Source organism: Lactuca sativa, chromosome 1 (genome assembly GCF_002870075.4).
Source record: "Lactuca sativa cultivar Salinas chromosome 1, Lsat_Salinas_v11, whole genome shotgun sequence".
Classification (NCBI taxonomy): Eukaryota; Viridiplantae; Streptophyta; class Magnoliopsida; order Asterales; family Asteraceae; genus Lactuca; species Lactuca sativa.
Window position 1 is genome coordinate 127,458,444 of NC_056623.2, and position 65,620 is coordinate 127,524,063.

Below are 65,620 nucleotides of genomic sequence, written 5' to 3' on the forward strand. Positions count from 1 at the left end.
TTCAAAAAGTGGAGGAAAATGATATGTAGGTAAATGAATTGGTGGAAGTTCAAAATGAGGAGGAGGTCCTTAAGGCAAAGACCAAGACTGTAGTAAAGAAGTACAATAGAGGCATTGTATGAGATTGAGGGTAGAGATAACTAAATTAAATAAAAACCAAAAGATCTTGATAACAACCAAAAACACCGAATTTAGAGCCCTAATTGAAGGAACTAGGAATAGTTTAGGAGTAGTGTAGATTTGCTGTTCCAAAAAAAATGAAGGAATTAGGTATCCGTAATTTGTTGGCTCCCATTCTAAGATTAAGTAGTTAGAGAAAACAATACAAAGTTCATGCCCCATCGTATCTGCCCGAACTATGTTTTGACGTTGTCTTTCTCAAGCAAGCATCCATTGCAAGGTTATAACTCTGTTACATCCTAAACCAATCAAAGGTATGATATATAGCATACTTGGATCTGTATGCCCTTTATTCATGTGATGAGAGAAAGGTTTGGGTGTCAAAATGTATACCTCACATGCACGACCAAGTATGTCAAGCTTCCTCGGGGATAAAGCTCTAAACCAACACTTTTCCTTTTGTGCTGAAAACAGATAAACAGTTATTTTAATTATTATTCACAAGCATCTGATATATGTATGTGGTCCAACATATCAAGACTTAAAGAGTTACATATACCCATTGAGACGGATTACTACTTGGGTAGATTCATTTAGGAGTTAGTAGTAGAAATTTTGTTTTTCATATTTTATAAAAACTAACTCTAATAGTACATGTCAATAAAATCAATGATAAATGGGTGGATTGATTTGGGTTATATGAAACATTTATTTCTTTACTAAAATTAAATGTGTATTATCCATCTTGCTTTGGATCATAGGTCAGATCATTAAATAAATGACATCTACCTTGAAAGTCGGGGTCGTCCTGAACGAATTTACGATGATATGGCCACAATCTAATGCCAGAATCATAAAATCGCCTGTTGCATAGGATGTATTGTCCTGTTGTTGTTTGAAAAGGAGAGAGATCTCCACCAATTATGTGATTCCATGACTTGTAATAACCTAACACTTCTTCTTCTTCATCCTTCTTCTCTCCATTTTCATACACAAAACTCACCCCACACTCCTTTATAACCTCATCCTTCATTAGAAGTTCATGTCGTTGCGGTGTAACAGTGATAGTAATGTGGTCACCAACCTCCATCTCATTCTTCCCAAACATCCAGTGACTTAATATTACCCAACAATTCAGAGTTTCACTAAATCTGTCCACATAACGTTCATATATCCACGTACGTTTTTTTGTTATATTACTAATTGTCATCATTGGCGTCCAAGGCAAAAGATCATCATCTGATAAATCCAACTCCTCATCAAGAAGGTTTAATGTGTGCAGAGAGCAGAAGTTGAGCCCTGTAAGGAGGTTGTTTGGAGATGATGATGATGATGATGATGATGATGATGATGGGATGGTAAATGATATTATTGGCCCCAAGCTTCTATGCCTAATCCAACCCGGCATCTCCTCAGCCTCATACAACATGCTAAATATTCCAAATTCATAAAACATCATCTGCCAAATACAAACCACCATAATAATTACATTATATGTCTTCACATAAACATATATAGAAGTTAAGTTAACTAGACAAAACCTGGATTTCAGATTCTGAAGAATTAGTTCCCACACGCCTTTCGTTGAGGAAGTCTAAATTAATCCAGCCCAAACTACGTAATACCTTTTCTTCAACAATCATCATTGTTTGGATTTTGATCACACCTTCAATTCCGTAATCCTTCAACCCAAGTGAAGATGTCCAGTCTAACGGGTCTATTGATAACTGGAGTGGGGACATTTCTGGATCAAATACAACTTTCTCTATAGGATACCCATAAGCAACGTCAAGAAACAACTGTTTTAGTGTACGTGGAGGATACTCGACTGACTTCAAATTTTTACACATCTCCATACTAAGTATCTCAAGTCTAGGAAGGGTTCTCACACAACTAGGCATGGAATTGATAGGATTGTCATCTAAATATAATTCCTTTAACATGGATAGGCAACTAAAGTCCACGGGAAAGGAGTCATGAGATATATTATTATTTGCAAGTGACAACCTTACTAAAGACTTCGGTAAAGACATTGCAGAGGACTTCAAATCACGTGGTATAGAACCCACAAAGGCTGTGTTGATGCCAATGTTTGTAACCGTGCACATTTCCACTGAATCCACATCCATATTCTTGATTCGAGATTCAACAAGATTACAACCATCTAGCAACATTGTTTTAACCTTCTCTAAAATGTCTATATTTCTTGGAAGTTTTTCAAGCTTCGTGCAGTAACTCAGATCGATGAAGATAAGCTCAACACATTGCCCAATTGATTCACAAACATCAACCAAACCAATGCAGTTCCTAAGTATTAACCTCTCAAGTGCAGGGAGTTGGTCAAAGTCACCAACACTATGAAGTTGTTTGCAAAAACTTAAAATAAGAATCTTCAGTGAACCAAACAACCTTTTCTCTTTTAAGCACGATCCATCCACCTACAGAAATGGAAATAAGTTAGTATAGTATTGAATTTCATCAACTCACATACATGAATAATAAATGAAGACAACTTTACCCTTTGCCTCTTCTCAAGTCGTTGTGGATTACTATAACAACCGACAAATGATTCAATATTGCTATATGACATATCAAGAGCAACAAGATTCTCTATAGGTAAGTTTAAAGGTATAGACTTTGAATGAAACCCATGCATACATAACCATCTTATTTCTTCTGGAAAGTTCTCATAAGACCCATGCATTTGCACATAATTGAGTTGTAGTATCATAAGATTATCCATGTTACTCAAGGCATCCGTCTTCAGCTCAAATGATCCTCTCAACTTCTCTTTCTCAAGCATGTGCATGTCAAGGGAAAGGCCTAGAAGATTTCCCTTACCCTAAGAAGAAACAGAATGCAAACAAACAAATTAGGCAATGCAAATGTTTTCTTGGACATGCACACTACTAAAAGCATACATGGCCTCATACCTTTTTTTGTTTCAACACCTTGAATGACTCCTTATGACACCATAATCGACTTCGCTTCCATGGCTTATCAGGTGATTCTTGATGTACTTCGAATCTTCCCATCTCTTGAACCAACTGATGCATCTTCAATTCATTATTCGATCCAATACTAAGAAGACATCTATCAATGAGATTCGTGATTCCGGATCTTGTGTTTATATCACATGCCTCTAATATTGTTTCGCTAACATCTCTATACATTCCAACAAAAAAACAAGCAATATGCTTAAACAATTCCTTATCATTTTTGGATGGCAAAGAGCTGAAGCTCATTTTTATGACATTATTTACAGGGGAGCTAATTTCTTTCTTTAGCCCTTCCATGTACCCTTCCCAGTACGTCACATCTCGATTATGCAGAGACTTACCCAAAACTTCAAGAGCCAATGGATGTCCTTGACAATAATCCACAAGCTTATCTGAAACCTCTTCATAACCTTCCTTGGGATGGTCACACATGAATGCATGGGAACACAAAAGTTGTTGTGATTCAATCTTATCTAAGCCTTCAAGGAAGTGTTTTACATGCTTGGGTTTAATGTTTGTTTTGAATAGTGCACAACTCTCTGTCAACCATCTGTCCTTTGTCGTTATTATAACTTTGCTTCCTGAATGAAAACCTTTGCTTCCAAGTAATGCGTCCAACTGATCAATACTATTGATATCATCAAGAACAAGAAACACCCTTTTACGAGCTACTACATTCTCTATCATTGATGTGTATTTTGAAACATCATAAACTTGAACTGGACTTGTTTTTGAAATGTCACCGCAAAGTTGTTTTTGTATATCAAGCAGCCCATTATACTTTCCATCACATCTCCTACCAATATCTTCAATAAAGCTGCTTGTTTGGAACTCATGACAATATAACCCAAAGACATGTTTGGCTAAAGATGTCTTCCCGATCCCGCCTATACCCGAAATAGTGAGTATGTCTGACGTAAGTGAGGATACATCTGTCAACCATGAAGTGATGAAGTTAATGGAAGACTTCATCCCAATAAGTAGTGGCTGAAAACTCTGTAATAAGGGTACACGTAATCTACGGTAGATGTCCTTCACAATTTCTTCAATAAACTCTGTCTCAAACCTGAAACTTAATGTAGTAAGAATTACAAAATACAATCCACAAAACTAACAAACCTGATTTGGAGATTTCTTTTATATAAAGATCCAAGTCAATATTATATAACAAGTGTTAGTGTTAGATATATGTAGAATAGGATTTATTTGCTTTTAGGTTACTTTATTTGTATTTTCATGTTTTAGGTACACTAGTTGATTTATAAATGAGGGTTTAACTTGTTTATCAATGACAACATAATATTCCAGAAATCTATTCCTTCACAGCAACTATTAGTTTAAAACTTCTAATTAAGTTCTTCGCATCAAAACATATTGTCTTCATTCTAACCATATACATATCTAATGTGTAAGCCCATAAATATTTATGTATAATAAGACCAAAACTACCAATGTAATACAAGTTTTCATAATGGGCCTTGTAACTTCACTGTGTTTTTACAAGAACATCAAACTTAACTATCAATGATGTGAGTTTTAAAAAAATGCCTGTCAAACTTAACTATCAATGTGGTAAGTTTGAAAAAAAAAGGCCAGTAGATTATCCTTTACTACTTACAACAGAAGTTATTTATCATAAAAGACGCTATGATTTGAAGGTAGTATGGTATAACTAATAGTAGATGTATAGAAACCTACTCAAAATTTGTTTTTTAATAAAAGGGTTGACTATTTATTTATGCAACAACACTTCGCCTTCTTCCCAATTTATGCAACAATGTTAAATTTATATAAAATATAAGACATTTCGTCCTTTTCCCGATTTTATGCAACAATGTTATATTTATACAAAATATGCATCTTAGTTATCCTACTGTATCAAACGTATGTCTGTTTGATGATATTAAAAAAATACCGAAATGCATAGGGTGAAGATGATATTGACATTTTTCATATGGGTGAATATGTGGTTACCTTCCATTGATGTCATTTCCTTTTAAATTAGCAACTTGGATAAGTGCTTTATTCCATCTCTCTATCTTTTGACCCCATTGACTTCTTTTATTTTCATCCGTCTCTTCATCCATTTTCTGTTTATGTTTAGTCATTGCCTCTCCAAAGCTACTTTGTTGCTTCCTGACATGGGTGGGCTCCACATGATAAAATATGGGGATGACAATGTGGTTGGATGTGATACGCTGCTCAAGGATCAACACCAGTTCATCCAGACACCATGTTGAAGAAGCGTAGTTCTTAGACAACACAATAATAGAAGCCCGAGATGCCTTAATTGCACTCTCTAATTCAGGTTTAAGATCTTCCCCTGTTTCAATCTCTTCATCATCCAAGAAGGTATTGATATTGGCATCTATAAGAGCCTCATACAGATAATTAGTAAAACTAAGACGGGTGTCAACACCTCTAAAACTTAAAAATACATCATATCTATAACCATCGGTTGATGAACTAGGACCACAAGTTGATGGACTATGGCCATGAGTTGATGAAGATGCTTCTGGAAGTTCAGATAGAACAACCATTATGAGTTGTGTGTTGATGACTCTTCACCCTTCCCACCTTTTTGAGTATTTGTTTAAAGGTTCTTCTTAAATGCAGGTGTACCTAAGTAAGCTCTGAAACTCTACAGGTTATCAATAATGTAAGTTGGTTTCACTAGTTTCCCTCACTTGTGCTTCAATGTCAAGATGTAGTAAATAATGCCTCTACATAAAATCCAAATTATTAGTATTTAAAATATGCAACTTAAACCTCATCAAACAAATTAAACCTCAATAATAATATTAATAATAACTTAAAATTACTAAAAAATAGAACTTTTAAGTAATTAAAATGCAATACATATGCATCTCCGAACTTTTCCATGTGAACTAATATGCCTAGAAAAGGTTTAAATTTCAATATATGAACTCTAATTGTGCTAATTTGGGAATATTTACCCCCAGATTTTGAGTTTAGAGCTGATATTGGAGCTATATATTGCATAATATGTGTATGTGTGTTTTAACCCTCGATTTAATTTTCAAGCTCAAAGGTGATTCATAGCTTAATTGGTGATAACCTTGGTTGGTTTGTGTGCAAAGTACGTATGTGAATGAAGCAAAGAGAGACTGCTCTTATTTCAAACAGAAAAAGGTATATACAGGGTAACAATTACATTGCCATGGGAATTATTTAGAAAACAGTTACTCCACTAATTGAACTGGTTAACCTATTTTTCCAGCTAATTAAGTTCAGGTGCAAAAAAATATCGAAGCAATCTATTCATTTAACCTTTAAAGTCCATATTTTGATTTTAAAAGCCCACAAATCAACACCAAATACCATTCTGGGTACAACTACATGATCCACGATTGCCTCCCATGAAAGGAATTGCATAAGATGTAGGCATTTTCAGGCGTTTGCTAGATATCAACAATGAGTAATTTGAAGATCCAAACAGGAAAAAAGAAGCTTCTTGACATACAGATCCTCAAAATTCCTTGAAAATATAAAGGAACTGAGGAAGCAATTTTGGAGGGCTGAAAAATTTCCCAATTGCACGAATTTCTGTTCATGATTCTGGAGTAGTGAACTTTACTTTAAAAGGAGTGTCTGCTATCCTAATTGATATATAATATTAAATAAAAGTAATGAATTAGAAAAAAAAAATCCAATCACATGTTGGCGAAATAAACAATTGATTATGACGTTGACTTATGATTAATAAGAAAAATTGTCAAACAATATCTGAAACTAAGTTGTAAGAATGTGGGTTCATAGTTAACCTGCGAGATCTGAAGCAGGGATGATAGAGGCTGAGAAAGACGACTGAAAACGGTAAGTCGGCAGGTAAACGGCGAGTCAAGGAGGAAGGGAGACGGCGATAGAGGAGAGTGAACGAGGATGATGGCTTTTTCTTTTGCCTTACGATCGACGAGAGGTTCTTGCTTTTCTTTTTATTCTTTTCTAGTATTATGAATATTTTATAAGGACAGGGTAAATTCCAAGAAAGTGCAGATATTTATTATGCAAATTCCACGAAAGTGCAAATGTTACAACCAGTGATATTAAGATTCTGGCGTGTAGTGGGTGTTTTGTGGTCGGTATTTCGACATGGCTTCTATATCTTCCGTGTTATTTATTTATTTTTTTATTTCGAAGGAATGTTTGTGCGGGTTGTGTTTGCTGTTTTAAATGGAAGAGGATATCTTTGGGCTGGGTTTTGCTTGAGAAAAATATATATTGGGCTGAAATTAATAACACGTATCATTATAATATATGTTTGACATTTCTTTTACAATTCACTGGAATATAATCATATATACATATAAAGAGTTTTATACCTAAATATATTATTATTATTATTATTATATCTTATATGGAATTTTGAGTAAGAGTAAGCATGTATATATTTTTTAAATAGAACGAACCTATGGATTGAAAACTTTTATGTTATCCGGATGTCAACCATAACAATTGTTTCCATCAAAGCGTCAACCGTTGCAACAACAATTTCAATTCCAAACCCTTTAATTTTTCTAATGTAATTTTAATTTCATGTTAATGTTTTTTAGGTTTTCTAAAATGTAAAATTCAATCTTTATGTTTGATGAAATTTATATTTTATTTTAATCAATACTAATGGTTTTTGTTAAATGCTTAAATTATTTTTTATTTAAAAAAAAAAAGTTCATAGGCAAAAAAAAAAAAAAAGACAAAATTGCAAAAATGGTCTCTGTGGTATTCATTTTTTTGGAGTTTTAGTCTAAACCACGACTTTTTTTTATTGGTGGTCATTTTGAGCTAGTTTCATTGTAGATTTGGTCTCTCAGTAAACTGAAATGACTATAATACCCTTGGGGTATTTATTTTCTATTTTCTTTCATTAATTAAATCAAATAATTATTTATATTATTTAATTAAAAAATAAGAGGGTCTCTCTCTCTCTCTCTCTCTCTCTCTCTCTCTCCAAATTAATCACAACCCGCTTTGTTCTCTTGGATCACACTTTACATACCCAAAAATCATCCCATCATGGATGATTACACTTGAGAAATGATGGAGCTAAAGACCCTCATCGCAAGAACCCTGGAAAAGAAAGGGGTTCTTGCCAAGATTCGAGTAAAACCGACAAACAGCCGTCTCCAGCAGGCCATCCTCGCCGATTTCAACACATACATACACTGATTCAGTGATTTAGGGCAAAAACAAATTATATATGAATAGAAGGGGAGAAGATAAACCTATGGATGGACACGGGGATGATGGGTATGCAAAATCAGAAGCAAAACATGCAATTTATCAGATTAGAAATCAATCCACAAAAGAATCTTGGAATTGTCGGCCCCCTTTATCTCTTTCATCTCACCCTCTCCCTCACAATTCACCATCGTAACCCACATCCTCCGGTAAACCAATCTCACCACTTACCTCCTCCATTAAATCAACGCCACCACCCAATTCGACTTGTCACAAAGGAATAACAAAAGCGAGGTAACCTCTACAAACATTCAATTATGGGGTTTATTGAAGAGATTTAGGGCTTGATTAATATTTTTAGTTGGTTTCTAAATACAGGTTAACAACGTCTGGTTTCTTCACTAGAATCAATGGGTTAATGTTTCATTGATCTGGGCTTTATTGATTGTGTCATTAATGAACAATTTTGGCTTCTTGAATAGTTTTTGGGTTTGTTTCACCAGAGGAATCATCGATTTGGGTTTCCTGAAGAGCTTGTGTGTTTCATTAGAGGCAAACCAAATCCTTGAACGTAAGGAGTATCAACAATTTAGTCAGATAAGTGAATATCTAATAATTTCATCGGAGAAATTGCTTTGGTTTCCAATATGCAAAAAGACACATTTTATCAATAGATGAATTATTTATTTTCTTTTTCATTTAAATTAAATAGAAAAAACGTTAAAAAAATATCATAAGGGCATTACAGTCATTTCAGTTTACCGATGGACCAAAACTGCAACGAAACTACCTCAAAAGAACCACAAATCCATAAAAGTCTTGGTTTGGATTAAAACCCCAAAAAAATGCATACCACAGGGACTATTTTTGCAATTTTGTCCAAAAAAAAATCACCACACCTCATTCATAGACAATATTGGCAAGAAAGATAAATGCTTATGTGGGACAAAAACATCATCATACTCATTAGCCTAATTATAGGTAACTAGGGTGATGTTACATTCTTTTTGCGGAATCATAATCTCTAAATTTTCTATTAGGCACATACATTTTTTGTAATTTTTTTAACATATGAATTGTTTCAATAAAAAAAATATGCACAGTGACCTTTTCTGTTAATTATAGAGACAATTTTTTAATTTATTTTCTACACTGAGACCAAACCTATCAATATATGAAAGTCTTAAACACATGGATCTTTTCTATAAATTACATGGACAATTTTTGTAACATATTTTCTACACACACAAAACATGCCAATGGGTGATAAAAATGATTCTTATGGATCCGAAGTTATGGAGTTTATACTTTTCAAGAACTCTCTACGGTCCTAGTCAATATTGGTCGGCCAATTGGCCACCGAAGAGCAAGGAAGTTTCGTGGATTTATGTCAAAAATTTGGTAATAGCTTTATTTTGCAAAGAAGAATTTAATAACAAGAGCATGTTATATTTTCATGCAGACAACGAGAAGGAGATTCTAATAATGCTTACTTTAAAAGGTTCAACGAAATCAACAAGAAGATGCCTACCAGTGATGATCCCATGATTATAGAAGCCTCGCCTATGGGTTATTAGTGTTGGATAAGGTTTCTAAGTCCATAACTTATTTGGTATATACTTGACCCGACCCGGCATGGTCCATTTGGGTTGCACTTCACCCAAACTATTTATGGATAATTTTATGAGAGTTATACACATATGTTTATTAATATATTATAAGTTATAATATATAAATATGAAGTTATGTTATTTAATTAGTCTTAGTCTTAAATTAATTATGAATTAATTTAGAGATTAAAAGGAAGACTAATTAGATTGTGGGCTATTGGTTTTATATGGTGTGGGCTAACACTCATTTGTTAATGGGCTAGGCTTGTATGGAAGTCCATGGATGATCCATGGAGCTTTTAACCCATGGATTCTTGGAAAAGGAAAGGTCATGGGTTATTAGGGTTTCACCCTAACCATGCACACTATATAAGCATGCTTATGGTGCATGAAATAGCCACTAGTGTGTGTGCTTGTGTGTGGCTGAAAATTACAAGTGTGTGTACACTCTCTAAAGTTTTCCAAGTGTTTGTGGTGATTTGTGATTTCCATTTGAGGCATTCACACTATTGGTGCTTGGCTCTCAAACTCCAAGGAATCAATCTCATCAAAAGGTATGTAATCTCATCTAACTCTTTTATGTTTAAAAGTTCCCCATGCCATGTTAGATAGGTTATGAACCTTGGAAAATTATTATTTTGCATGTATTAGACAAACATAGATCCAAGGTTTATTAGGGTTGCATGCACACTTAGGAAGTGTTAGATTGCTCAAAACCCAACAGTGGTATCAGAGCCTAGGCTTGCTTGTTTGATATTTGATGCAAAATAGTGAAAAAGGTTGAAATTGTTGCTGTTTGGCTGATGGACTCGCCGAGTCCATGAGGGGACTCGCCGAGTACAAGGCAAAATTCATCCTACTCGCCGAGTAGGTTCGTGCACTCGACGAGTAGAATGATCAGAATGCAGAATTTCGACTTTTGCTGCTGGAAATGGAGTAGAAACATTACCCTAAACTGTTTTGGTGTTTTAAACTTGTTTTAGTTGGTGTAATGGTGGTTCTAATCCATTTACAATAACATATATCAAAATTCCATGATTTTATGTGTTCATATAATTCTTGAATTTTTGATGATCATGTTCATGTTCTTATGAATTTAGAAGATGATAGGAATTATTTGCTGAATTGTTTAGAATTAATTCTTGATCATTTATGTGTTTTAATGGAGTCTATAATTTGTCCTCAAGTTATGGATATCCAAAGGTCACTTTTCTTTAACACACACTTAAAACACATAAGTTACATAAAAAAGAAGAGTCTTCATTTTTATGAACCTTTAATTCATAAGTTATGAAATGAAAAGTTTTGGATAGTTACAAAACTTGCCCTCAAGTTTTGGAATATGTAAAGTTTCACACACTTTAATAAACTTTAATTCCAACCCTTAGAGTTTTAATAGTTAAAATTCAACCCTTATACTATTTATAACATTAATGGTTAATTATTATATATATGTATAATAATAAGTCGTTCTACCGTTAGTAGGCCTCATTCACAAAGCCAGTCTATAAGGGGGGGGGGGGGGGGGGGTATAAGGTTGTTGCCTATAAAATGGCAGCTTAATGGGTGTCCACTCTCACCCACCACTTCCTTGATCGGTGGAGGGTCGTTAGCCGAACGGGTAGAACAATGACTTTAAATCCTCATTAAAAGTATAATGATTATTATAAAGTAACTAAACTCTTTTTAATTCCCAATCTTAGTTACTTTAGGAAAATGTGAACATGGTGCTAGTCCATGGAATTCACACTTTGTACCTTACCAAGTCGTTGGTGGAGCGTGTGTGGTTAACCGACACACTAACTTGGACTAGTAAGGATCACGAAGGGTGACTTAATGTTTGTCATAGATCAATGGAGCGTGTGTGGTTAACCGGCACATTGATTAGGTGATAATATTAAGGGTTCCAAGTGAATTAGCATGGTTATTCACACCTTGTTTTGTGATCCTCGGCATCCCAGTCACAAAACTTGAAGGGCACAATCGAGATTGAAACATGCCATTGAAAAGTTCAATGAATCTCAAAAGAATCTAGGAATTTCAAATCCAATTAAAACCTAATAATTCATTTTGTTTTTCATGGTGGAAATTGGTGAATCGTTATTCACCTACCTTTCAAATATATTAATACTTAGATTACGGCATCCCTCTTCTAAGTATAATATATTGTGATTGGATCCTAGCCTTAATATTACATTTGGGTGTCTTATTAAGGATTCTATATATCTAATCTAAACTTGCTTTCTTCTTTCAGATGTCTTCCAACACTAATGCTTCGGGCTCTAACCCAACTGGTTCTTTCTCTCTCATGAATCCTTGTGGGAGGTTCATCTTTGATGGTTCCAACTTCATGGATTGGATTAGGAACATCAGGATGGTTACTCGTTATGAGGACAAGGAATATGTCCTCGGTAAGGAGTTAAAAGAGCTTGATGAGTCTACTGCTACTCCTGAGGAGATCGCTGAATTCATGACACATGAGAGATATGCTACTAAGGTGGCATGCATCATGTTGGCCACGATGACAGCCGAGCTCCAAAAGTCCTATGAAGACTTCTACCCTTTTGAGATGCACCAAGACCTGATGGAAAGGTACAATTAGAGTGCTCGTAAGGAGCGGTATGAAATAATCTCCTCCATAATAACTACCCGCATGAAGGACGGTGAATCCGTCACGGCCCACATGCAAAAGATGCAAAGGTATGTGGACCGTTTGTTGAAGCTGAATGTGAACTTCCCCGAGGAGTTGGCAATTGACATCATTTTGCACTCCTTACCTTCTTGTTATGACCATTTTCGTATGACATATCATATGAAAAAGGAGGAAGTTACCCTCAGCAAGCTTCAATGACTCTTGAAGACCGCTGAAACCAGTCTTAAGGGCAAGGCGGTTGTTACCTCTACTCCTACTCCAACATCTACCCCTGTTTTGGCTATCGGGCAAGGCAAAGGGAAGAAGAGGAAGCACCCTTCGAAGGGTACCAAGGGAAAGTATCTTGAAGGCTCCTCATCGAAGACCAAGAGCGGTCCTGTCACTCCTTCTGCCATTCCCAAGGATGCTGATTGCTACTATTGCCTAGACAAGGGGCACTGGAAGCGAAACTGCCCTAAGTACTTGCAGGATCTAAAGGATGGGAAAGTGAAACCCACCCACACAGGTATTTACACTATATTGTCTAATTACTCATCATATTCTAACTCTTGGGTGCTTGATACAGGATGTGGTATTCACATATGTTCTGATTTGCAGGGCCTAAGAAGAAGTGAGGATGTGGAGCACGGGAAGATAAACTTGATCATGGGGAATAGGAAGGCTTCACCTGTTTCCAAGATTGGAGTTTATACTTTGTTGCTTAATAATGGGTTGAAATTAGATTTGAATAAATGTGTGTACTCGTCTGAAATGGCGAGGAATATTATTTCCTTTCATGCTTTGTACAAACAAGATTTTACCTTTTCGTTTGATAATGAATGTGGTGGTATTGATGCTTTCTTTAAAAATGTGTTTTATTTTAAAGCATTACCTTGTGATGGTGTGTATGAAACTGTGTCGATTGTAGACAACTTAGGAAATAATGTGTTGTATATTGATTCTTCTACTAGCCTAGATAAAGCATCATTGTGGCATTGTCGTCTTGGACATGTAAACAACAAACGCATAGGCCAACTCCAAAAGAGTGGAGTCTTGGAGTCATTCGACCTTAAATCGGATGATAGTTGTGAATCTTGTCTACTTGGGAAGATGAAAAAATCACCCTTCACTGGAACTTGTGAAAGGGGTGAGGGTTTGTTGGATCTAATACATACTGATGTATGTGGACCATTCAAAACCGCCACAAGGGACGCTAATCGGTATTATGTGACTTTTATCGATGATTTTAGTAGATATGGGTATGTCTATTTAATCAAACATAAGTCAGAAACCTTTGAAAGGTTTAAGGAATTCAAACAGGAAGTAGAAAATCAATTGGGCAGGAACATTAAGATGCTTCGATCCGATCGAGGTGGTGAGTATCTTAGTACCGAGTTCCTTGACTATCTTAAGGAGTGTGGGATTGTCTCACAATTGACTCCTCCCAGGACACCACAGCTAAATGGTGTAGCTGAGAGGCGTAATCGAACCTTGTTAGACATGGTTCGCTCTATGATGAGTCGAGTTTCGCTACCAATCTCTTTTTGGGGGTATGCCTTAGAGACTGCTACCCATATCCTTAATCTAGTCCCTACAAAGAAGGTTACCAAAACACCTCATGAGATGTGGACTGGGAAGGTTCCCAATTTAGACCACATCAAGATCTGGGGTTGCGAAGCTTTCGTGAGGCGTGAGACTCATGATAAGCTCGAACCCCGAAGTGAAAGGTGTATTTTCATCGGCTACCCACAGAAATCCTTCGGTTACCTCTTCTACAGACCCAGTGAGAATGTGGTCTTTGTGGCAAGAAGAGGGGTCTTTCGTGAGAGAGAATTTATAAGCCAAGGAGACAGTGGGAGGCAAATTGATCTTGAAGAAATTCAAGAGGCAATTGGTGAAGGAACCTCAGACACTAGCAATCAACCTGAGGAGGAAACTCCTGTTGAGCAAGCTGACAAGTCTGTACCTCCGAGGCGTTCCACACGGGTTAGGAACACACCTTAGTTTTATTATGGCTTTCATATTACTACGGAAGGTGATACGTTTATCAGCGATAGTACATTGGTAAATTTGGATGAACCTAGCAGTGTTAAGGAAGCCATGGCAGGCCCGGAGTCTGCTAAATGGAAGGAGGCTATGGACAGTGAGATACAGTCCATGTATGACAATCAAGTTTGGAACTTGGTTGACAATGTACCAGGCCGTAAAACAGTCGGGTGCAAATGGATCTTTAAGAAGAAGACCGACATGGAAGGAAAAGTGCATACTTATAAGGCTCGACTGGTTGCGAAGGGTTTTACTCAGACTCAAGGTATTGATTATGATGAAACCTTCTCGCCGGTAGCAAAGATTAAGTCTATTAGGGTTATGCTAGCCATTGCTGCATTTCATGATTATGAAATATGGCAAATGGATGTCAAAACCGCTTTTCTTAATGGAAAGTTGGCTGAGGATGTGTACATGAATCAGCCAGAGGGTTTTGTCAGTGCAGAGTACCCTAATAGAGTATGCAAGCTTGAGAATCCATTTATGGATTAAAACAAGCATCTCGTAGCTGGAATCTTTGTTTCGATGAGAAGGTCAAGGAGTTTGGCTTCTCGAGAAGTGAAGATGAGTCTTGCGTGTATGTCAGAGCTAGTGGGAGTGTAGTTAGCTTCTTGGCACTGTATGTAGATGACATACTACTTATAGGAAATGACATCCCAGCCTTGCAGGAGGTTAAGTCCTGGCTTGGGAAGTGCTTTGCTATGAAGGACCTAAGGGAAGCTGCCTATATCCTAGGGATAAGGATATTAAGAGAAAGGAGTAAAAGACTAATTGGACTTAGTCAGAGTATCTACTTGGATAAGGTGTTGAAAAGGTTCAACATGCAGAATTCCAAGAAAGGAGATTTACCGATCCAAAGCAATGCCAAACTGAGTAAGACTCAGAGTCCGAGTACTGAGGCAGAGATAGCTGAGATGAGCCAATTACCGTATGCTTCCGCTGTTGGCTCGATCATGTATGCTATGACTTGTACCCGCCCTGATGTGGCCTTTGCTTTGAGCATGGTCAGCAGGTATCAGGGGAACCCTGGCAAGGCTCATTGGACCGCGGTAAAGAACATTCTCAAGTACCTGCGGAGGACTAAGGATTGGATCCTTACCCTTGGTGGGAGTGATGACTTGAGAGTATTAGGGTATAGTGATGCTAGTTTTCAAACTGATAGGGATAACTTCCGCTCTCAGTCGGGTTGACTCTTTACCTTAAATGGAGGGGCAATCTCTTGGAAGAGTTCCAAGCAGGAGACGGTGGCTGATTTGACTTGTGAATCAGAGTATATATCAGCGAGTGAAGCAGCGAAGGAGGCAATATGGCTGAAGAACTTCATCGGAGACCTTGGAGTTGTACCAGCTATTAAGGAGCCTATAGAGATTTTCTGTGACAGCAATAGTGCGGTTGCCTTAGCCAAGGAACCAAGAGATCATGGCAGATCCCGACACATTGACAGAAAATATCACTTCATAAGACACAAGATTGAAGAAGGACTCTTCGTGGCAAAGTGGGTATCGTCAGATGAGAATCCTGCAGATCCCCTTATGAAGGGACTGACGAGGGTTAAGCATTTTCAGCATGCGAGGCACATCGGGCTGAGGGACGATATTAGTTTTACAGATTAGATAGTTTTTCCTGAAACTTGTAAAATGTAATCGACGTTTGATGATGAATAAAATTTGTGATTTATTTATGAGTAAAGTGTTACTGTCATTGTCAATTATTTACTATTGTTTTAGTTTTGCATGTTTCGACTTCCAGAATAATTAATTTATTCGAACCTCCACAGTCGGTCATACGTCGGAAGTAGGTATGAATCAAGATTCTCATGAATCGGGTTTGTAGATGGCTAAAGGTGTTTAGACATGGCAATGGTTGCTACAACGTTCATGAGTACTCATAAGTTATATGTATTGGAATAAACCCACGCTCCCTTGTATCACTTCATGGAATTTATCTTGAGTGATTGTGAGACGATAATATCATGTAAGTCTTCAAACCTAGAGATATGAGTTGTTACCTATGAGTTGGTTATGCATTGATTGCACGTAAACGCATCAGTAACTTGATGTTATAAAACGTGCCTTTGTGTAAAATTCAACAAGTAGTAGAACAAGCATATGAGTCAAAGTTTATCTGTTCCTTCTAAAAATAGAAGCGATATCTGGGCCCCTCGATGATTTTGTGTTGACCCATGTACCAGGCCCGGTCAGAACTAAACTGATGTGTTCAGTAAAGTTCTTTGTCAAACAAATTGGAAATCGAGAAACAACTGCCAGACAATAAGCAAGACATAGTTCCATGTGTTTGTCCGGCTGATATCATGAGAACAGAGGATTATATGATCACTTGTCTTAAAATGGCGCTTCATAGTTCAACAGAGTTTTTGAGAGCTACGATTGCTGGTTGGTTCCTAAAGTAACATACGCAAATACAGTTATTAGACTTATCCAAGTGGGAGTCTGTTGGATAAGGTGTCTAAGTCCATAACTTATTTGGTATATACTTGACCCGACCCGGCATGGTCCATTTGGGTTGCACTTCACCCGAACTATTTATGGATAATTTTATGAGAGTTATACACATATGTTTATTAATATATTATAAGTTATAATATTTTAATATGAAGTTATGTTATTTAATTAGAGATTAAAAGGAAGACTAATTAGATTGTGGGCTATTGGTTTTATATGGTGTGGGCTAACACTCATTTGTTAATGGGCTAGGCTTGTATGGAAGTCCATGGATGATCCATGGAGCTTTTAACCCATGGATCCTTGGAAAAGGAAAGGTCATGGGTTATTAGGGTTTCACCCTAACCATGCACACTATATAAGCATGCCACTAGTGTGTGTGCTTGTGTGTGGCTGAAAATTACAAGTGTGTGTACACTCTCTAAAGTTTTCCAAGTGTTTGTGGTGATTTGTGATTTCCATTTGAGGCATTCACACTATTGGTGCTTGGCTCTCAAACTCCAAGGAATCAATCTCATCAAAAGGTATGTAATCTCATCTAACTCTTTTATGTTTAAAAGTTCCCCATGCCATGTTAGATAGGTTATGAACCTTGGAAAATTATTATTTTGCATGTATTAGACAAACATAGATCCAAGGTTTATTAGGGTTGCATGCACACTTAGGAAGTGTTAGATTGCTCAAAACCCAACAATTAGAAGGAGACTTGTTCCGAAACTTAGTAGGGAAGAGAATGGATTAATGTCGATGAAATGATAAGAAAAGTTAATAGATTCTTGAGACAAGAAGCGGAAAAGTTTCGAGAAAGATAGAATGGAACGAAAAGCCACGGTCAGTGGTGTATGACACGAAAGTTATGACAATTCAGGGGAACATGATTTAAGGCCCATTAAAAAGAGAATGTGGGTTAGCATATAGTTTACTCATCATGATATGGTATGTTTCGACCATCAAGGTAGCGATTATATTAGGTGGGAGGGGGTGTTAGAAAGAATTATGATTAATAGGATATACGTCGGTAATGGAAGGTCAATTAACATCATTTACGAGCATTACCAACCCTCAGCACAACTCCCTCAAGCCTTAGAGGTTTTGTCCAATACACAAGTGTTTATTTGGAAAAAATAGTGACAAAATTATTTCTTCTTAATAGATGCCATAAACTAAATAAGATTTAATATATGATTTTTTTTAAATAACTAAACAGTTTAAGAAAAAAACTCAACATAATTTTTTTTTTAAATAGTGAACGTGTTATTTGGATTTTTGAACAATTTTTCTTTTCTTTTTCTTCAATTAAAGTCAAGACATTTTCTTTATCACCTCAATTTTAAATTCATGGGTAAAAAAGTCAATATACCTTTTAAGTGAATAGATGAAATTCATAAGTGGAAATATCAAGACCCACAATTTATATAGGGATAATGACTTAAAAGGGTAACATATATGTGGATTTGTACATGTTTAGTCACTGCATTTTTTTTCATGTTTTCCCATTAAAGTTGTTAAACTGTTCAAAAAACATCCTTATTACCTGCTATCGATGGTTTAGTCGGTTTCTGGCCAGACTCCGACGAGTATCCAACCAAAACACCAAAACACTTAGATTTAGGTGTTTTTCCTCTAGAAAGTCTTCAACTCCTTCAACCAAGGTTAAACGTCTTCAAGAACAATGATCAAAAAACTAGTTCATCATAAATTTCAGATTTCCGTGTGTGTTTGTGTTAGATCTGAACAAATTTCAAACATAAACCCATATGGGTGTTGGATTTTAAAACTCAAGAAATCAAACCTAGAAATCAATTCTTCATCTTCATCTTTTTTTGTTCAAACTCAAGAACTCAAACCCAGAAAATAATTCTTCATCTTCATCTTCTTCGATCAAAACTTCCAGATCTATCGAGATCTTCTAATGGGTTTGTTCATCGTGTTCTTGAGATCTTTATTAGGTTCATCAGGGTTGTTCATTCGTGTTCTTGAGAACTTCTTCAGATTTGAATGTGTGTGTGTTTATGTATTAGATCAAAACACGAACCTATATCTACATGTGTGCATGATTTCGTTTTTTGCTAGATCTGCCATGAACGAAATCGTTTTGCTCAAGAAAGAAATCATTTCTGGTGTTTTATTCTTCAAAAAACAAAAGTTTTGCTCAAGAAATCGTTTCAGATTTGCTTACGAACACCATGAACGAAGTTTGAAGACGATGAACAATAATTTGATGTATATTTATCTGTGTTCATCACTTATCTGATGTATGTGTTTCAGCCTCCATAAATCGAAGTATGTGTGTGTGTGTGTGTTCATCTTCTTTGTTTGTAGATCTTCATCGTGTTCATCTTCTTCCCAGATATGAGATTTTGATTTTTGGAACCGTTTTCAGATCAGTTAGTGTGTTCATGATTTTGGAACAACACTCGTACACTCCTCTCTTCTTTCCTTTCTGAAGTCGATTTTGGAACAACACATACTATCTTTCACTCCCTTCGAACAGCATCATCTGAAAATCATAAACCCAAGAACTCGATTTTAATGGTGGCTTGGAGGTTAAAGACGATGAATAGTGATCTGATGTGTATGTATGTGTGTTTATATATTTATTTTTGTATGTGTTCTTGAATCTAGAATATATTTGATGTGTTAATCTTTGTTTTATGAAAAGATTATGTTTCGCCGGAAAAATCATGAACATCGGAGCCTCGCCGGAGAAAATGACCGGAGACTCGCCGGAAACCGGTTAAACCTATGATTGCAGGTGATAAGGATGTTTTTTGAACAGTTCAACAAGTTTAATGGGAAAATATGGACAAAAAAAACTCGGTGACTAAATGTGTACATATCGAAAAATATATTACCCTTTTAAGTCATTATCCCATTTACATACACATTTATATTTTCTTTATCATATTTGGCCCAATTTCCCTGATTCACATTTTATTAGATTTCCACTTTTAAAATATTCAACCGTAAATATATGATGATTAAATATGTTTTCAGGTCAATTAAATAATGTTAATACATAATAAATATGTTCTAATTTTATATATTTATGTTTAATAAAGAATATGAATAAATATTATATTTATTACGTACAGAATTTAAACAAATATTAATATATTATACTATAGTTAGTTAAATAACTGTTATTATATCTTTTCGGAATGAAAAAAAATACGAAAAAGTACACATATTTAATAATGGTTTTATATTGTTGCGTATAATGATGTTGTATTGCAATAAATAATTGTTATTTTGATATAACTATGAGGAAACATATTATTATAAATGTTCAATTACCTTTTTAAATGCAGACTACGCAAGTTATAATTTTAAAATAATAGTAATTATTTAAAAATTTAGATTACACAAGTTTATAATAATATACGACTAGTTTACACCAAGCGATTACAAAAGAACCGGTAAGACTCATAATGCAAATCTCGTCACAATTTGTTGAAACATTCGTAATACTAATACTCACAAATTAGATTATAAGATACACGTAGTGGTAATACCAATTATAAAGCAGAGAGCATAAAGGCACACATAGAATACACTATCATTCCAAAACAATAACTCCTTTTAAATCGACTCAGCTCAAGTTACAATAAGAAATTCCAAGGTCGTCATTTAACATCAGGCGGGTTGTTCCCCACCATAATCAATTTCTTATACCACGAAAAGTTCCCCATCTTTCCTCCAAATTCTTGAAGTCCCAGTTGAAACACTAATTTCGGGACGAAATTCTTTCTAACGGGGGATGATGTGACAACCGACAGTTTTGGCCAAGTTAAAGTCAACTAAAAGTCAACTAAAGTCAACAAGTCAAACCAATCAACTCATCAAACCCTTGTATATTAGGGTTTCCATTATGTTTCTTATCGAACAACTCGCAAGCTTAATACAAAGTATCACTTAGAGTTTTCACGTGTTCGGAAACTCTAAACCCTAATCAGGGCAAGTGATGAAACTTCTCGATAAAACATTAATCCTTAATCCTCGGGAGCATATAACAATCATAACAAGACTTAACGAGATTTACGAACCTTGAATTACAGAGACAAACACTCAAAAAGGTCACAAAAGAAGTCTCTCTCAGTCTCTTTCACTCTAATTCTCCCAAATCTCTCTCTATATGAGAAATCTCTCCAAGAATGTGAAATCTCTCCCAAATCTCTCCAAGTATGTCAAATCTCTCCAAGTATGTCAAATCTCTCCCAAATCTCTCTTTGAATGAGAAATCTCTCCAAGAATGTGAAATCTCTCCCAAATCTCTCTCTGTATGAGAAATCTCTCCAAGAATATGAAATCTCTCCCAAATCTCTCCAAGTATGTAAAATCTCTCCCAAATCTCTCCAAGTATGTCAAATCTCTCCCAAATCTCTCTTTGAATGAGAAATCTCTCCAAGATTATGAAGTCTCTCCCAAATCCCTCTTTGTATGAGAAATCTCTCCAAAAATGTAAAATCTCTCCCAAATCTATCTCAAAAGTTCCTGTAACTTTTTGAAATCATTCGAGTTATCCCGACCCTTAACCGGGTCAAAAATCGCTTAAAACGGGGTTAGAACGGGAAAAATACCCCAAAAGACCTGAAACCCCCTTTATAGGGCCGAAGCCTCTTTGGGCCGAACCCTCTTGGACCGGAAGCAGCCTGAACCGAGGCCCTTGGGTAGCCGCAACCATTCAGCCGCAGCCCGCAGCCGCAGCCGTCAAGCCCGCAGCCACCTCGCCTTCGGTTTTCCTTTGGACAAAGCCGCTTGCGGTAGCAGCTCGGATCCGCAGTCTCTCTTCTCCTTGGACCGCAGTCATGCGACCAATGCCACTCCGGATTTAGGCTGCTGATGACCTAACCCTCGCCAGACTTTGGATTCTCCTCTTTTCTACCCGGTTTTCGACCCCGACTCAGTTTTAAGCCCGTCTTTAATTATTTTAACGGGGGATTTCCACCTAAAACTTTATTTTAACATATTAACACCCATATGTCTTAATTAATCACTTTTTTAATGCAAATCTTATCCAAGATTTAGTGGTTGGAGTAATTAAGGTGGAGTGTTGACCTTGCTTTACTTTATGACGCAATCAACCCCCCCCCCCCCCTCACCCACTCTATGGCCAGCCACTCCTCTCACCCTACCTTGGTCATGTCAAGGTACTTTCTCATCATATTTTTTCAGCCATTCCCACATTTTGGAGCCGGAACAACTCCCTCTCTCTCTCTCTCTCTCTCCTCATTCTCACTCACTTCCCTCATTTCCACCAAAGATCAAACCCACTTTTCTCAAATATTCTCTCACACAAATTCAAGATTTCCAAGGCATTTTCCAGCTTTTCTCCTTCATTTGGTAAGTATCATCACCCTCCTTATGGTTATTACATTTCCTTTTAGTCAAATCATTGATTCCATATACAAACTCCATCAATAGGGTGTTAGATTCTCGAATCTTCAAGCAATCCTTCAAGTGTTCTTGAGTTGAACACTTCTCTCCTTCAACCTCCATCCACTGAAATCACACAAGGTGAGTTCATACCCCTATCTTTTCATGTTTTTTCATAAGTTTTAAAGGGAAGAATACAAGTTAAAACACTAAGAACACAACTAAACTCACTTAACAGCCTTCATCAGAAAAGTTCAACTCCATTCACGGACTGTTTTGGTCAACTTAAACATTTTAGTTTTCAAAACTATACTAGGTGCAAATATGTCACACCCCCAAACCAGAACGGCGGAAACGTTCGGGGGCGGAGGACGTCATATTCAGTATCATAACAGTTCATAGAAAGGAAAGTACACACCACCATAATATAAATATATTTGAAAAGTTTACATGATTGTATATGTTACATGTTTGCAAAAGAAATCAAATACAATATGGTGATCCAAAATATGTTACTAACGCCAGCGCGTTAGTCTTCAAAAGTAGTTGCTACCTGGTCTAGCGGTTTCCTGAGAATACAAGTTATTTCAAAGAAAAAGTGTCAACAATTAAGTTGGTGAGTTCATAAGTAGTGTTTTGAGAAAATGTACGCCATTCGAAAGTTCGTGTATGTTTTCCATAAAACGCAGTATTTCAATTGTAAAGAGTTATGATTCGTTGTGTTGAAAATGAATGTATTAGATCCAGAAAATCCCATATTTTCCCTAATAGTTGAGATATGATTTGTTGTGTTTTCCAAGAAAAACCCTTATTTTCTTATAAAAGTATGAAATGCACATGAATGTTCGTGATATAAGTTGCAACTAATTGTACCGAGAAAATCCCTTATTTTCCTATTAGTTGTTTGGTTTGTATACAGGAAAAACCCTTATTTTCCTGTTAGTTGTTTGGTTTGTATACAGGAAAAACCCTTATTTTCCTGACATAACTGGCAGTCTCCAAGACCGAAAATCGCAAGCAACCGACGTGCTTGTAAGTTGTGTCATAGTTTTACATAGTAAAGCTATACAAAGATCGCACTTGTTAGATGAAGAATAGTTTTAATAGCTACTCGTTCATAAAAGCATAATACCATAATAATTGTATATCGATGAGTTTTATAACCATACTAAACATAATATGCCTGTAGCGACGTTCTTCAGGCGTCGTAGCGTTATGACAACTGTCACCCCAAAAGACGGACTGTAGCTAACAGTCAAGGCGCGGGATCATGACTTCCCGTATAGATCTATACACATTTGACACGTTCTCCGAACGGGAGACTCTGGTTATAGACAGGACTTGTAGCGATACCTTTTAGCAAAAGGTAGTATTTGAAGATGTACACGTCTCACGGATTCTCAACTAAGTCTGTATTAAAGTAGTAGTTTTGTATGCAAAGTTTATTCTTTTTCATAATGTTTGACAAAGCATAAGTCATAAGTTCTTTGAAAGTATAAAATGGTTTAGCAAAGATGGTTACCCTTGATATGATGTATTTGTATGAAAACGTATAAATAAAACATATTTCTATTTATAAAACATATTGTACCCCAAGAGGGTAAAGTTGTGTTGTGAGGTGTTTTGCATGATAATAACTTCATAAGATAGTTTAAACAACAGTATGAAAAGTATAGCAAAAGATCGATGTTTCACACGATTTTAGTTGTGTGTTTACTTGTATTCCCCCCCTAAAAGTGTTTCAAAAGCATTTAAAAAGCATTTAAAGTGTGGTTGTAGGGGTATGAACTCACTTGATTGAAGTGGTTGATTTGAAGTAGTCGAGAGGAGAATCGAGCAGAACTTCGACAGGAAGAGTTGGAAACGCGGGAAAATATCGGGATTCTCGGGAATCTCGGGAATCTCGAGAACACAAAACCTTCCTTCGGGACTTGAAGGTGAAAACCGGGGCTTTGGGAGGGTCTCGGGGGCTTAAACGCAGAGTTTCGGTGCGAGAAAGAAAAGAACTGAACAATGGAACTCAGAGCCCTTGAAATCTACTTATAGGGGCATTTTTGGGGTGTGCCACGTCGTGGCAAGTGATGGCCACGTCGTGGGGAGTCAAACCTATCCTCTTCCATTGATTGGACGCCCTCAGTCACTTGCCGGGTCGCGGCAAGCTTGTGCCACGTCGTGGGGCCTGACAGCCTCAGATTTTGGACCCCGAACTTGTAAAATCCATAACTTTCTCACACGAGCTCCGTTTTCGACGTTATTTATATGCACGCGTAGCTAAAAATACGATCTACAACTCTCGTTTAGACTTCATCGGCAAATTTTGACTTTATTTTTAATTATTTATTTTTAACGGGCCGGGACACGAAAAGCCCGTTAAAATTCCATAACTTCTTCATCCGATGTCCGTTTTCGTCAGACTTTTCGTCGTTACGCTACTAATGTTGAGACCTTCGATTCTCATTTAGGTTGTTTTGGTCAAAAGCATCTCGAGCTCTATTTTGAGTTTTTAGCTGTCTACTGCTATACCCGAACCTTGGAAAAATCATAACTTCCTCATAAGAAGTCAGATTTGGACATTCTTTTTATGTACGCTCACGGTTTGATGTTATCTATGACTTTTATTTAGATACTTAAGGCTAAAAACTATTGTATTGAAACTTCGCGTTTTTCGTTTAATCGGTGTTGCCGGTTTTGTCGTGAATTTTAGAATGGTTATAACTTCCTCGTTATAACTCGGATTTTTGTGTTCTTTATATGTATGAAAACCTTGTTACGATATTTACCACTTAGTATACTCAATTACGGTTTATAAAAGTTTAAATTTTGACCTGAATTTTGCTGTTGTTACAAAATAGTTCAGGTTCATACCTTTAAAATGACTATTTGCACATCACCATACGATTTTTCTATGATTTATGGTGATCTTTACAAAACTGTCTATCATTTCAGAAACAAATCCGGACCAGTCTGTGAATATAAACATTTTCACATAAGTTAAAGACTTCTAAAAATCATAATAAAAATTATGAATAAACTAGACACATTTTATGAACTCTCATAATTTACGGATTCAGTTTTTGACTTCATATGATTTTTCTAAAACAGTGCAGAAAGCTTAAAAACTAGTTAACAGCTTATAACTTTCATAACACTTTGTATTATGTTGAGCAAAGTGTATAACGATAAGTTATAAATATTGAATGTAATTTCTTGTTAGTTTATCATCATAAACTGAAATTTAGTCATTCATGATAAGATGTTTCATTCATTTCGAACACATATAATAAGCTATAATAAGCATAGTTTATGGATTCATAGCACTAATGTATTTTCATAAAAGAGTTCCTTTTCGGTACAAACGTTTTGGATAAACTATAATAAGCATAGTTTATGGATTCATAGCACTAATGTATCATTTACACTTCAAACTCATTTACCAAAGGTTTTCAGTTCAGTTCACGTAAATCTATTGATAAATAGACTTGTGAGACATTCGCTTCGTGTTACCTTCATGGTAACAAAATCAAAAAGTCCTGTAAATTATAACCAGAGTCTCTTGTAGGGAAAGCGTGATAGTTGTGTATAGATCTATATTGGGTTTGACAAACCCACACCTGAGCTGCATGCAACAGCTAGACCGGCAGGTTTGGGGTGACAAGTGTCATTTAACGTACGACGCCTGAGGAACGTTGTGTTACGAGGCCATCTGAATCAGTCTTAGCATGGTTATAATAGCTCACATGTGGTATTAACAAATCTTAAGATTTACGGGTTCTGTTTAAATTAGCGAGTTATGTCGGTTTAACTCACAGGAAATATCTTTAAGTATGGAAAATACTTGTTTTCAGTCCTGGGATTTAGGACTACCTAACTTTTATAAGGAAAATATAGGATTTTCTTTGGAATCATATCTCTGTTAAAACTATTTCATCTAGAATTGTTAGACTTCAGCTATAATTGCTAAGTGTATATGATAGAGTTATATAAGAATCTAGTCACAATCGACTTAGAATTGGTGGCCCCGCCTCATCTCCTGTTCCTTGTTTGTTGTGGACCTAAGGCAGACCCATTATATTCAACGGTTTATTCAACTTAAATCTTATATAATTTATATACACTAGGAGATTATAGAAGGAATCTATGGGTCCCTCTAGGGTTCATTATCATATAACATAGAAACATTCAATTCACTTAATAAAGAAAATATTGGATTTTCTGGAAACATACTTTGTCGCTTTTACAAAGAAAACGGTTTCTTTCTCAAACAAAACTTTTATGAACTCACCAACTTAATTGTTGACACTTTTTCAAAACTACTTGTATTCTCAGGAAATCAATGAAACAGGAAATCAACAGCATTTTGAGGATGGGACGTTAAAACGTCAAACAGCTCATTTTGTCATCATAATGTAATTGATTAGAAACATGTAAACATATACTTTGGTGTAACTTTTTCAATTATATTAATGATGGTTGTAATTACTTTGAGCACTATTATACTCGTTGTTGTGATACTATACATGAAGTCCTCCACCCCCGGATGTTTCCGCCATCCTTGGTTTGGGGGTGTGACAATGGTATAGAGTTTTTAAAAATAATAACATGAGAAAAATATTTACCACTCTAAGATGGTTTAAAACTTAGAGCACCCACATTGATGGCCCTTGCAAATTAATTGTAAATGCCACATATGTATGATATTTGGTGGAAAAGTTAATATACTAATTAAAAAACTAATATATGTAAAGTGGATTAAAAGTTAACATATTGATTAAAAATAATCCTCACCTCTATTACCCTCACGTCATTCATGTAGGTTGATTAAAAAATTAATAAACTACATTTGTAAGGCTTGAGAATGTTGAAAGACTAAATCCTATGTGGCATGAAATATTGCTTGGTGGCATTACAAAAAAATGTTGAAAAACCTCGATGTGGAAGGTTATTTACTAATATATGGTAGAAATAAAAATATTATTTATTTTATTAAAAAAGAGCCCAATAATTGGAGTTACCACAAATGCAATTACGAGTAAGCAACTTAGCATATCGGGATGATGATGTCATTTAGATATGAACTAGTTGTGAGACCCGTATGTTATACGGGTTTGGTAAAACAAAAAATTATATATATGAAGATTTAAACAAAGATTTATTTAAATTTGATATTTTTGATTTGAAATTTAAAATTTAAAATTTGAATTTAAAAGGAAACATATTAAATACAATATATAAGTACTAATATTATAGTTTGTTGACTATTTTTAACTAAGACAATTATTAATTGACGTGTAAATTTGATTGCTAATTAAGAAAGGATATAAAATGAGAAAATGACAAGTGGAAAAAAAAACATTTATTCAAAAATACTAAAAAATTACATGTGTCTAAGTTAATGTAAGAATGACAAGTGGCAAAAAAAAACTTTCATTTATTATAGTAGATTCTCCATTCTCTCCTCTCCTATGGTACAAACTTCATCGAAGTCTTGGAGAAATGAATACTTACAATATAAGAGTGAGATCTAGATGCTTTTATTTCACAACTGTGTACTTCCTAATCGAAGACCCTCCGACTAGCTAAAAACCCTTGAAGTTGCATATGGTTTTATATGTAGGTTGTTGGGTTTAACCCGGTTGCTCGGTGCCTGAAAATGAGTAGATCAAGGTATAAGTTGAATAACTCCATTATGGCTGGGCTGAAAGGTTGATTCTCATGTTTAGTATGAACAAGTTTCACTTTAAATGCAATATCTATCTTACTTTTTAGATATTGGCATCGTTTACAATTAATGAGTTTGCAATGACTTTACATTTTTATACACTTTCCGTTTGTCATTGTTCCGGTGAAACATCCAGTGTTTACAACATATGTAAGGCTACAACCGAGTTGAAGGAGGACGAGGGCAAAGTAGATCGGTGGTCCTTAAATGATGTCCCATCCCCAAAAATCATCATCATTATCATATCCTCGCAAATATATGTTGGATTAATGTCTAAGTCCATAACTATAATTGGTAAGACTTGACCCGACCCGGCATAGTCCATTTGGGTTGCATACCATCATGCACTTGGATAGACTATAATGAGAGAAATAAGACACTTATGGTTATTAATATATTATAAGTTCTAGTATATTAATAATAAGAATAATAATATTATTTAATTAGTATTGATCAAGAATTAATCTAGGATTAATTAAGTGATCAAAAGAAGACTAATTAAATATATGGGTTGATTGTATAAATCATCCATACTTGTATAGTGGGCTAATGCTCCATGGATAATCAAGTTGGGCTAAAACCCATAGGATGGTCCATGGATGCTCCATGGTGTATTTGTACCCATGGATCATGGAAATGAAAGGCCATGTCAATTAGGGTTTACATGGTGTAACCCTAACTATATAAGCATATTATTCTTGACCAAAATCGGCCACTAGTGTGTGAAGTGAAAGGGCTAGCCGATTTCATGAGTTGTAGAATTCTCTCAAGCTATTCTAAGTGTTTTGATGATTGTGATTCCATTTGAGGCTTCCACACTGTTGGGGCTAGGCACTCAAGCTTCATGAAGACTTTCTACATCAAAGAGGTATGTATTCTATCTTGTTACATTCATTGTTTTTGTATACTAGATTAGGATAATACCTTGGAAGTTCTTATTTACATGTATAATAAAGAAAACATAGATCCAAGGTATTTAGGGTTGCATGTACACTTAGGAGTGTTAGAATGCTCATAACCCAACAGTGGTATCAGAGCCAGGTTTGTTTTCATGTTATACCTGCAATAGAAGCTGAAAAAAACGAATTTGGTGCTGTCTGATCATCAGACTCGACGAGTCCTTCAGAGGACTCGGCGAGTCCATGCCTAAAATGTGATCAATTCGATCCAACTCGCCGAGTTGGTTCATGCACTCGACGAGTTGGACCCCCAGACAGCATATTTTCGAGTTTTTTGGCTAGAAATGGACTAGGAACATTACCCTAAGTTGTTTTTGAACTTATAAACTTGTTTTTTGATGTGGTAATGTTCATGCTAATCCATTTTCAAAGATAATTGTCAATAGATTCATGTTTTGTATTAGTTTAAGGTTTAGATTAATTACATGAAAAAGTTTGATTTGAATTATCTTGTTCTTATGAGCTGCTTAGATTAATAGAAAAGTTAATTGAAATAGTTGTTTTCAATCCATTTTAATCTAAGAGTTGAGTATAAAATGTGTTTGTGTAACTTGTCCTCAAGTTACATGAAGAGTCACATTAAAGACTCATAAAATTCATAAAAGTTGGCAATGGTTACAAAATGAAGAGTCTTGTGTCATTGAATAATTTTTTATGACTCCATAACTTGTCCTCAAGTTATGGAAGTTCAAGAGTCACTTCATTAAAGGAAAATATGTAACCATAATTAAATCCATAAGTTATAAAATAAAGAAAAAGTTAGTTCTTTTATTAGTTTAAAGTCTTCCATAACTTGTCCTCAAGTTATGGAACTTGAAGAGTTTTTGGATTAAAACTACTTTAAACACATAAGTTATGGAATTAATTAGTTTTGAATAGTTTCAAAACTTGCCCTCAAGTTTTGGAATTTGAAAAGTTTTCACTTATGAATACGTTAATTCCATGTTAGCCCTTAGAATTTAAAAGTTAAAATTCAACCCTTATACTTTATAATATTATAAGTTAATAATATATATATATATATATATATATATATATATATATATATATATATATATATATATATATGTATAAGAGTAAAGTCAGTCTTACCGCTAGTACGCCTCATTCACGAAGCCGGTCTATAAGGTGGGTATAAGGTTGTTGCCTATAAAATGGCAACTTAATGGGTGTCCACTCTCACCCACCGCTTGCTTGACCGGTGGAGGGTCGTTAGCCGAACGGGTTTGACAAGACTATAATTCTCCTTCATTAAAAGTATTAATGATAATACTAAGTAACTAAACTCTTAATAATACCCAATCTTAGTTACTTAGGAAAAATGTGAATAAGGTGCTAACCCATGAAATTACACTTTACACTTTGTCTAAGTCGTTAGTGGAGCGTGTGTGGTTAACCGGCACACTAACTTGGACTTAACAAGGTAGGTAAAGGGTGACTTAATATTTATCATAGTATCGATGGAGCGTGTGTGGTTAACCGGCACATCGATTGAGGGGTAATTTATTAAGGGTACCAAGTGATTTGCATGGTTACTTCACACCTTGTTTTGTGATCCTCGGCATCCCAGTCACAAAACCTGAAGGGCACACTCGAGATTGAAACATGCCTTTGAACAGTTCAATGAATCTCAAAGATCTAGGAGTTTCAAAAAACCAATTAAAACCTAATAATACATTTCGTTTATCTTGGTGGAAATTGGTGAATCGTCATTCACCTACCTTCAAATATTTTATAGCTTGGATTACGGCATACCTCTTCTAAGTTATAAAATAGTTTGTTGGGTCCTAGCCTTAATATTTCATATTGGGTGTCATATTAAGGACTTTAAATCAACTATCTTGAATATCTCCCAAAAGATGTCTGTAATAGACACCTATGATCTTCCCAAATCTCTTGGAACAAGGTTTCCTAAATGAAGATGATGTCCCTTGGAAATCATACTTTTTTCTCCTCCTCCAACTATTCTCCCTAACCCACAAGTTCTTGAAAAGTTTAAGGTCACTCAAGCCCTATTGGCAAGGCAAGGTCTAGGTGTGATCACATCTTGGAGATGTAGTCACATATTGACAAGCCGGGAGAGTTGGGTGTCAAAGTCTTGAGAAAGTTGGTGGTTCAATCACTTTCTAAGTCACATAGTGAGTTCCTTTGGGACACCTATGAAACAGACTATGACAAGACCCTTAATGATCTTATCTATTTGTTAAGATCAACTTCCTTAAAACTTGATGGACATTGACAATAGTGACACAGGAAATCCCGGAAAGCATTCTCTTCCCAATGGAAAGGGATCGGCCATAGTCAACTCGGTTGACCAAATGGTAAAGAGAAAAAGCTAAGTCTGTGATAGTCTCGTGTACCATTATCAAAGGGTCCATATGTTTATATTGCCAAAGAGAGGGGCATTGGTTGCGAAGCTGCCAAATTTACCTAAGGATGTTAAAGTCAATAAGTTTGACTCTACTTCAGGTAAAGTCCACTATCTAACTCTGTTAAGTTTCTATTCTGAGATTCTTGATACATGATGTGACTGGGTCACATGGTGATGTTTTAAGAATCAAAGAAAAGTGAAGAAACTTAAAGAAAGAATATGCTGAATCTGATCGCGTAGATGGATTTCTATCGCATAGTTTGAAGATCGGATTCTTGAGCTACTTCTTAGGAGTTATGATATATTGCTTAGGAATAGATAACAACAAGTTTTCATGTGCTTATGGATTGTAAGGATAAGTTTTTTTTCCGCAAAGTTTTAAAATAAAAGAAAATTTTTTTGATTTTATTTATTTTAAAATATCCTTACAATGGCATTTGAGGGAAAATTGTTGCTTATATGATTCCATTAATAGCAAGAGTGGAAATATGAAATTGATTCTTTCATTTGTGGTAATGTCTAGATTTACCAAATAAGGAAAGATTCTCATCACCCAAGTTGCAATTGGACCGGAACTTGGAATCATGCAAGTTGTATAGCATGGTGAATGAGAATCTTCAAGTATTGGAAAATTAAGACTAAGTACTTGCTCACATGGATGTGTGAGTTAAGTAAAGGACTAAGGGATCAAGTATACATTCTTGTGCACTGATTAAGTCCACCACAAAAGATTGATAAGACTATTCGTCATGATTTACTTAAGTTCAGTAAATATGGTTATACTTACAAGTTTAAGTATAATTCTGAGACATTGGAAAAGGTTTCAATGTATGGCAGAGCGAATAAGAAGAATCAAATTAGGCAGAAGGATAAAAGTTTCTCAAATCTGAAAAGATGGGAGAGTACTTTAGTATCACCTTTTATGATCATCTTAATGATTTAGAGACCTAATCACAATTCATCCTCTAAGTGCATTCTGATAGCTAAGAAAAGGAGCTATGAATTGGTGAAGTGGCTAAATCAAGAAGATGAGTCATACTTCGTTCCAATACAAGTCTTAGAGTCATACTCCAAGATTGTAATTTGAGTGACATGTCTTTAAGAAGTTTTAAAAACACTTGTCAAATGTAAGTGTAAAAGTTTCCTACTCTTGTACATTTGAAATTGGTAAGTTGTGATGTTTTGGATAAAACAAAGACCAACTAAGGCCAATTGTGTGAAGTGTTTGTCTTGATTAGAATCTACACTATCTCTTGGATATTTGACAAGGGAGTCTTATAGGTCAAGAGGACAGTGGCAGTCTTAAAGGTCTTGAAAGTCTCAAGAACTAATCAAGAATAAAACCTGAAGTTCTTCACTAGCACACGACTTGAGGTTTATAACCTATCGTGTTGACATATCTGTGCCCATTCCAGTTAAAGTTGGCTTTGCATATGAGTTCTTAGAGTTCTCAATTGGTTGCACAACTACTTGGAAGCAATGACAGGCCCTTGAGCTGTCAGGTGGCAAGAAATTAAGATTGAGTTCAGTCTATATGATTTTGGGTTTGTCATTATCCTTGTCTTGTGATTATGATTTTGACCATTCACATGGATAAGAACACATACACCAGTAAATCTAAGTGTCATAAGGTTTCTCTCCGATTCATGAAAATGATGGTGAGGAAACACTTTCACTAAGTAGATTTTATCTAGATAGCAATTGTGATATTTGCATTCTCAAAGTCGTTAGTGGAGCGTGTGTGGTTTACCGGCACACTAACATGGACTTGTGAGAAGTGGCAAAAAGGTCTAACCATTATGATTACGGCATACCTCTTCATAATTGTTTAGACTCACAAGTGTGCTATCTAAGGGAAGGTGTATGATTTTGATAAAGTCTTATTAAAACACTCTAGTATCAGAAATCTGAACTTTGGTAAGAAAGTCAATGAAGTATTGATTTCTAGAAGTCCAGCTGATTTCTGGGTACATGTCAAAGCTAGTGGGAGCATAAGTGTTATGCTAATAATCATCATGTTAGTGGGAGCATGATAATTATGATAAGTATTGCAAGTTAGCAATGTTAATTATAGAAAAACAAAAGTTTCAATTGGGAAAGAGTTGTTTTGCTATAATTAAGGGAGAGGAAATTATACTTCATCTCAAATCTATAAGCTTAGATCGTGAGGTTTTAATCATTTAGTCAAGGATATATATGAATTTCATGTTGGAATGGCTCAACATAAGGAAATTCTGTATACGGGTCCATTATTTGCGTTCTTAAATTCGATTATAATTACGGCATCCCTTTTCATAATCTGAATTATGAGAACTTGGCAAATTGAAATGGACATATTATAGCAAAAGACTGGTTTAGTCTTTATGTGAGACATCATGAATCGTGTCCCATATGCTTCGAATATAGGATCGATTACATGTGCTATAATCATCCGTTCTAAAATTTTCCAAATGCCTGGGGCATTAAGAAGGGAAAAGGTTTAGAACTGGGTATGACTAAAAGGATTAAACGATTGTCGAGGACAATCTAAGGTTTACCAAAGATTGTTTACTCAAGGACAATTGGAAGTATAGTGATAATTCTGGAAGGACCATATTGACATAATCTGTAAGGAGGCAACTCTTGTTCAGAAGTGATAGTCAAAATGGAATCTGGAAATGTTTCAAAGTTAGAATTTTCAATCTGTGTAAGATTAAGGAAACTTAATGCAAGAAGGATATTTCCAAGGAGTTGATCTCCTTTGGAATACTCTGTAATGATTGTTGCCAAGTCTTTGTGAGTTTGTGCATAGTCGTTACAAGAGTATCAATGCATATAAGTTTAGAATCTAACAGATTTCAGTAAATGGCATGAATTTGGAATTCTTGCATTTGCGGTAAGGATTTGGGAGTGTGAAAAGAGAATCATTGAAGTTATGTTCAATTGATCTAGTTCACAAAGTAAAGATCATAGACAAACATAGTATGCATACTTGGTGTATGGCATGACTAGTGTTTAAGAAAACATAGTGTACATGCTTGGAGCATAGGACAACTATTGTTTTAAATTCAAGAATAAAGTTGATAGTTGAAACAGTATACAATGAATAATGTGTAATCATATGGTGATAAATAAAAGGTGTTTTATTTATGTTCAAAGGGTTGATACCATATTGGATTCAATTATTATTGTGTTTCATTTTGCATGTTTTGACTTCCCGAATAAACTGGGTTATTCTTCCGGAATGACTAAGTTATTCAAACCATCCACAGTCGGTCATATGTTGGAAGTAGATATGAATTAAGATTGTCATGGGTTGGCTTGTAGAGGTCTAAGGTGTTGGACAATGGGCTACAACACTCATGAGTGCTCATAAGTTCTGAGTATTGGATTCAACCCGCGCTCATTGGAATCACTTCATGGATTTTATCACGAGTGATCATGAGACGATAAAATCTTATATTCTTCAAACCTAGAGATATGAGTTGTTACTATGAGTTGATAGTACATTGATTGCACGTAAACGCATACGGTAACTCGGTGTTATAAAACGTGCCTTTGTGTATGATTCAACAAGTAGTAGAACAAGCCATATGAGTCGAAGTTTATCCGTTCCTTTTACCTTCGGGATAAAAGCGATATCTGTGGGCCCCTCGATGATTTGATGATGACAAATGGAAGTGCTCGGCCGGGCCAGGACTGATTTGATTTGTTCAATTAGTCAGTCGTCATAAATCGCAAATCGGGAAACAACAAATGGACAGAGAGAATGATTATAATCCATGTCTCAGTCCATATGATATCTAGAATGGAGGAATATATGATCCCTTATCTAATGGACAAGTCACTGACAAAGGTCAGAGTTCATCTACAAGGTCAGAGTTCGATAGAAGCTTTTGAGAGCTACGATTGCCAGTTGGTTCCTGAAGTCATACGCAATAATAGTTTTAGACATATCCAAGTGGGAGACTGTTGGATTAATGTCTAAGTCCATAACTATAATTGGTAAGACTTGACCCGACCCGACATGGTCCATTTGGGTTGCATACCATCATGCACTTGGATAGACTATAATGAGAGAAATAAGACACTTATGGTTATTAATATATTATAAGTTCTAGTATATTAATAATAAGAATAATAAGATTATTTAATTAGTATTGATCAAGAATTAATCTAGGATTAATTAAGTGATCAAAAGAAGACTAATTAAATATATGGGTTGATTGTGTAAATCATCCATACTTGTATAGTGGGCTAATGCTCCATGGATAATCAAGTTGGGCTAAAACCCATAGGATGGTCCATGGATGCTCCATGGTGTATTTGTACCCATGGATCATGGAAATGAAAGGCCATGTCAATTAGGGTTTACATGGTGTAACCCTAACTATATAAGCATATTATTCTTGACCAAAATCGGCCACTAGTGTGTGAAGTGAAAGGGCTAGCCGATTTCATGAGTTGTAGAATTCTCTCAAGCTATTCTAAGTGTTTTGATGATTGTGATTCCATTTGAGGCTTCCACACTATTGGGGCTAGGCACTCAAGCTTCATGAAGACTTTCTACATCAAAGAGGTATGTATTCTATCTTGTTACATTCATTGTTTTTGTATGCTAGATTAGGATAATACCTTGGAAGTTCTTATTTACATGTATAATAGAGAAAACATAGATCCAAGGTATTTAGGGTTGCATGTACACTTAGGAGTGTTAGAATGCTCAAAACCCAACAATATATTCCTATCCTCTTAGGTGCATGAGGGTCTGGGAAAATGGGTTTGTCAGCGAAGGGGCGATGAGGTTCATTGGTATGGTGGTTTGACAGTCTCGACACTACAATGGGGGAGGCAAGCTTCATTGTAGACCTTCCAAATCTTCATGTGCTACCTCTGGCAACAAAAAGTCTAAAACAGAAGTGAAAAGACAAGGAAATAATCGAAGAAGAAAAGAGAGATGGAGTAACCGATTGTTACCCTTTCTACTTATTTTTTATTAATATATTAGAAATGTAGGGCCTATTATTGTCTTACCACTATGTATTGGTAATTATTTTACAAACCACTATGGTAGTAATTGTTAGGGCCAGGATCGTTAAAGCATTTAGGATCCTCAAACCTCATCAAATATTCAGGATCCCTACTATTACCGTTATTGTTATCTACTAACATTTATAAAGGTTATATTTTGTTCTTAATTAACACACATGTAGAAATAGTAAAGAGAAGACTTATTCTCAACAGAGAGTCGTGTCAACTATGCTAAAGACCCGGAATACCAAGTCAAACAACGTTCAGAAAGCTGGTCATAGAGGATCCCGGGAATATCGGACATCTTGTTAGCTAGTTTAGGCTATAAATTGACACATGTATCTCGCAAATGACACACTCTACCTACTCTCTCTGTAATCATCATTTTATATTAATAAAATCATCAAGGCATGTGATCATTATCGCCTCCCAAGGTTTTGTGTCGGAGATCCTATCAAGGATTAAGGGCTTTCCTTGTAAACAATCATGTCATTCTCTTTATCTTTCTCTATTGCACAATTCGAACATCACAACCTCTCATTCCATTTGGTTGATTTATATTTGTGTAATTTTTGACCAAAACAATTTGGCGCCCACCGTGGGGCTATGGTGTTCAAAATCCTCGAAAGATCATCTCTACACAACCGATCATTTCTTCATCCTCCGCTCCTTCCATTCCAACCAAAAACCTACCATGTAACATCCCAAAATTTAAGACCAAAAATTTCATTTTTAATTTAATAATTATAAAAACCAATTTTTTGAAAACATCCATAGTGTCAATACATATCAAATCTAATATATCAATAGTCAAAACATGTCATAATAAAACAACATCAGAGTATAAATCCCAAAGATATCATGTGCGGAAATCATGGTGTGATGTGTTGCAATCATGTCAGCTCCTTTCCTTTCGAAGAAGATATACCTGAAACCAAAACTAAAAACTATAAGCACAAAGCTTAGTGAGTTCCCCCATCATACCACATACCATACAAATAACCATACTATCAGGCATATCTGGGTGCCCGGCCTACCCTGCTGAGCATACCTGGGTGCTCAACCTACCCATGTCAGGCATATCGGGGTGCCCGACCTACCCCAGACATATCTGGGTGCCTAACCTACCCTGCCAGGCATATATGGGTGCCCAACTTACCTTCCATTTTACCTCAACCGGTTACAGGGTCTATTTCACCCCTACCACTACCACATAATAACATATCATAACCATACTTTTAGGCATATCTGGGTGCCTGACCTACCCTCCGACTTATCTCAACCGGTTATAGGGTCTAATCCACCCCTCCTACCACTATCACATATTATCATAGCATACTAGCATATAAAAAGCATAACAGATAGTGGCATACCAGACAATTATCACAAAGACAATCTTCTACATATAAACAAGTACTAGTGGGCCGGCATTGGTGCCTTAGACCCACATCTACCGGAAGGTAACTCACCTCGAATACCGGAAAGCAGCTGAAAATCCTTGGCTCCGAAAATCAACCCAACTCAAGCTCCTATACATAAAGATTTCCTTAATTACCCTTTCATACTCATAACTCCATAAGGTTCAACTTGGTCCAAGTCAAAGTCAAAGTCAAAGTTAAAGTTAATGCTCCGAGTTAACTCAATTCGTCGACTTCACTCCTCAACTCTTCGAGTTCCCATAAATCACACAATTGTGTAATCGCGATCCAACACGTCGAGTTTTCCTTCAACTCGCCAAGTTCCTCCTTCTCAACAGAATCAAGACTTTTTCAGTACAACTCGTCGAGTCCCCTTGTGGACTCGTCAAGTTCCTTCTATCTTCAGAAAACTGAGAAAAACCCTAGCCAACTCGTTGAGTCATCTCTTCAACTCGCCTAGTTTGCTCACTATTAAAAAAGGTTGGGGGACCACGATCCAACTCGCCGAGTTGGGTAAACAACTAGTCGAGTTTCCTTAGTTTTAACTCATTCAGTCACTTCCAAGCGAGTCTAATTCCTCCAAACAATAGATCTGGTCCCCTTGGGCTGAGATACCATGTAAAGTTGCTAACTTTACGTCCATGCATGGTATCAAGAGGCTAAAAACACTAAAACTAAGCTTTATAAGGGACCTAAGGCATGGAGGAGGACCAATACTTGATAAATCTGGCAACTGGAGGTCTCAATAGGCCATGAAATGTCTAGATCTGAAGTCATAACTTCATAACATGTTCAAATCCATGAATGACACCAAAATAAGCTACTAAAGGCCATAAACTTTTTAATTTTTTTTATTATTGGATTTTTAATTGGATTATTATATATGAATAAATGTTAACTTTAATGTATACTATTTATATATTAATAAGTACTTTTTGGATTATTAATTTATTTTAGATAATTTTTTATTGGAGTAATTATTTTTTATTAGATTATTATATATTAAAAAATATTATTTTTAATATAGAATATTTATATCCTAATAAATATTATATTATTGGATTATTAATTTCTTTTGTTAAGTTTTTTAAATTTGAGTAAATTACACGATTCGTCCCTGGTTCAAGTGTCAAATTACACGTTTAGTCCCTAATTTCAAAAATTAACTCGGATCGTCCCTCGTATGATTAAAAGTTGCACGTTTCATCCCTAACAGACATAAAATGACTATATTGCTCTTTTCTATTTCTTAATCAGTTTTTTAACATTTATTTTGCAATTTATACATTAAAAGAAATGAAATATTATGATTAATATTTTAGTAGGACCCACCCGGTCTTACACTCACCTTTCCATTGCCCTCCACCCCTTATTCATCAAATACATTTCCTGGCACCACCACCAGCCAAATTTCCAACACCACACTCAACTCCCACTGCTAAATCTCAGCCATTAAAGACTACTCCCTCCTATTTTCCAAACATGACATAAACAAACAAACACACAATAAATTTGTTTTCCATTAAAACCCAAAATGCACATTCCATCTAAAATCGAAGCTTGGTTAGTGCCATTAATGGAATCTAGTTTCTTCCCGTCTTACCATTGACAGTGAACATGATATAGTTGATACCCAGTGGCTCAAATCCATTTATTTCTAATTATTTCCATTGACAACAACCATTCATCTGGTACCCTAAAATCAGCTGCTGTCACACCCCAAAACCGGAACGGCGGAAACGTTCTGGGGTGGATGACATCATATCAAGTATCACAACACATGCATTATAGTAATCAAGTACAACAAAACATTGCATTAATAGTAAAAGTTTTACATGGTTTACATTACAATATATCAGAGTAATACAAGCAAATATAATAAGTACAACATGGTACTAAGCTATCTTCATCAACAGCTCCGAGGATGTACCTGTCTAATGCTGACCTAAGAATACAAGTTATTTGAAAAGCGAGTATCAGCATTTTTTACAAATGCTGGTGAGTTCATAAGTATTTAGTTTCATTTTAATCAAATAACTTTAATAAAAGTCGTAATTTTAGAGTGTCCATTTCATTAGTGACTTTTCCAGAAAATCCTATATTTTCTTTAATAAAAGCAGTCTTCTACCAAGACTGGACGGAGTTAGGTGGTAAAAAGTAGTTTTCCCTTAATCGTTGTCCTTATTAAAATACAAAATTTGATTATTAAAGAAAGCAAGAGAAATCAGGGAAATAACATATTCCTCAGCAGTGAGGACTGCTGACTAAGGCAAAGGAATCAAAGACTCCAGGAGAGTATCGAACAAACAACACGCCTGGCTCAGTCTAACAAAGATGACACAGACCCCAGACGGTACCAACTAAAAGGTACAGCTGGCAAGGTCGAAACAGAGAATACAGACCACAGACAGTATCAAATGAAAGATACAGCTAGCAAGGTCTAAAACAGAGAATACAGACCGCAGACAGTATCAAATGAAAGATACGGCTAGCAAGGTCTAAAAACAGAGAATACAGACTGCAGACAGTATCAAATGAAAGATACGGCTAGCAAGGTCTAAGAACAGTGTGACTCTGAGAATGGGTTTCCCAGCATACAGTGTAATTTGCTGGTGAAGTACCGTTACCTTAAGACCATGAATTATAAGGTAACCTAGGATACTCGTAACCATACTAACCGACACTAGAGTACCTGGCGCCCTACAAGCATCTATAAAATATGACATTTGTCACCCCTTGGCTTGGTAAGCCGTGGACTGTAGCTAGCAGTCAGGGTGCGGGGGTGTCAATCCCGTATAGATCTATACATACAATGTCCGCTCTCCCTACAGGAGACTTTGGTTACCAACTAGACGACGGAGAAGGCCGTGTCCCGAAGATGCATCCCAATAATGGGTAGTGGGTTTCATATGTAAGTGTTGAACAAGAGGTAGAGACTCATAACTGAATTTACTAGAGTGAACCTATATGTCTATGCTCGTATACATAATATATAACTAATGAATCAAATGACCCTCGGACAGCCATCCGATCCCACTAGACCACATCTCAACGAAGAAAAGGAAATAGGGTGGACAAGCCTTCCTAAGTCCTTCAATCATTATTTATATGCACCTATACAAGCACAGACATACATCTAACTACGACTGAGTGTGTATCAAGTGGAAACGCATCGTGAAGTACAACCGAATCGTGGTGTGTATACGTACCGTGTGGAATAACTGAGTCGTGATGTATAAACGTACAGTGTGGAATAACTGAGTCGTGATGTATAAACGTACGGTGTGGAATAACCGAATCGTAATGTATAAACGTACAATGTGGAATAACCGAGTCGTAATGTATAAACGTATAGTGTGGAATAACCGAATGGTAAAGTATAAGCGTACCAAATATAAGTGTATTGTGAAGTAGAAGCGACAACAAGTGAAGTAAGAGTGTCCAACAGGTATAAGCGATTACAAGTATAAGCGAAATAGAGGCGATAACCGGTATAAACGCAACACAAAGTGAAAGCGTTATCAAGTAGGAGTTTAAACTAAGGAGTATCAAAACACGGAAGAAAACCTGTATTCTTGAGAAAATCACAACTTGGTGTTCTTTGGTAAAATAAGTTTGAAAACCTTTAGAAACTCTTTGAAAACTTTTCATAAACCAGTTTAAAATGAATTTTGATAAAACAGTATAAGTAAGAGTTTTGAATAAGTGAAAACCTTTTTTGAAAGCCATTTATAGTATCCTACTCGGTAAAACAGTGTACAGTATGGTAAATCCTTATGCATGCGGGTTATGAATCACATGTGATTGATATGATAACCGGCATGTTTAACTTGTATCCCCCCCTATAAAACATGTAAAAACATTTAAAAGGTTCATTCAAGGGTATGAACTCACCTGATGTAAGTGGATCCGACGAAGGTGCCGGTTGGGTGTTCGGTGTCAAGTAAAGACTTGGACACACTTAGTGACCTATTTAACATATGATAACATATGTTCACATACAATTAGTACATTTAATACTAATTAAACAAGTATACGCACTCTAAGGAGCGGAAAACACTTTGGTTAAGTGTTTGGGGTGTCCCGGGTAACATTTAAGGGTGTGAATGGCTTAGGAATAGAGTTTACTCTCCAAGAGTAAACTCTCCATATGGTGTTTACGGCCTTGGGACAACTCCCCATGATTTTACAGTTGTAAACTCATGGTGAGGGGTTTCTAGGATGTTTTAAGGCTTTATCTTGATCGTGGAATTTTGCTAGGCCCAAAACTAAATTGTATGAGTGGGTTTATGGTGTTTAAAGGGTCCAAATGGGATTTTACGGCCCATGAACCATCCCTATGGGAGTTCATGGCCGTGAGCTCCTATACCTTTGGTTTCATGGAAGTTTAAGCCCTTATTTCAACCCTATCATTTTCTAGTGAAGGTATAAGGTCAATTTGGGGGGTTTAAACCCTCATTTGGTGAGGTTTGGGGGAGTTTACAGTCTAAGCTTGAGCTTGGGCCGTAAACTCTAAGTTACCCCTCAATAATGATGTTCTACTTGTCCCAAACTCGATATGGAATTTCCCTAAGTCATAACTCGAGTCCAAATATGCATTGGAAGGTTTTTGGGGAATTTTTACAAGCACAAGAGGTCTTTACGGCCTAAGCATGTGCTTGGGCCGTAAACTCTCTTTTAGGCCCTAAAACTTTGTGTTTTATGTTTAAACACTCCTAGATAAATTCCTTAAATGGATCCTAGGCTCAACAGGACAAATTTGGGTCATTTTGGCCACTTTTTGGGTGTTTAAGGCCTAAGGAGGCTCTTAGGCTGTAAACTCCTTTTTCATGTCCCAATCCTGTGATTTTTGGGGTATAATCACAAGCCAAGATGTTTAGAACAAGCGAGGGTAAGGGAACTTATGATTTGGAAGCGTTTGGTGGCGGATTTGAGGCGAAATCAGGTTTGTATGAGAGAGAGTATAGAGAGAAAGAGTGAAAAGGGGTGGAATGAAGTCCATTCCCCTTTATATATGGCTTGGAGTTGGAACTCAGTGGGAATCTACCCGATACTGTCGTTAAACGGGGCTTTTGGTCGCACCCGATTTAGTGGTCGTAATAATAAAAACTAACTTTTTCCAATTAAATGGAAATGTAAAGTAAGTGTCTTTATTTCTTTTATCACGACGTTAACGACATATCAAATAAATAAATAAAACATTTATTTATTTGGCGACCTCTAATTAACGGAACTTTTATAAAATGGAATATTCCATTAACGGTAACGGGGTAATGTAACGGAACAAACTTTGGGTTGTCACAGCTGCAACAAGAAAGAAGGTTAAACCATAAATAAAGAACTCGATTTGCTGAAACAGAGAGAATGAGAAGTTACTCAGAAAATCCCTTAACAATCGATTTTAAGCTTACAGAGATCCACCATCACCATATTGACGAAAGATTCTTCATTGGGTTGCGGGTTCGATTTTTACTACAGTAATTATAGGGGTTTTAACGATGATTCTCGGTGGTGGAGGAGTGATTGGACAAGCTGTTTCAGGGTTTTTTTGGAGATGGTGGAGACTGTGGTTGGGTCTTTCTTTGGAGACTAGTGTGGTGGTGATTACAGATTGGGTGGTTCCATTGGCAATGGTTATTGAGTCGTTGATGGTTCCATCGGAGACGGGATGATGACGATCCTTCAGATCCAGAAATCCTTTACAAACATCTCGACGGAGATTATGATGACGGTGATGGTGGTTCCACCGGACACTGTTGGTGGTTCTTCTTCACGAGGATAGAAAAAAGTATGAGAATGTTAGGGGTGGATGAGAGTAGAGGGTAAGGAGGAGTAGGGGGTATCATTTTTAATAAAAAAGAAATAAAAAATAATAAACAAATGAAAAGTAAATGAAAAATAAATACAAAAGGGTATTATAGTCATTTCATGTCTGTCAAGGACGAAACGTGCAACTTTTAATTATACGAGGGATGATCCGAGTTAATTTTTGAAATTAAAGACTAAACGTGCAATTTTGCACTTGGACAATGGACGAATCGTGTAATTTACTCTTTAAATTTCATTTTTGGAATAATTTTTTTATTCGATTATTACTTTTAATTTATTATTTTCTTTAAATAATAAATACTATTTTTTGGATTATTAGATTATTAATTTATTTTTAGTGTATACTATTAATTCTTTTTAATTTTATTAGTTCCACTACAAAGTTGTCAAAATATACAAAAGCGTTGTCTCTCATCATTGAAAATCGTCGAGATCACCACAAAACATCTTCATCGGAGGTCGGACAAAAACTCATCAACCTTTTCCAACCAACGATGATGATAGTCATTTGCAATAACACCACTACCATCACTTGATCACCACCGCCATTTTTAATGTTTATAAGAGTTTGTTGCACATTGTGTGGGATATGGAGGATTCCAATTGGTTGTAAAGAGGTTGTTGTAGGTGGTTACTAGTGGAAAAAAGTTAATAGGGTTTACATCGAACCTCTAATTAAGGTGTTTGGTGGTGATCCCGACGATTTTCGTTGATGAGAGTCGGTGTTTTTGTGTATTTTAACAACTTTGTGGTTACCTAACAAAAGTAAAATGAATTAATATCATACAATAAAAATAAATTAATAATAGAGTAGATATTATTTATTATATAAAGAAAATAATAAATTAAAAGTAATATTCAAATAAAAAGGAGTTAATTCAAAAAAAAGAATTAAAAATTTTAACTTGAAATTAATAATTTGATAATGTATTATTTATTAGGATATCAATATTATAAATTAAAAATAATATTTATTAATAAATAATAATCCAATAAAAAAGAAATACTCCAATAAACAAAATTAACTAAAATAAATTAATAATACAATATAATAATATTTACTAATATATAAATAGTATATATTAAAAGTAATATTGATTCATATATAATAATCTAATTAAAATATTCGATAACAAAGAAATTTTAAAAAGTTAATTTAAAGAAATTAATAATCTAATAAAACAATACTTATTAATATATAAATAATATATATTAAAAACAACATTTATTAATATATAAAAATTTAGAAAAAATAAAAAGAAGATTGGTAGAAATGGTCATTGTAGTTTGGTTGTAGAAATAGATCCTGAAAGTAAAATAGTCATTTAAAAAAATTTAACAGCCAGTTAAAGTTAATGGACCAAGGATGAAAATCACAACAAAAATGTTGAAAATAATCAAATCTATAACTTTTCAAAAGTTTGGACCTTAACCACATTAAATGAAAAACCATAGGGACCATTTTTACAATTTTGTTTACCTTAGTTTAGTTATTGGTCTCAATAATACTTATCTTTGTTTAATTAATTTAATTATACAGTCCATCTAAATAAGACCAAACTTAATGGTTGTCATTCATTTCTAACCAGGAGGTCTTGTGTTAAATCCCAAGCAAATACTAACATTGCCGTTCAAAAAAAAAATTAAAACTATTGGTCAACTAAATAAATGATCAAGCTAATAAGCCCGTATGATGAATATTCTTATGATATGTTTTATATATTCTCACTATGGTGATTAAAAAAAAGTTAAATTAGATTCATTTTATAATTTGTACATGGAACATATATTAAGAAAAATTAACAATCTACCGGAGGGATATATTTAGAAAAATTAACATTTAGCAATTATTATAAACTACATAGATTTCACTTCAAACATTTAGAATATCTTATAAACATATAAAAACCCAATGCCTGCGAATTCAGTTGTAGTCGTAGTATTTAATTTAACAACTTCATTTAGTCCAATAACTTAAGCCCAATAAAAGATCTTTTGAAAAATGAAAATTTGAGCTCATTCCTAATTTACCAGATGCCGCTCCACCACAAGATCTCCTCATGTTCAGCTACACTGCTCCCGCGGCGGCAATAAATCCACTACGGTTATTATGTGGTTTACCGGAAAAAAAAAAAAAAAAACATGATCTCTCCTTTCCAAACCATGTCTCCATTGTCTTAAAGCACCGCAGTCATGGTCTCTGTTGGAATTAGGATTGAACTTGTCACTTTACTCAGAGGAAAACATAAACAAATCTCATCTGAAAATTCTTATAAGTCAACGAAGTCTATGCCGGAAAACGGATCAGAATACTATTCCATCTCATGTCGTTGGAAGTCAAGTGAATAACACAAAACTATATACTCATCGTTTCATGCTCCTTGTAATTTGTATGTGTGCTTGAGAAACTGAATACCACAATCCAAATTGGTTGTTGAGTGCAAATTTGGATCGTTTCGAGGTCTTTGATTGTGGGCTATGGATGCTTTTTGCATCATGGATTTAGTTGGTTTTTGGGTCTCACAGTCAACATGGATGTGTGGGTCATTTTGATTGTTATAAGTTTGACATTACTAATGATCAGCATTGTATATGTTATACACATGAGTAGAGTAGTAAACCACTTCATAATACTCCTTTTTGTTTTGGGTTCCGGTTGTAATTGTATTGCCTCAGGTCATGTTTGAGTGTTTGTTACAAACATTTTAAGGCTAATTATTTGTTTATTCTAACATTAGGCTTTCAGCTTCTTCCTATTGCAACATTATACATTGAAAATTTATCCAAGTATTGTCATCCAAATACAAATCAATTTTCAGTGCTGTAATTGGAATTTTTTTTTTTTTAATATTATGTCGCCCTAATAAGAAAAGAAAGCCTGGATGCACAATGCTATAATAAGGTAGATCTTTCAAAATACAATGTCTTAATGAGAAAAATGAAAGTAAAATGTTGCACGAAAAAGAAGACAAAATTGATTAAATGGTCCCTGTGGTTTAGAAAAATCGCAGATTTAGTCCCTAACCTTTTTTATGTGAATGGTCCTTGTGGTTTGAATTTCTTGCATCTTTGATCCTTGACTCATATAAAATTACAATTATACCCTTCTTAATTTCATTCACCTTTTTTTTTTAACTAACTTTAGTTAAAAAAAATAAAGCCAAATAAACCCAACACCCCTCTCTCTCTCTCTCTCTCTCTCTCTCTCTCTCTCTCTCTCTCTCTTTGTGTGTGTGTGTGTGTGTGTGTTTCACCATTATGAATATTTAACGAGTCTATATGAGAACATTTTGTTTTTTTTGGGTGATAGGATTTGTGTTTAGTAACTTTCATCTATAAAACGTAACAAGATGGATTAATTAAAAGTTTCATGGGTTTGTTCAGTTAGGGTGTTGCTGTAAAGGCATGTCACACAAAGTAACATAAAAAATGACAACCTCTGCAATAATTTCACTTCCAGAAAAGACAACTCATGAAGATTATCTATTTTCGATTTTGGTTCTCAAGAATGAAAAATTAAAAAGCTATTCTTAAAATAACCAATGAAAAAGATAGAGATTCGAATAAGGTTTGTATGAACATGTAGCAGCAAAACATTGAACCATGAGAATCATAGCAACTCAGCAATCACATTTTAGTCTTTACTTTCAATCACAATCAGCAAAATAACAAACATATAAAGTAATAAAAACAACATTACGAGTTTACACGTCTAATAATCAACTAAGAAACCATTTATAATGTTTTCCTCTGTTCTTTGCAATCAAATATACAGCTATCAAAAACAAAAACCGAAAAGATAAATCATTACCAGAGGCGACGAAAAGCAAACCATCTTAATTATTCAGGAAAAGATTAGGATATAACTCATTGAGTTACAGTAGTATTAGGTTACCCATCTGACTAAATGCATCTATTTTAAATTCAGACAGCCATGTACTGCAGCCTCTCTTTGTCAAGTATTTTCATGATAAGGACGAGACCCTGAAGATTCCCCCTTACCCTACGAATAAAAGGAAATGTAAGGATATCTTTAAAGAAACATAAGTATATACACAAAGATCTCTTTAAGTTTGTTTGTACATATATGTGACTCAGCTAAATAAATGTGGGGCATGTTAAAAAATAATATCAAAAGAATCAGAACATGTCCATAAAAATACAAGACTACAATAAAACAATTTTAAAGCATTAGCTGCGGAGGCATGTAATGGAAACCCTTGCTTGTTAGCAAGTTGAAAAGGCTTCAAGTGAAAAAAGATAAATATAAAATTTATGTCTATTCTTGGAGGTCAAATGTAAACAGTGAGAATTGTAATCTAAACATCTAAAGATCTTAGGAATACATGATGTTCATGAAGAATAATATAAAGTTTATTGGAGGAAATACAAACTATGAAGCGAACCCCTGTGCGCTTGCTGTATATTAATCATAAATAAGGGCTGAGGAAGGTTGGGTTCCAAAAACTGTGATGAAATTTTGGATTTTCTAACAAAGAAGTTCCACAAATTCATGAAAAATCCAAACAGAGGAAATCATCTTTTAGAAAAGATTACAGATATGAAGAAAGTTTAAACCCCTATAAAAGCTGAACTGGCCAGTGAAGAAAGGAGGTTGTTTGGAGATAATGATGGGATGGTAATTGATATTGATGGCCCTGCACTTCTATGCCTAAACCAACTCGGCATCTCCTCCGCCTCATACAATATGCTGAATATTCCAAGTTCATAAAACATCTTCTGCCAAATACAAACCATCATAATAATTACATTATATGCATTCAGATAAAGATAAACACAGACAATTAAGTTATAACTAGACAAAACCTGGATTTCAGATTCTGAAGAATTAGTTCCCACACGCCTTTCGTTGAGGAAGTCTAAATTAGTCCAGCCCAAGTTACGTAACACCTTTTCTTCAACACTCCTCATTTCTTGGATTTTGATCACACCTTCAATTCCGTAATCGTTCAACCCAAGTGAAGAATATGCCCAGTCTAAGAACCCTATTGATATCTTGAGTGGGGACATTTCCGGAACAAATACAACTTTGTTTGTACGATGCACATAAGCAATATTAAATAACAACTCTTTTAGTGTACGTGGAGGATACTCGACTAACTTCAAATTTTTACACTTCTTCATACTTAGTATCTCAAGTCTAGGAAGGGTTCTCACACAACTAGGCATGGAATTGAAAGGATTGCCATCTAAATATAATTCCTTTAACATGGATAGACAACTGAAGTCCATGGGAAAGGATTCATTGGACAACTTGTTCTCTGTAAGTGACAACGTTACTAAAGACCTTGGTAAAGACATTGCAGAGGACTTCAAATCACGTGGTATATCACCCACAAAGGCTCTGTTTATGCCAATGTTGGTAACCGTGCACATTTCCAGTGAATCCATATCCATATTCTTGATTCCAGATTCACCAAGATTACAACCATTTAGCAACATTGTTTTAACCTTCTCTAACATGCCTATATTTCTTGGAAGTTTTTCAAGTTTCATGCAATCGCTCAGATCGATGAGGATAAGCTCAACACATTGCCCAATTGATTCACAAACATCAACCAAACCAATGCAATTTCTAAGTATTAACCTCTCAAGTGCAGGGAGTTGGTCAAAGTCACCAACACTATGAAGTTGTTCGCAGAAACTTAAATTAAGAATCTTCAGTGAAGCAAACAACCTTTTCTCTTTAAAGCACGAGCCATCCAACTACAAAATGGAAATAAGTTAGTAATAGTATCGTATTGAATTTCATCAACTCACATGCATGACTAATAAATGAAGATAACTTTACCTTTTGCCTTTTCTCAAGTCGTTGTGGATTGCTATAACAACCGGAAAACGATTCAATATTGCTATATGACATGTCAAGGGCAACCAGATTCTGCATAGGTAAGTCTAAAGGTGTAGACTTTAAACGAAACCCATTCATACACAACCATTTTATTTCTTCTGGAAAGTTCTCATAAGACCCATTCATGTACACATAATTGAGTTGTAGTAGCATCAAATTATCCATGTTACTTAATGCATCTGTTTTCAGCTCATACGATGCTCCCAACTTCTCTTTCTCAAGCATGCGCATGTCAAGGGCAAGGCCTAGAAGATTTCCCTTACCCTAATAAGAAACAGAATGCAAATAAACAAATTAGGCAATACAAAATATTTTGGACATGCACACTACTAAAAGCATACATGGCCTCGTACCTTTTTTTGTTTCAACACTCTGAATGACTCCTTATGACACCATAATCGACTTCGCTTCCATGGCTTATTAGGTGATTCTTGATGTACTTCGAATCTGCCCATCTCTTGAACCAACTGATGCATCTTCAATTCATTATTCCGTCCAATACTAAGAAGACATTTATCAATGAGATTCGTAATTCCGGATCTTGTGTTTATATCACATGCCTCCAATATTGTTTCGCTAAGATCTTTATCTATTCCAACAAAAAAACAAGCAATATGCTTAAACAAGTCCTTATTGTTTTTGGATGGCAAAGAGTTGAAGCTCATTCTCAAGACATTATTTATACGATCATTTGTTTCTTTCTTTAGCCCTTTCATGCACCCTTCCCAATACGCCACACCTCGATTATGAAGAACCTTGCCCAAAACTTCAAGAGCCAATGGATGTCCTTGACAATACTCCAAAAGCTTATCTGACACCTCTTCATAACCTTCCTTGGGATGGTTGCACATGAATGCATGGGAACACAAAAGTTGTCGTGATTCAGTCTCATCTAAGCCTTCAAGGAAGTGTTCTACATGCTTGGGTTTAATGTTTGTTTTAAATAGTGCACAACTCTCTGTTAAGCATTTGTCCTTTGTTGTTATTATAACTTTGCTTCCGGGATGAAAACCTTTGCTTCCAAGTAATGCATCCAACTGATCAATACTAATGATATCATCAAGAACAAGGAACAACCTTTTACGAGCTACTACGTTCTCTATCATTGATGTGTATTTTGAAACATCGTAAACTTGAATTGAACTTGTTTTTGAAATGTCACCGCACAGTTGTTTTTGTATATCAAGTAGCCCATTATACTTTCCATCACATCTCCTAGTGATATCTTCAATATAGCTGCTTTTGTTGAATTCATGACAATATAGCCCATAGACATGTTTGGCTAAAGATGTCTTCCCGATCCCGCCTAGACCCGAAATGGTGAGTATGTCTACCGTATGTGAGGATCCATCTTTCAACCATGAAGTGATGAAGTTAATGGAATAGTCCATCCCAATAAATAGAGGTTGAGCACTTTTTAAGGGTACATGTAATCTACGGTAGATGTCCTTCACAATTTCTTCAATAAACTCTGTCTCAAACCTGAAACTTGATTTAATAAGAATTACAAAACACAATCCAAAAAACTAACAAACCAGATTTGTTGATTTTATTTTTATAAAGATCCAAATCAAAATTATATCACAAGTGTTAGTGTTAGATATTTGTAGAATAGGGTTTGTTTTCTTTTAGGTTACTTTATTTCTATTTTCCTATTTTAGGTAGTAGTTGGTTTATAAATGAAGGTTTAACCTCTTTATTAATGACAAGATAATATTCCAAAAACCTGATTCGTTCACAACAACTATTAGTTTTAAACTTTTAAGTAAGTTCTTCACGTCAAACTATATTGTCTTTTCGTTCGAACCATATGCATATCTAATGTGTAAGGTCATAAATATTTATGTATAATAAGACCAAAACTACCAGTGTAATACAAGTTTTCACTAATGGGCCTTGTAACTTCACTAAATTTTCTACAAGACCGTCAAACTTGTACTTAACTATCAATGTGATAAGTTTGAAAAAAAAAAAGCCAGTAGGTTATCCTTTACTACTTACAAAATAAGTTATTTATCATAAAAGACGACCCATTTAAATATACAGGTCACAGGTTGGCGGGTTTGGAACATAAACCCATATATGACCCACCAACCCATTTATTTATACGGGTTCACATGTTGGCGGGTTCGTGGGTCAGATTTGGGTTTGTGGGTCCAAATTTTAGATATTTAAGTCTTAAACATCCAAATGAAAATTAAAAACATTCATAGAAACATGTTATAGACTTATCCTTATAGGTTACAACTTATGACCTTAGACCATCCACCACGAGTAATAATGTCAAAACAATTAAATGGTCTATGAATAAATGGTATATATTATATAATACTTATTAAATATTAATACTTGATACATAAATACATTTAAAAGTATAATTATTTTTTTTATTAAGAATATAAACGGGTTGGCGGGTCAACCCGTTTATTTTTTGAGAAACCCATATATGACCCGTTTAATAAATGGGTTGGCGGGTTGACGGGTTAGCGGGTTGGTGGGTTGAAAAACTCAACCCAAACCCATTTATTTCGTGTCGTGTCGCGGGTTGTGTCGCGTGTCGTGTCGAGAATTGCCAGCCCTAGCTGTAAAGGCATATCCCACAAAGTAACATAAAAAATGACAACCTTTGCAATAATTTTACTTCCAGAAAAGACAACTCATGAAGATTATCTATATCTTTGTTGATTTTGGTTCTCAAGAATGAACAATTAAAAAGCTATTCTTAAAATAACCAATGAAAAAGATAGAGATTCCAATAAGGTCTGTATGAACAAGTAGCAGCAAAACATTGAACCATGAGAATCATAGCAACTCAGCAATCACATTTTAGTCTTTTCTTTCAATCACAATCAACAAAATAACTAACATATAAAGTAATAAAAACAACATTACGACTTTACACGTGTATTAATCAACTGAAAAACCATTTATATAGTTTTCCTCTGTTTTCGGCAATCAAATATACAGCTATCAAAAACAATAACCAAAAAGATAAATCGTTACCAGAGGTGACAAAAACTAAACCATCTTAATTATTCTGGAAAAGATTAGGATATAACTCATTGAGTTACCGTAGTATTAGGTTACCCATCTGCAGCCTCTCTTTCTCAAGTATTTTCATGTTAAGGACGAGAACCTGAAGATTCCCCCTTATCCTACGAATAAAAGGAAACGTAAGAATATCTTTAAAGAAACATAAGTACATAGAGATCTGATACAAAATGCTATGAAAACAGATAGATGGCAATACAATACACCAAGATCTCTTTGAGTTTGTTTGTACGTATCTGTGACTCAGCTAAATAAATGTGGGGTATGTTAAAGAATAATATCAAAAGGATCAGAACATGTCCATAAAAATACAAGACTACAATAAAACAATTTTAAAGCATCAGTTGTGGAGGCATGTAACAGAAACGCTTGCTTGTTAGCAAGTTGAAATGGCTTCAAGTGAAAAAAGATAAATATTAAATTTATGTCTATTCTTGGAGGTCAAATGTAAACAGTGAGAATTGTAATCTATACAGCTAAAGATCTTAGGAATAAATACATGATGTTCATGGAGAAGTAGCATAACACTAAAAACTTATTGGTTAAAGTCCAATACATGATTAAGGGAATTTAATGACCTCTGGTAGTCAAATAATACTTCAAAGGTTATATAAACTTTATTGGAGGAAATACAAACTATGAACCGAACCCTTGTGCATTTGCTGTATATTAACCAAAAATAAGGGCTGAGGAAAGTTGGGTTCCAAAAAATGTGATGAAATTTTGGATTTTCTTACAAAGAAGTTAACATGTATTTGACAATAATTGCTTAAGATATCATGTATTTGACATAAAAATAAACATAAATAAATAAAACCAAAAGACCTTGATAACAAGTAAAAACCCTGAATTTAGAGCCCTAAATGGATGAAATAGGGATCCATAATTCCTGACTCTAAGATTAAATAGGTAGAGAAAAATAGACAGATTCCCATCATATCAGCCCAACCACATTTTGATATTGCCATTTCCAAGCATTGATTGCAAGATTATGACTCCTTTTATCTTGTTACATCCTAAACAAATCAAAGATATAGTATATAACATACTTGGATATGTATGCCCTTTATTCATGTAATGAGAGAAAGGTTTGGGTGTCAAAAAGCATACCTCACATGCACGACCAAGTATGTCAGGCTTCCTTGGGGATAAAGCTCTGAACCAATATTCTTCCTTTTGATCTGAATACAGATAAAAAGTTATATGTTAATTATTATTCACAAACATCAACTTGGACAAAGTAGTTTGTATTGGTTCCTGATATATTTATGTGATCCAACATATCAAGACTTAATTAGATAACATAGACCCATTCAGACAGATCACTACTTGGGTTGATTCATTTAAAATCACATCTACCTTGACAGTCAGGGTCGTGTGCAACGAATTTACGTTATATTTTACAAGAAGAAAAAATTTGTCGTGGAAATTTGATTTGTTATATTTTACAAGAACAAACTCTTATAATAGAGGTCAATAAAATGAATGATAAATGGGTGGGTGGATTACATTTATTTATCAACTAAAAATAAATGGGTCATTATCCATCTTTCTAAAGAAGTTGGATCATGGGTCATCTACCTTGATAGTCGAGGCCGTCTGGAACAAATTTACAATGATATGAAGACACTGTAACATCATAAGGAAAAAACTGTGATCTGTTTAAGAGGTATTCTCCAGTTGTTGTTTGAAAAGGAGAGAGATCTCCACCAATTATGTGATTCCATGACTTGTAATAACCCAACACATCTTCTTCTTCATCCTTCTTCTCTCCATCTTCATACACAAGACTCACCCCACACTCCTTTACAAGTTCATTATATGCTTCTGTAAGAGGTTCAGGCAACTGCGGTGTAACAGTGATAGTAATGTGGTCACCGGCCTCCATCTCATTCTTCCGAAACATCCAATGACTTAATATCACCCAAAAATCCAGAATTTCATTAAATCTGTCAAGGTAGCGTTCATATATCCACGTACGGTTTTTTGTAATATTAGTAATTGTCATAATTGGCATCCAAGGCAAAAGGTCATCATCTGATAAATACAACTCCACATCAATAAGGTTTAATGTGTGCAGAGAGCAGATGTTGAGCCCTGTAAGGATGTTGTTTGGAGATGATGATGGGATGGTAAATGATATTACTGGCCCTACGCTTCTATGCCTAAACCAACTCGGCATCTCCTCCGCCTCATACATTGTGCTGAATATTCCAAATTCATAATACATCATCTGCCAAATACAAACCACCATAATAATTACATTATATGTCTTCACATAAATAAAGACAGTTAAGTTAACTAGACAAAACCTGGATTTCAGATTCTGAAGGATTAGTTCCCACGTGCCTTTCGTTGAGGAAGTCTAAATTAGTCCAGCCCAAGCTACGTAACACCTTTTCATCAACACTCATCATTTCTTGGATTTTGATCATACCTTCAACTTCGAAATCGTTCAACTCAAGTGAAGAATATTTCCACTCTAACCAGTCCATTGATAACTGGAGTGGGGACATTTCTGGAACAAATACAACTTTGTTTGTATGATAATGATCAATAGCATTAAGAAACAACTTTTTTAGTGTACTTGGAGGATACTCGACTGACTTCAAATTTTTACACTTATTCATCCAAAGTATCTCAAGTCTAGGAAGGGTTCTCACACAACTAGGCATGGAATTGAAAGGATTGCCATCTAAATCTAATTCCTTTAACATGGATAGGCAACTAAAGTCCATGGGAAAGGATTCATTTGACAACTTGTTCTTTTTAAGTGATAATTTTACTAAAGACCTCGGTAAAGACATTGCAAAGGACTTCAAATCACGTGGTATACAACCCATAAAGGCTCTGTTTATGCCAATGTTGGTAACCGTGCACATTTCCAGTGAATCCATATCCAGATTCTTGATTCCAGATTCACCAAGATCACAACCATCTAGCAACATTGTTTTAACCTTCTTTAACATGCCTATATTTCTTGGAAGTTTTTCAAGCTTCTTGCAGTAACTCAGATCGATGAGGATAAGCTCAACACATTGCCCAATTGATTCACAAACATCAACCAAACCAATGCAATTTCTAAGTATTAACCTCTCAAGTGCAGAGAGTTGGTCAAAGTCACCAACACTATGAAGTTGTTCGCAGAAACTTAAATTAAGAATCTTCAGTGAAGCAAACAACCTTTTCTCTTTAAAGCACGAGCCATCTAACTACAAAATGGAAATAAGTTAGTATCGTATTGAATTTCATCAACTCACATGCATGAATAATAAATGAAGATAACTTTACCCTTTGCCTCTTCTCAAGTCGTTGTGGATTACTATAACAACCGACAAATGATTCAATATTGCTATATGACATGTCAAGAGCAACAAGATTCTCTATAGGTAAGTTTAAAGGTATAGACTTTGAATAAAACCCATGCATACATAACCATCTTATTTCTTCTGGAAAGTTCTTATAAGACCCATGCATGTGCACATAATTAAGTTGTAGTATCATAAGATTATCCATGTTACTCAAGGCATCTGTCTTCAGCTCAAATGATCCTCTCAACTTCTCTTTCTCAAGCATGTACATGTCAAGGGAAAGGCCTAGAAGATTTCCCTTACCCTAAAAAGAAACAGAATGCAAACAAACAAATTAGGCAATGCAAATGTTTTCATGGACATGCACACTACTAAAAGCATACATGGCCTCGTACCTTTTTTTGTTTCAACACTCTGAATGACTCCTTATGACACCATAATCGACTTCGCTTCCATGGCTTATCAGGTGATTCTTGATGTACTTCGAATCTGCCCATCTCTTGAACCAACTGATGCATCTTCAATTCATTATTCCGTCCAATACTAAGAAGACATTTATCAATGAGATTCGTAATTCCGGATCTTGTGTTTATATCACATGCCTCCAATATTGTTTCGCTAAGATCTTTATCTATTCCAACAAAAAAACAAGCAATATGCTTAAACAAGTCCTTATCGTTTTTGGATGGCAAAGAGTTGAAGCTCATTCTCAAGACATTATTTATACGATCATTTGTTTCTTTCTTTAGCCCTTTCATGCACCCTTCCCAATACGCCACACCTCGATTATGAAGAACCTTGCCCAAAACTTCAAGAGCCAATGGATGTCCTTGACAATACTCCAAAAGCTTAGCTGACACCTCTTCATAACCTTCCTTGGGATGGTTGCACATGAATGCATGGGAACACAAAAGTTGTCGTGATTCAGTCTCATCTAAGCCTTCAAGGAAGTGTTCTACATGCTTGGGTTTAATGTTTGTTTTAAATAGTGCACAACTCTCTGTTAAGCATTTGTCCTTTGTTGTTATTATAACTTTGCTTCCGGGATGAAAACCTTTGCTTCCAAGTAATGCATCCAACTGATCAATACTATTGATATCATCAAGAACAAGGAACAACCTTTTACGAGCTACTACGTTCTCTATCATTGATGTGTATTTTGAAACATCATAAACTTGAATTGAACTTGTTTTTGAAATGTCACCGCACAGTTGTTTTTGTATATCAAGTAGCCCATTATACTTTCCATCACATCTCCTAGTGATATCTTCAATATAGCTGCTTTTGTTGAATTCATGACAATATAGCCCATAGACATGTTTGGCTAAAGATGTCTTCCCGATCCCGCCTAGACCCGAAATGGTGAGTATGTCTACCGTATGTGAGGATCCATCTTTCAACCATGAAGTGATGAAGTTAATGGAATAGTCCATCCCAATAAATAGAGGTTGAGCACTTTTTAAGGGTACATGTAATCTACGGTAGATGTCCTTCACAATTTCTTCAATAAACTCTGTCTCAAACCTGAAACTTGATTTAATAAGAATTACAAAACACAATCCAAAAAACTAACAAACCAGATTTGTTGATTTTATTTTTATAAAGATCCAAATCAAAATTATATCACAAGTGTTAGTGTTAGATATTTGTAGAATAGGGTTTGTTTTCTTTTAGGTTACTTTATTTCTATTTTCCTATTTTAGGTAGTAGTCGGTTTATAAATGAAGGTTTAACCTCTTTATTAATGACAAGATAACATTCCAAAAACCTGATTCGTTCACAACAACTATTAGTTTTAAACTTTTAATTAAGTTCTTCACGTCAAACTATATTGTCTTTTCGTTCTAACCATACACATATCTAATGTGTAAGGTCATAAATATTTATGTATAATAAGACCAAAACTACAAATGTAATACAAGTTTTCACTAATGGGCCTTGTAACTTCACTAAATTTTCTACAAGACCGTCAAACTTTTACTTAACTATCAATGTGATAAGTTTGAAAAAAAAAGCCAGTAGGTTATCCTTTACTACTTACAACAAAGTTATTTATCATAAAAGACGCTATTAATTCACTTAATTCCCTAAATTCCCTTGATAGTGAACTTTATGGTATAACTAATAGTAGATGTATATGTAGGAATTAATTCACTTAATTCCCTTGATAGTGAACTTTATGCAAGAATCAATTCACTTGATTCTATTAGAATGTTACCAACAAAGCTGGAAATTAAATCAGAGTTTAAACAGGAACATAAAAAAGAGAATCAATTCACGAAACAGGGAAGAAGTATTTTCTGGGAAAATTGCTTGTTCTCCAAGCTTAATTGACAAACAGGAATACAAAACTTGATCAAAATAAACCTAAAACAATACCCTTATTTATACTAAAACCAATAGCATCCTAAACTAACACAAAATACTTTAAAAATAAAGAATTCCCAAAATACCCCTGGGACCAAAACTGTCCCAGTTTCTGGTTTATCCCAACAGTATAGCAACCTATTCAAAATGTGGTTGTTAATAAAAGGGTTAATTAGTTATTTATGCAACAACATTTCGTCTTTTGCCCGGTTTATGCAACAATGTTATATTTATACAAAATATACAACCACATTTTAAATAAGGAACACATAATGCTTACCGAAATGCATAGGGTGAAAATGATATTGACATTTTTCATATGGGTGAATATGTGGTTACCTTCCATTGATGTCATTTCCTTTTAAATTAGCAACTTCGATAAGTGCTTTATTCCATCTCTCTATCTTTTGACCCCATTGATTTCTTTTATTCTCCTCTGTCTCTTCATCCATTTTAAGTTTATGCTTAGCCATTGCATCTCCAAAGCTACTCTGTTGCTTCCTAACATGGGTGGGCTCCACATGATAAAATATGGGGATGACAATGTGGTTGGATGTCATACACTGCTCAAGGATCAACACCAGTTCATCCAGACACCATGTTGAAGAAGCGTAGTTCTTAGACAGCACAATAATAGAAGCCCGAGATGCCTTAATAGCACTCTCTAATTCAGGTTTTAGATCTTCCCCTGTTTCAATCTCTTCATCATCCAAGAAGGTATTGAGATTGGCATCCATAAGAGCCTCATACAGATAATTAGTAAAACTAAGACGGGTGTCAACACCTCTAAAACTTAAAAATACATCATATCTATGATCCTGAGTTGATGAATTATGACCATGAGTTGATGAAGAAGATGAAGATCCTTCTGGAAGTTCAAAAAGAAGAACCATTATGAGTTATGTGTTGATGACTCTTAACCCTTCTCACTATTTTGAGTATTTATTTGAACTTAAGGGTGTATCCAAGTAAGCTTTGAAACTTCTCCACAGGTTATGGATAATGTAAGTTGGCTTCAACAACTTTTCTCACTTTTGCTTCAATGTCAGGATCCAGTATATAATGCTGCTACAAAAATTCAAATTGTTAGTATTAACAATATGCAACGTAAATCTAGTCAAACAATTTAAACCTCAATAATAATATTGAAAATACCTTTGAATTCCTCAAAACTAAATCTTTTATGTAATTAAAATACAATACATATGCATCTCCAAACATTGCCATGTGTAATATGCCTAGAAAATGTTTAAATCTCATTATATGAACTCTACTTGTGTTAAAATGGCAATATTTACCCCCTAACTTTGAGTTTAGAGTTGATATTGGAGCTATATATTGCATAATATGTATATGTGTGTTTAAACACTTGATTTACTTTTCGTGCTCAAAGGTGATTCATAATTGGTGATAGCCTTAGTTGTTTTGTGTGCAAAGGAATTATGTGAATCAAGCAAAGAGAGACTGCTTTTATTTCAAACAGAAAAAGGTATATAAAGAGTAACAATTACATTGCCATGGGAATTAGTTAGAAAACAGTTACTCCACTAATTGAACTGGTTATAGCCTATTGTTCCAGCTAATTAAGTTCAGGTGCAAAAAAATATCGAAGCAATTTATTCATTTAACCTATAAAGTCCATATTTTGATTTTAAAAACCCACAAATCAACACCAAATACCATTCTGGATACAACTACAAGATCCACTATTGCCTCCCATGAAAGGAATTGCATAAGATATAGGCATTTTCAGGCGTTCGCTAGATATCAACAATGAGTAATTTGAAGATCCAAAAAAAAAAAAAAAGCTTCTTGACATAGAGATCCTCAAAATTCCTTGAAAATATAAAGGACTTGAGAAAGCAATTTTGGAGGGTTGAAAAATTTCCCAATTGCACGAATTTCTGTTCATGATTCTGGAGTAGTGGACTTTACTCTAAAAGGAGTGTCTACTATAATATTAAATAAAAGTAACTGAAATAGAAAAAAATCCAATCACATGTTCGCGAAATAAACAATTGATTATGACGTTGACTTACGATTAATAAGAAAACTTGTCAAACAATATCTGAAACTAACTTGTAAGAATGTGGGTTCATAGTTAACCTGCGAGATCTGAAGCAGGGATGAAAGAGGATGAACCAACAGTGACGAGGCTGAGAAAGATGACTGAAAACGGTAAGTCGGCAGGTAAACGGCGAGTCAAGGAGGAAGGGAGACGGCCATAGAGGAGAGTCAACGAGGATGATGGGTTTTTCTTTTGCCTTACAATGCCTTACTATCGACGAGAAGTTCAGGGGTGTTGCTTTTCTTTTTATTCTTTTTAAGTATTATTAATATTTATAAGGACAAGGTAAATTCCAAGAAAGTGCAGATACTTATTATGCAAATTCCACGATATTTACAAGACTCTAGCGTGTAGTGGGTGTTTTGTGGTCCGTATTTCGACATGGCCTCTATTCCTTCCGTGTTTTTATTTTATTTTATTTTAGAGTAAATTACACGAATGGTCCCTATAGTTTATAGTAATTTATGTGTTTGGTCCTTAACTTATTTTTTTTAACTCGGAAGGTTACTACTATTTGTTTTTGTTACGCGCTGGGTCCTTAGTGTTTGTTTTTGTTATGTGTTTGGTCTATGTCTTATCTAAAAAGACTATTATTTAAATAGAAAAAAATGATGGGGTAGGTAAGGTAATGTGAGGGATGAGGTTGGAGTGTGTTTATTTAAATAAATTTAAAAAAATCAAGGGAAAAATAGTACTTTTAGGTAAGACAGGGACCAAGCGTGTAATAAAAACAAACAGTAAGGACCTTCCGAGTTAAAAAAGAAGTTAGGGACCAAACACGCAAATCACTGTAAACCATAGGGACCATTCGTATAATTTAGTCTTTATTTTATTTTTCAGAAGAAGACATGTTTATGCTGTTGTGTTTGCTGTTTAATTGGAAGAGGATATCTTTGGGCTGGGTTTTGCTTGAGAAAAATATATATTAGGCTGAAATTAATAACACTTATCATTATAATATATGTTTGACATTTCTTTTACAATTCACTGGAATATAATCATATATACATATAAAGAGGTCAATACCTAAATATATTATTATTATATCTTAGATGGAATTTTGAGTAAGAGTAAGCATGTATATATTTTTTAATATGGATTGAAAGCTTTTATGTTATCCGGATGTCGACCATAACAATTGTTTCCATCAAAGCGTCAACCGTTGCAACTACAGTTTCAATTCCAAACCCTTTAATTTTTCTAATGTAATTTTAGTTTCATGTTAATGTTTTTTAGGTTTTCTAAAATGTAAATTTCAATCTTTATGTTTGATGAAATTTATATTTTATTTTAATCAATACTAATGGTTTTTGTTAAATGTTTAAATTATTTTTTATTTAAAAAAAAAAAAAACAAAGTTCATAGGCAAAAAAAAAAAAAAAAAAAGACAAAATTGCAAAAATAGTCCATGTGGTATGCATTTTTTTTGGAGTTTTAGTCTAAACCACGACTTTTTTTTATTGGTCGTCATTTTAAGCTAGTTTCATTGTACATTTGGTCCCTCAGTAAACTGAAATGACTATAATACCCTTGGGGTATTTATTTTCTATTTTCTTTCATTTTTTTAAATCAAATAATTATTTATATTATTTAATTAAAAAATAAGAGGGTCTCTCTCTCTCTCTCTCTCTCTCTCTCTCTCTCTCTCTCTCTCTCTCTCTCTCTCTCTCTCTCTCTCTCTCTCTCTCTCTCTCCAAATTAATCACAACCCGTTTTGTTCTCTTGGATCACACTTTACATACCCAAAAATCATCCCATGATGGATGATTACACTTGAGAAATGATGGAGCTAAAGACCCTCGTCGCAAGAACCCTGGAAAAGAAAGGGGTTCTCGCCAAGATTCGAGTAAAACCCACAAACAGCCGTCTCCAGCAGGCCATCCTCGTCGATTTCAACACATACATACACTGATTCAGTGATTTAGGGCAAAAACAAATTATATATGAACAGAAGGGGAGAAGATAAACCTTTGGATGGACAGGGGGTGATGGGTATACAAAATCAAAAGCAAAACGTGCAATTTATCATTTTGAAATCAATCCACAAAAGAATCTTGGAATTGTCGGCCCCCTTTATCTCCTTCATCTCACCCTCTCCCTCACAATTCACCATCGTAACCCACATCCTCCGGTAAACCAACCTCACCACTTACCTCCTTCGTTAAATCAACGCCACCACCCAATTCGACTTGTTACAAAGGAATAACAAAAGTGAGGTAACCTCTACAAACATTCAATTATGGGGTTTATTGAAGAGATTTAGGGCTTGATTTAATATTTTTAGTTGGTTTCTAAATACAGGTTAACAACATCTGGTTTCTTCACTGGAATCAATGGGTTAATGTTCCATTGATCTGGGCTTTATTGATTGTGTGATTAATGAACAATTTTGGCTTCTTGAATAGTTTTTTGGTTTGTTTCACCAGAGGAATCATCGATTTGGGTTTCCTAAAGAGCTTGTGTGTTTCATCAGAGGCAAACCAAATCCTTGAACGTAAGGAGTATCAACAATTTAGTTAGAGAAGTGAATATCTGATAATTTCATCAGAGAAATTGCTTTGGTTTCCAATATGCAAAAAGGACACATTTTATCAGTAAATGAATTATTTATTTTCTTTTTCATTGAAATTAAATAGAAAAACATTTAAAAAAATATCATAAGGGCATTACAGTCATTTCAGTTTACCAAGGGACCAAAACCGCGGCGAAACTACCTCAAAAGAACCACGAATCCAAAAAAGTCGTGGTTTTGACTAAAACCCCAAAAAAAATGCATACCACAGTGACTATTTTTGCGATTTTGTCTAAAAAAAATCACCACACCTCATTCATAGACAATATTGGCAAGAAAGATAAATGCTTATGTGGGACAAAAACATCACCATACTCATTAGCCTAATTATAGGTAACTAGGGTGATGTTACATTCTTTTTGCGGAATCGTAATCTCTAAATTTTCTATTAGGCACGTACATTTTTTGTAATTTTTTTTAACATATGAACTGTTTCAATAAAAAATGCACAGTGACCTTTTCTGTAAATTATAGAGACAATTTTTGTAATTTATTTTCTACACGGAGACCAAACCTATCAATATATGAAAGTCTTAAACACATGGATCTTTTCTGTAAATTACATGGACAGTTTTTGTAACATATTTTCTACACACACAAAACATGCCAATGGGTGATAAAAATGATTCTTATGGATCCGAAGTTATGGAGTTTATACTTTGCAAGAACTCTCTACGGTCCTAGTCAATATTGGTCGGCCAATTAGCCACCGAAGAGCAAGGAAGTTTCGTGGATTTATGTCAAAAATTTGGTAATAGCTTTATTTTGCAAAGAAGAATTCAATAACAATAGCATGTTATATTTTCATGCAGACAACGAGAAGGAGATTCTAATAATGCTTACTTTAAAAGGTTCAATGAAATCAACAAGAAGATGCCTACCAGTGATGATCCCATGATTATAGAAGCCTCGCCTATGGGTTATTAAGAGACTTGTTCCGAAAGTTAGCAGGGAAGAGAATTCATTAATGTCGATGAAATGATAAGAAAAGTTAATAGATTCTTGAGACAAGGAGTGGAAAAGTGTCGAGAAAGATAGAATGGAACGAAAAGCCACGGTCATTGGGGGAAGAAAAGAAGAACGATCATGGTAGCCTAACATGGCACCAGCATGAGATAACCCTCGTTTTAATCAAAACTAGAAATCTTCATACATGGGCAGGGGAAGACAACATGATAGGTTTCAACCTTACTGCCAAGAAGCATATGAGGCAAACTCACCAAGAACCCTGATTAAAGAAAATAATAGTGATAGGAGTAGGAAATACCCAGAGATCCTAACCAATATTGTGATTTCCATAAAAAGTTAAGGGCATGCAACAGCAAATTACGAGATCCTTAAAAGAGAGAAGGAAAAAAGTCTATTACCAAAGCAAGGGGTTGTGCAAGTCCCGAAGAAGGAAGAAACAGTGATGTATGACACGAAAGTTATGACAATTCAAGGGAACATGATTTAAGGCCCATTAAAAAGAGTATGTGGGTTAGCATATAGTTTACTCATCATGATATGGTATGTTTCGACCATCAAGGTACCGATTATATTAGGTGGGGGGGGGGGGGTGTTAGAAAAAATTATGATTAATAGGATATACGTCGGTAATGGAAGGTCAATTGACATCATTTACGAGCATTACCTACCCTCAACACAACTCCCTCAAGCCTTAGAGGTTTTGTCCAATACACAAGTGTTTATTTGGAAAAATAGTGACAATTATTTCTTCTTAATAGATGCCATAAACTAAATAAGATTTAATATATGATTTTTTTTTTTAAATAACTGAATAGTTAAAGAAAAAAAACTCAACATAATTTTTTTTAAATAGTGACCGTGTTATTTGGATTTTTGAACGATTTTTCTTTTATTTTTCTTCAATATTAAAGTCAAGACATTTTCTTTAGACAAAGTTGCAAAAATGGTCCCTGTGGTATGCAAAATTTTGGGGTTTTAGTCCAAACCACGAGTTTTTTGGATCCATGGTCCTTTTGGAGTGGTTTCTACATGGTTTGGTCCCTGGACTCAACTCCCATTAAGTTTGATCTGTTAAGCCCCCTCACGTGCCTCACCCGTGAGGGTAATTTCGTCATTTCATATGTTAGGGACCATTTTTGCATGAACGTTTTTTGGATTAATTCCTTTTTCCCCTCATTTACTTTCCCCAACACTCGTCAACTCCCCAACTCCCTCCTTCTTGCTTCTACTCCATTGAACCTGCAAAAAACCCTCGTTGCTTATCCAAACAAGATAATCGACACTACACATACAAGGGCATACGTTTAATACGAAATGGTGTTCGTAATGTGGCATATCAGACCAAAAGACAAAGTTGTTGATGTATCAACTGAATATGGTAAGTTCCTCTGTTTTCTTTAACTTTTATACTTTGCATTTTTCTTATTGATTTAGAACAAAAAATGCAAAATTTTGACTTTGTTAATATGTACAATTTTGATTTTTAGCTGGTGCACCCACATAATTTAGTATTAAGCTTCATCACGGTGGGAAATTTACTAAGTTACCTGATATAAAGTACATTGGAGGTGAAGTGTGTTATGTTGATTATGTGGACATTGATGAGTTTTCTGTGCATGAACTTGATGCCATAATGCTTGACCTAGGTTACCCTGACCCA

General features: G+C 35.1%; 3 protein-coding genes and 1 long non-coding RNA gene across 14 annotated transcripts in view; 1 reads left to right on the plus strand and 3 right to left on the minus strand.

Annotated features, from left to right (window-relative positions):
* The window catches only part of LOC128126166 (uncharacterized), a 4,099-nt gene extending 2,762 nt beyond the window's left edge, over positions 1–1,337 (plus strand). Inside the window, exon 2 of the long non-coding RNA XR_008223947.1 lies at positions 1–1,337. This exon is cut by the window's left edge and continues 406 nt beyond it. This is a non-coding gene — a long non-coding RNA (uncharacterized LOC128126166).
* The window catches only part of LOC111893552 (disease resistance protein RPV1), an 8,389-nt gene extending 1,193 nt beyond the window's left edge, over positions 1–7,196 (minus strand). The window contains exons 1-8 of one of the 2 annotated variants that reach the window (XM_052763918.1): positions 6,905–7,196; positions 5,094–5,842; positions 3,054–4,185; positions 2,639–2,962; positions 1,662–2,558; positions 910–1,579; positions 514–584; positions 1–409 (exon numbers count right to left, since the gene is read on the minus strand). The exon at positions 1–409 is cut by the window's left edge and continues 406 nt beyond it. In XM_052763918.1, the coding sequence (XP_052619878.1) occupies positions 332–409; positions 514–584; positions 910–1,579; positions 1,662–2,558; positions 2,639–2,962; positions 3,054–4,185; positions 5,094–5,659 (3,738 nt within the window). In that variant the 5' untranslated portion in view covers positions 5,660–5,842; positions 6,905–7,196 and the 3' untranslated portion in view covers positions 1–331. The remainder of the gene's footprint in view (positions 410–513; positions 585–909; positions 1,580–1,661; positions 2,559–2,638; positions 2,963–3,053; positions 4,186–5,093; positions 5,843–6,904) is intronic. The other variant, XM_023889633.3, reaches the window with a different exon arrangement.
* A 40,179-nt stretch (positions 7,197–47,375) lies between these two features.
* On the minus strand, positions 47,376–51,444 carry LOC111893557 (disease resistance protein RPV1-like). Its single transcript, XM_042902474.2, has 4 exons — positions 49,976–51,444; positions 49,563–49,886; positions 48,578–49,477; positions 47,376–48,490 (listed from the first exon to the last, which is right to left on the minus strand). Exons 1-4 carry the CDS (start codon positions 51,011–51,013, stop codon positions 48,323–48,325), a joined length of 2,430 nt encoding a protein of 809 aa, XP_042758408.2. The 5' UTR covers positions 51,014–51,444; the 3' UTR covers positions 47,376–48,322.
* Positions 51,445–52,427: 983 nt separating this feature from the next.
* LOC111893553 (disease resistance protein RPV1) lies at positions 52,428–60,675 on the minus strand. Of its 10 annotated transcripts, XR_008223949.1 has the most exons (10): positions 60,458–60,675; positions 58,691–59,416; positions 56,380–57,508; positions 55,965–56,288; positions 54,986–55,885; positions 54,255–54,906; positions 53,784–53,854; positions 53,499–53,689; positions 52,694–52,777; positions 52,428–52,589 (listed from the first exon to the last, which is right to left on the minus strand). XR_008223949.1 is itself a non-coding variant. In XM_023889639.3 (8 exons), exons 2-8 carry the CDS (start codon positions 59,242–59,244, stop codon positions 52,745–52,747), a joined length of 3,663 nt encoding a protein of 1,220 aa, XP_023745407.1. In that variant the 5' UTR covers positions 59,245–59,416; positions 60,458–60,675; the 3' UTR covers positions 52,428–52,744. The 10 variants fall into 10 exon arrangements, 7 of the variants coding, with proteins under 7 accessions (XP_023745407.1, XP_052619903.1, XP_042758396.1 ...); XR_006192245.2 differs by lacking the exon at positions 53,499–53,689; XR_008223948.1 differs by having other exon boundaries at positions 52,428–52,777.
* Between the last annotated feature and the right edge of the window lie 4,945 nt (positions 60,676–65,620).

What these genes read in the sequence shown, in the direction of transcription:
- LOC111893557 (XM_042902474.2), bottom strand. Translation starts at nt 51,013, where the DNA reads ATGGACTATTCCATTAACTTCATCACTTCATGGTTGAAAGATGGATCC. An exon ending in GACTTGAGAAAAGGCAAAAG is followed by an intron (nt 49,478 to 49,562) that starts GTAAAGTTATCT and finishes TCCATTTTGTAG; the next exon opens with TTGGATGGCTCGTGCTTTAA. An exon ending in CTTCAGAATCTGAAATCCAG is followed by an intron (nt 48,491 to 48,577) that starts GTTTTGTCTAGT and finishes TGTATTTGGCAG; the next exon opens with AAGATGTTTTATGAACTTGG.
- LOC111893553 (XM_023889639.3), bottom strand. Translation starts at nt 59,244, where the DNA reads ATGGTTCTTCTTTTTGAACTTCCAGAAGGATCTTCATCTTCTTCATCA. An exon ending in GGAAATGACATCAATGGAAG is followed by an intron (nt 57,509 to 58,690) that starts GTAACCACATAT and finishes ATCAAGTTTCAG; the next exon opens with GTTTGAGACAGAGTTTATTG. An exon ending in CTTCAGAATCTGAAATCCAG is followed by an intron (nt 54,907 to 54,985) that starts GTTTTGTCTAGT and finishes TGTATTTGGCAG; the next exon opens with ATGATGTATTATGAATTTGG.